The sequence below is a fragment of the Muntiacus reevesi genome, chromosome 12 (genome assembly GCF_963930625.1).
Source record: "Muntiacus reevesi chromosome 12, mMunRee1.1, whole genome shotgun sequence".
Lineage (NCBI taxonomy): Eukaryota > Metazoa > Chordata > Mammalia > Artiodactyla > Cervidae > Muntiacus > Muntiacus reevesi.
In genome coordinates, this window is record NC_089260.1 from 40,316,028 (window position 1) to 40,388,116 (window position 72,089).

General features: G+C 35.7%; 1 non-coding gene across 1 annotated transcript; it reads right to left on the minus strand.

Annotated features, from left to right (window-relative positions):
* Positions 1-20,847: 20,847 nt before the first annotated feature.
* On the minus strand, positions 20,848-20,953 carry LOC136145351 (U6 spliceosomal RNA). The gene has a single exon (XR_010658787.1). It is a non-coding gene; the product is annotated as a U6 spliceosomal RNA (small nuclear RNA).
* Between the last annotated feature and the right edge of the window lie 51,136 nt (positions 20,954-72,089).

Consider the following 72,089-nt stretch of genomic DNA (forward strand, 5'->3'; position numbering starts at 1 on the left):
CTGCCTGAAGTGCACTAGACCTGGGTCCGATCCCTGGGTCTGGAAAATCCCCTGGAGAAGGGATTGGCTACTCAGAAAACTCCAGTAGTCTTGCCAGGAGAATTTCATGAATAGAGGAGCCTGGTGGGCTATAATCCATGGGTTGCAAAGAATCAGACATGACTGAGCAACTAACACTTTACCATATACATACTATTCTACGTGCTTCTAAGATCTAATGTTGGGCAAAAATCAGACACTGTCCATAATCTTATGGAGTGTTATCTCTAGCCAAGAAGACAATTAAATTAGCTCACAAATAAATTGAACTGAAACTCTAATAAATGCTACAGAGTGAAGGTGCATGGTGCCCCGAGAGCACATAAAGTGGAGTTGACCTGTTTATAGAGACCAGGGAAGAATTCCACATGAAAATAATTGAGCTGAGCTTAGAGGATGGATAGGTGATAAACAATGTAGCAGATGCTCTAGGGCCTTGTCCAGCCCACCCCTTCAGGAATAAGGCAGTAATTCCCACCCATGGGGGAAAGTCAGTGGCTAATCATTTGCAGCTAAATTGCTCTCCAACTGGAGACAGAGAGTGATGGGAAGGGTGGGCAGGGCCAGTTAAAGACCTGACTGATATGTTTGGTCATTTCTCATTCATAAAATAACACTACTCCAATTACCTCGAAAAGTTTGGAGGAGAATTAAATTAAATCACATATATGAAGTACTGAGCAGAGAACTATGTTAGAGACACTTTAGTGCAACTGAACATGGACTTGTTGACAGACCATCCTGGCTTCAAATTATAACCATGCTATTATTCAATGTGTGAAAGCAAAGATAAATGGTTACAAAATTTTCAACTACATAAATTTGCTGAAGGTACTATGAAAAGTGAAAAAGTGAAAATGTTAGTCACTCAGTCATGTCCAACTCTTTATGACCCCATGGACTGTAGCCTTCAAGGTTCCTCTGTCTGTGAAAATCTCCAGGCAAGAATACTGGAGTGGGTAACCATTCCCTTGTCCAGGGGTTCTTCCCAATCCAGGGATCAAACCTGGATCTCTCTAATTGCAGGCGGATTCTATACCATCTGAGCCACCAGGGAAGCCCCAAAGGTACTATAACCCAGCACAAAGTAGAAAAGTAAGCACTTCATTTTCATATTAATACTAATTAATATCAAGTATCTTTAATTGTCAAGGATAATTGTTATTTATTCTTAGTCTTTTTATTTTAGTGACTAGAATAGCATTATAATTTCATAAATATTTCAAATGAATAAATGACAATTTCCCAGTATGTTATTTATTCAACAATACTCATATTCATTAACTACACTTATTAATTGCTTTCTATGTATGGAAACTGTTGTAGGTAAAATTTGCCTGATATGCTTGGAGAATTGGTAGATATTTATGACTGTCAAAGAAGATTTCAATAGTAATGTAAAATTTCAATTTCTTTTAAAGGATATAGGCTTCTAAAAGAGGTCAACTCCAAGTTTTAAACAATAAGAATATTCTTACCCATCCATACCCCATACAATTCTGTAGCCTTTTTTTCATATCCCTGTCTGTCTTTCTTTCTCTTGTTTATATAGAAGTAGTTTTAAAAACATCTGTGAATTATTAGTTATTAACTTCTCAAGTTGCTAGGTGTTGATATATATCTACCACAGACTGCAGATGAAATGTTCAGAGCCGTAGCTATTAAAAAGTTTTGTGTCATAAATTTTGTGTAAAATAGAACAGTATCAAATCAGAAAGACTCTCTGTAGTCTGTCTCCTCTTATCTACCATCATTCCTTTATGAAGTTGTCAGCCTGAAGAAAATTGTCAAAAGAATACAGTAAGAATCAGCCCTCACTGTCTCCTATAGAGACCCATTTAAAACAAAGTTCAAATCACTACTTTTCTTTCAGATAAAGCAAATAGACTATTTGAATAAAAAGACCTTTGAGGTCTTCATAATCAAGATGAAGAGGGTGTATTGGAAGATAATATGATGTAAATTTAAAAATATCAAAAGGAAACATATTATCAAGATTAGTCTGCAATTCATTTTGCCCAACACAGTTACAGAGCTCCAAATCAGCCATCGTTAATTTGAATGTTTACTTTCACTTAACTTCACAGATTCAACATTGAGAACAGTAATAGCTCCCCTTCAGTATTTAGTCCGTACTACAGTTTGTAACATTAATGTTTTAAGGCTGGAAACAGCTGCCCCATCCCAGAAGCTAGATCTTACATCTGATACACTAGTAATGTTTATCTTTTGATAGCAGGTTATTGCTGGCCTTCCCCGGTGGCTCAGTGGTAATGAACCCACCTGCAATGCAGGAGACTCAGGAGACGTGGGTCATGAAGATCCCCTGGGCCATGAGGATCCCCCGAAGAAGGAAATGGCAATCCATGCCAGTATGCTTGACTGTGAAATCCCATAGACACAGGAAACTGGCAGGCTACAGTCTATGGGGGTCACAAAAGAGCCAGACATAACTAAGTAACAAAACAACAATGATAACATGCAGATTATTCTTAGGGCAATATTAATATTATCACATAAGTAGAATTCAAGCCACAATAAATCTTTGAAAAAGAAGGATGACTAACAATGTGTCACTTATTTCAAAGCCTACGCTTGAGAGATAATGATTTCTTAATTTCTTATAAAAACCACAGAAATATCAATAATATTTCATAGTATTGTATAGAATAATGAACATTCAGGAAAAGTTAGTATTCTCAGGCACCATTCTAAATGTTTTACATCCCTTCCTTCTTTGCCACCATAGTAGCAATAATAAGGTAGGCATTGCTATTATGATCATTTTACAGACAAAAAAACTTCCCTTGGAAAACTTAATAATCTGTCCAACATCATTATTTAAGTGGCAAACTAGGATTTGAACCCAGGTTGTTAAACTCCAAAGTTCTTATTCGTAATTAACTTTAAAAAATTAATAAGGATTTAGCATATAAAATATGATATTATTGTAGGCTATTAAGTTCAAAAGTCCACATACATACCATTTGTTGAAAATCTCTATTGAATCAAATCTTCAGCTTCAATTCAGAGAACCACCTTGGGAAAAATATGTTCAGTACATCTTCCCAAACATCTCTCCAGATTTATTTTTCAAAATCAGATTTCCAAAAAGTAGAACTATTTCAAAATTTTAACTTAGCAAAAGAAATTCTAAGGAAAAATATCTATATAAATGCTCATTCTTCAACATATTTTTTAATATTTCTGACTGCTATCTTCCAGAAATAAATTCTTGGCAATTTTCCTCAAGGTTATCTATTGTAGCAATCATATACAAAATAAATGATATGCATAGGAAAATTGTTTTCCATTTAGTTAAAACACTAAGTAATTATTTCATTCTTTTATACCAAATCTACTCAGTAAGGCTCAACTTGATGAAGTATGTAATTTGAAATTCTTAAGTTTGTAATTTGAATGATTACTTTCTCCCATAAGCTTCTTAGGGATTTTTTTTCATTTGTAAAGCTAGAACATTTGGCTACCCAAACATAGCATCAACAGAACTTGTCAAGCAATCCATTGTTTATTAATCATTTTCTACTGATAATCTAAATGATGATTAGCCTTGCCTCAGTGAATTCTTTACTCTTCTAATATACATTGAGTTTAACCCTGTTACATACTCTGATTTGTCATAATTCTGAGAAATGAAAGTGAAGAATATTTCTTTAAAAAACAGATGAAAGCAAAAGAAAATACTCTAAATGTGAAAGAAATTGCAAAACTAATGTTTTATCAAGGCCAGATGTCATAGAGAACACAGTAAATGCCTACATATTTTACAGTTACTAATCCAAAAGAAATCACAAGTTGAAAGCATGATTCAACTGGGACATTTCCTTTTAATTTAGATACACAAGCTGTTCATTTATGAACCATTTATGAATTATAATAAATAGTAATAAAAGCTACCAAATGAGTATGGTAAGCTATTTTTCATGCAAATGACATTTCAGAAGATTGGGATAAACAAAAACTCCAAGAAATATATTTTATTACATGCTTTTCAAAAAGTCATCATTGTTATTTGCTAAAAGGGCATAACAGCAGAACTGAACAACTTTCAGACAGTTATAAATTCAGTCTGGCAAACCAAACTTTTCACTCGAGTAGACCAGCCTTACATGTACATGACTAAATCAGCTTTCGACTCCTCCATTCTCAACACCCCTTTTATCTATGTAGACTCATTCATTATACTTTTAATCTCTCCAGACCAACTCTGTATTGCTTTCTATTTTTCTAGTCATGGTTGTAACAATCCATCTTCCTCTTCTCTACGTCCAGTCTATTTTTATATTCCCTTAAAAACAGTTTCTTCACAAAATCATATTTTCTATGATTCTTGTCGGAGGCAAGGCTTAACCTCTTTTTTCATTCTGGAAAGAACGAAGTATGAGAAACAAAAGTATAGAATGACAAAATAAAAGTAGATAAGTTTTTAAAAATTTAGAGAAATCTCTATTTTGAAGCTAATCATCTGTTTGGCTAATACAATTATCCATGTTTATTTGATATCATCTCTGAGTCTCTGGGACAAGGACCAAGTACTTCTCTACAAAGTCTAAAGTACTGGGCTCACCAGGCATTCAGCAAGTGGGAATAATGAGGACCTTGACCTTTAGAAGTCCTTTTACCTTTAGTATTTGCTAGGATTCACCCCATTGCTATTACTTGCTTGAATGATTTCACTGAATTTGGAAAGGGTATACAGAAAGCATTGCATTTTCAGTTCTCTAACTGCCATCTCATACCATGCATTAGTCAGCTCTAGAGAATAAATGAATGTGAATATTAAAATTTATTTCAATTTATTCTTTTTCATTCAATGAAATTATTCAGATAGAAGTTTTGGTGCCGGAAAGAGTTCTGATGTCTTAATTACACTGATGCTGGTTGCTCGATTAATCAGATCATGGTGGTAATGAAGGCAAAATCCTGAACAATGGCTTTGCTTTTCCTAAGCCGCCAGCTCTGCCCATAACAGAGGTAGATGCTTAACACACATCTCGATTAGTCAACAGAGCAACAGGGTATGAATAGATCTGCAAAATCTATCATTGCCTTTGAGGAAATTATTTGATATACATGCACAACCAATAGTGAGAGAAAAGCATCTATTTGGTAAAAAGATCTGGTTTGTTAGCTTTCGATTATAGTTTAGTTTGAGCAGAGCAATGCCAATGTCCTTGCCATATAACACATAAATTGTTTAAAATTCTAAGAACCCCTACATAACAGCAAACATTTGGGACATCAATACATAAAAACATTAGGGTCATATTTCCAATTAAAGTGTTTACCCACCTTTAAATGAAGAAGCATTTTTGTTTATTATGACCAGTAGGAATACCCTTCTGCAGCTGATAATAACCAATGGTCAAATGGTCCGATAAAGTTCCGTTGTTGGTGCTGGTGTTGCCTGATAATTTCTAATATTATTTGTTTCACATGGTGGTGGTTTAGTCACTAAATCATGTCTGACTCTTTGTGACCCCATGAACAGTAGCCTGCCAGGATCCTCTGTCCATGGGATTTTCCAGGCAAGAATACTGGAGTGGGTTGCCATTTCTTCTCCAGCGGATCTTCCCCACCCAGGGATCAAACCTGGGTCTCCTGCATTGCAGGCGATTTCTTTACCAACTGAGCCACCAGGAAACCCTACCTTAATGATTATATTATATTGATAACATTAATATAAATGTATCTTTTGCAGGTTATTTTATATCTTTGATGCAAATAAGACATAATAGTACACCACAACATTGAGAATATTTCAGTGCAGTTTTATAATCAAGTAAAATCCTCCAAGGATTGTTTTATTTCTCACTGGGATCCTGGAGCCTAGTTCAGTGCCTCACACAGAGAAAACTCATGGAGCCTGCTTGTGGAGTTTCATAGATCCATTGAAGCGCCATTGTACACTCACAGGTCAACAGCATACCTAGGAGCTGTGTGTCTGATACTTCTTTTCAGTCCTAGATCCCCAGAAATGTGAAAATTCAGCCAAATTTCTCAAGTTTTCATCAGCTCACATGAGAATCATTTGGCTATAGAAAAAGAAATCATAAGTAAAATCTCTGTGGGGGGACAGGCAAGTAACATAAATCAATAGTAGATAGAAGAGTATGAACTATTAGAGAATCATTGAAAATGGCCAATTGGAGAGACCAATCTCTTTAATGTGAGTGCTTCTTAGATTTAGCCAAGCACTGTCAAATCATAAGCATCAAGAATTATCAAATAATCTGACTTCAAAGAGAATTTGGAAATCCAGAGTTCTATATGAAATCTCAGATTATTCAAGTTTGGAAACAGCTAAAAATATTTAAAAGTATGAGGGTCATACAAAGCACATTCAAGCCATAACTTTATGATCTTTTGTGAACTGCAAAGAAAATGGAGTAAGAGTTGTGAAGATCTGGTCCTAAAATATATCCAAAATTCCTTTTTTATTATGTAAAATAAAGATTGAATTACATTATTTTTAAGGTCCCTTTCTGTTGTAACAACTTACCTCTTTATTATATGCAGAAAGAGATATGAAATATTGACCTCAGCCATAAAATAAGGAGTGTGCCTGAATAACCCTTGGAACATCCAGAAATATACTGTGTAGTCTATCAAGGAAAAAGGCAGGGGGAAGTTATGGGGAGAATGAAAAAGAAGAATAAATAGGATGCCATTACACAAGGAGGTTCTGTGGTAAGTATTCACAAAACATGACTGAAGTCGGTTTGCCTGTGGCAGGCGTAAATTTATACAGTCAGTGACAGAAGAGATAAGATTACTTGGAGGGCTGGTGAGAGTCTGTTTTGGTCATTAGACTTTAGAAAAAGAAGGTCAGAGGATTTATTTTGAAAAAGAGGTTTAGGGAATCGGCAATGAGGCTCAATAGTAAGAGATATATTGTCAACAAAAGAAGTAGGAGAGAAAAGTTAAGAACAGGATTGTTGGAAATGCTGGAGCCAAAGGAAGCGTTTTAGTTATGGGATAAGAAGAGTCTTATTTAGAAGCAGTGTCCACAAATAAATCAGAGGTAGAACAAAACAATGGGAGCTAGCTAAGTGATTTTAAAAGACTCACTCAAAGTTGGCAGGCCTACAAAAATAGTCTGCTTTGGCAATTTCTTAGAAAAAATTTTGATGAATCTATATTATTTATTACCAAATGTAATCATTTCTTACACGGGCCTGAAATATGCTGGATACTCTTCTTATAAATTTGGAATAATAGTAAGAATGATTAAGGATTGATTAAGGATAACGGAGAACAAACAACATATTCCCTTCCTATTGGCGAGATTTTATCCTTTATAATATTCTTTGTCTAATTTTGAATTAAGAATAAAAAAAGAGTTCACTGTAAAGATAAACATACATACTGTGGGCTCAGTTACTCAAATTGTGTCAAACTCTTTGCAAGCCCATGGACTGCAGCCCACCAGGCTCCTCTGTCTATGGGATTGTTCAGGCAAGAATAGGAGTGGGTTGCCATCTCCTCCTCCAGGGGATATTCCCAACCCAAGGATCAAATCCACATTTCTTATGTCTCCTGTATTGGCAGGCAGTTTCTTTACAACTAGAGCCACCTGGGAAGCCCCAAAACATGCAAACATACTATTTGAGGATTAACAAGCAAAAATATGCTGGGCTAGTAAGTAGCACAGTTCCACACTGCAGAGGAGGAGATGGATCTGAAAAGGGTAAGATAAACTTTATTCACTGCCTACATATATGCTGTGAATGCTGCTAAAAGTTCTATCACTGTTTTATCTTAAACAGATGACAGAAATTACTTGATATGTATGTGTTAAGTCACTTCAGTCTCGTCCGACTCTCTGTGACCCAATGGACTGTAACCCACCAGGCTCCTCTGTCCGTGGGATTCTCCAGGCAAGAATACTGAAGTGGGTTGCCATGCCCTCCTCCAAGGGATCTTCCCAACCCAGGGATCGAACCCATGTCTTCTGTGGTTTCAGAATTGCAGGAGGATTCTTTACCGCTGAGTCACCAAAGAAGCCCAATATGTAAAGTATCACATTTTTGAGAAGAGAATATTGAGGATTAACATTCTTACATAATCTGCCTAAGGTCCCTGACGGCTGACCAGAATTTGAATTCAGATTAGGTGGATACCAGATTCTGTACTCAAAATTGCTCCAGTGTGTTATTTACCTCCAGTAGGTCAAAAGTAATCATTATTGCCATTCTCAGAATGTTTCTCTATTAAAGTGCCTTCAGGGTGGTCCACTGACTAAGACTCTGAAGTGTTTTCAGGGGGGTCCACTGGCTAAAACTCTGCACTCCTAACGCAGGGGCCTGTGTTCGATCCCTGGTCAGAGGAAACTAGATCCTGTATGCCTCAGTGAAGATCCTGCATGCTGCCACTAAGATCCGGGGCAGCCAAATAAACAAATAAATATTTTAAAACAAATTGCCTTCAGGCTTTTGTGCTTACTATCCCTTTTTCCTGAAACGCCAGTCCTCCAAATCCTCAAGTAGCTCATTTCTTTTTCTCAGCAGGTGACAAGTCATTGGCCTCCTTCTCTGGGAACCTTCTCTCTGTGAGCTATGCCAAGTGGCTTCTTTCTCCAAGTCACTTTCTTTACTCTGTACTGTTTGTTGCCACAATGACACTTTCAATACCTTACATTAACTTAGTCATATTTCATCTCTGGAATCTACCTCCTTCGGTGAGAATGTAATTTGTATAAGAGCCATCTTCTCATATAGAGATATACATATATATTTATTTTTATTTTTAATTAGAGGGCAATTACTTCACCATATTGCAATGGTTTCTGCTATACATCAACATGAATCAGCCATAGGTATACATATGTCCCCTCCCTCTTGAGCCCTCCTCCCACCTCCTTCCCCATTCCACTCCTGTAGGTTGGCCCTAAGCACCAACCTTGGGGTCCCCTGTGTCATACTGCGAATCCCCACTGGCTATCTATTTCACTTATGTTAATGTATATGTTTAATTCGATCCTGTAAATCTGACACTTAAAACCATGACTTACGTATATTAGCCACTTGATAAATCTGTGCCGAGTTCATGAATAAGGACTGATTGTCTAAGCTTGATTTCTGATTATTTTTGAGTAATAACTGATAGTTTTGTGAACTTTTTTTTTAAAAAAAAAGGCCTTCATCTTATCATGTCAGATCCTCAGTTCTTACAGAACTAAGCATGAATAAACAAGGTGTACAGTAAACATCCTTAAGGAGCTTCCTTCCATCTGTTGTCATGACTCCTCCCATCAAATGTAACATGACATTCCTGAACTGTGAATCCACATCCCCATAGGTCTACCGACTTTCCCGACTTCTCTCACAGCCTTTCCCTCCTAGGGCTTTGCACATCACTCTTCCTGAAATACCCCTACTGTCCACTGACTAAAATACTGCCACTAATTTATACCAACAGGTTCAGTTTTTCTTTCCTTTTTCCCACAACTTTGCTTTCTTTCCAAGGACAGACCTTACTTCATAACACTGTATTGATTATTTTCATTTCTACTTCTCACACCAGATTTTGGGATCTCAAAGGCTAGGAACATGAAATAATTGACTTTTAAATGACTATTTTACTGTGTCATGCCATTCTTAATGACTAGTTCATTTTGCCTACATTTTAGACTGAGCTGATCTCTAAGAATGGTAAACCAATATTTGTATTCGTAATGAATTTTCTTTTTTGTATGTCTAATGGGAATTTAAACACTTTTCTGACTGCTATTTACCCATGATTTTTAAAAAAGCATGAAGATTGCTACAATCTGGGTGAAGCGAAAAGAGCCAGTAGCAATCTGCAAATGACATTCATGAGATGGGTTAGTCATGGAATTTCTGGAAGCCTTTGATATATAGCAGACCACAACTCAAGATTAAAACCACAGTAGTTCTAAAATATCTACAAAAATTAATGCAGGACAACCAGAGTCCTGAATTATTGTGTGTGTGTGTGTGTGTGTGTGTGTGTGTGCATCAAATTTGTAGTTGCACTAATTTAGCTTTTTATTTAGAAGAGAGTTTCTCTCCTACCCCTAAAGTAGCTTTAAGAACGCTCTAGTCTGTGGCTAATAATCTTCCTATTACTTTATCTTCAAAGAATTAGAGTGACCCCTACTGTCCAAGTTAAGTAGATAAAGTCTTCCACTTTTCCTAAGGAACTTGCAAATGCAAATTTTAACTTACTGCTTACAATTTCTAATCAAAATCAGAATCCCTTATTTCACCTTAAACCCATTATTAAAGCAGAATGAAAAGAGACATTTGATGAAAGTTTTTCACCAATAAAAAATGTATGCACTTAATTTAGCTTCACTGCCTATTACTCTGTCCAGCATGGCAAGCTTTTTTTTTTTTTTAATTATAATAAGCAAAGAGGAACTGAGGTGAAATGTCAACTTGGTAGTAAAATGGGCATTTGAACAATTGCAATTGATTTGGGATGTAAAAGAAATGCAGAAAGATCTGAATACAGGTTTGTCTAAAATCGAGATTTCAGTAATTCTCTATTTTAAAAGATTAAATTAGAAGTACTGGCTTTCTTTCACATTTTTGGTTTTAATAGACATTAAAAGTTAATAGAAGGCTTGGCTGTAGATAATAAAGATTTCTGTCATTTGTTGAAGTAGTACAAATCAATATAAAAGCTAGAGACCCGCAGTCACAACAAAGACCTCAGTATGGGGCTACCAAGAAAGATGACATCTCAAATCTTCACAGAGAAAAAAAAATTATAAAAGAAGTTGTTCTTTGAACTGCTAGATATCCATTCTACCTTTTAAAATAATGTGCCTTAATTGAGTTTTTATTGAAGCCACCTTTGAAGACCTTAAGAATTTTTTGGAACTCACTTAGGTTTTAGTATTGAATGTATCTTTTTACAAAATGTAATGTACCACATTGACTTGCATTAAAAATGAAAATACTTTGAAAACTTTTTAACCATTTCAGTCAAAATGGGTTCCAAATGAAAACAGAAGGGCTACAAAATATTGCTGTAGAAAAGTATGTCTGTATCCATGGCATCAATAAAGTATTGATTAATGTTCAAATGAAATTAGATTTGTAAGATCAAAAATGATTTTTATAATTATAGAAGTAACTAAAGTTTGAATGTAATTTTTCACAGTTATTTGAATCATAAGATAGCTGCACCCCAAACTCTGTGATGGTTTAACATAATGATATTGAGATAAAAAGTATTTGTATAGAAAATCCTTAACACATAATAAAACATCTCAAGCTAACTTGCTAATAAGTATTGTTGATTTCTGCATGAATCCTCCCTAATTAAGGAGCTGCTTTTATTTTTTTCTATTTCTTAAATTTTTAGTCTTGATGTTTAGAGATCAATTTGCTTCAGATGACAATTCTGAAAAATCCATGCCACAATGAGTGGGGCCAAAGTAGGTTCTGGACTATTGAGAACACATAACTTTAAGGAGAAAAAATGGTGACAGAGGTAGGAAATACTGAAACACAGAGATATTAATGTACTCTATATTACTGTTACTAAAAGCATCTGTTCAGCATGGTTCATTTGGTTTCTGCTTAAATTATATTGATTGTTATAAATATGATATTGTACAATTCTTTTTCTTCTTACTATCATTAAATAATTTAAGACCTGTCATAAAGAAAAATGCTGACTCCTCAAACTGAAGACAGTTTTGCTTTTATAATATTAAAATAAATTTCTTATTTAGCAATATATTTTAAGTAGAGGAATATCATTAGCAAATATTACATTATTTCATGAAAGTTATCAAATTCTTTTGTTAAAATTTAAATCTGTAAAAGGAGGCTCAAGAACAGAAAATTCACATACTTGCTTTCAGCACAAACTTTAGTTTAAAAAAAATCCATAGACAATATACCATCTGTCTCCTTTACCATATGAAAAGAAAAGCTTTGAAAATCCAGCGGCTGCTAATGTGACATGTTGAAACATTAATCACCCCCTTAGGCCAATATAATTGTAGCTCCATGTTAATTACCTAACAATTAACAGCAGTAATTTCCAAGAGGCAATCAATGAATTAGCTTGTGATTTTCCCACAGATTTCAGTCCCACACTGCCAATCTGAATGCATTTCAAATTCCTCACTGTGGTTCATCAATGACACTTCTGGTGTATAAAATAAAAATTCATTTGCACCCTTACTAATTAGGCTCAAATATGTCCCTATGTGTATTGCAAACTCTATTCAGTAGCACAAAATCTCTGCCACAGGCATTTTTTCCCATTTAAAAATTCATTTTCTATTAAATTAGAAGGTCACCTAGCAGGAAAATGTACTAATCAAGATTTTATCACTAACGAATTAAAGGTTTTTAATAAGCAAGTTTAATTAAGTTATCCTAACAAGTGATAACAGCTATTTACAACTTACGGGAATATGTGTGTATGTGTGCACTAGAGTATTGAGAGTTTCAAATCATATTTCTTGAATTCAATAGATGTTACATACTCCATACACAGAGGGAAGTTGACTAGGTATGTATGTATAAGACTGAAATCGTTTCAAATATAACAATCTTGAATTGTTAAGAAGGGAGTTAAGAATGGGATGCTTGCTAGAAAAAATTAGTTTTCTATATTTTAAATAATAAGAGACAGAGAATATTCAATTTAACAGAAAATTATCTTCTTTGCTTGACACAGTATTTGTACTGGTGTGAATATCTATGTGTTGATAATTTGCCTTATAGTCTAAATGCCCATATATTGTAACTGATTATTCTCTCTTGAGATAATGATAAAAACTGTACTTCCAGTCAGTTATATATCATTTCAACAGACAAAAACATCATCTTAATGGAGATATGTTAAGAAGCACAAGTTTCTTCTTAAAGGGTGTTACTCTCCATAGAGTAAAAGTGAAACTTAGATATGATAAGTAACTATCTATCTGCTTAATTTCCTAACACTTTGTTTTTATCTTTTAAAGGAAGGAAAAAAAAATACAACTGTGGAATTGCAAAAAGATATTCTTTTAAAGGAAGATATCTTTTAAAAAGGAAGATATCTGTTTAATTTCTTAACACTTTATTTTTACCTTTTTTATTGTCAGGTACATAAACAAAGATTCTTGTTCTCAGAAGAATATCCCCTTTTATAATAAGTGATGAAGAGAGAACAGAAGAAAGATTAACAATATGGCAATGGCAAAATTCCAACAAGACACCTATAGGCAGTTTTGCAATTCCACATTTGTATTTTTTCTTACTTTAAACGATTTGTTGATCAGATTCATCAACCCGTAACTCAAATCATTCACTCATGAAGCACACACCTCTTTGAATACTATATCTAATATAAATTACAAATAAATATTTCATGTTATTTAATGATGTCTTGAAATCTGCATGAGGACGCAGAAAAGTTTTTAAAATGGAGAGAAGTCAGAATAGCAGAAGAAAGACCAAATCCACTCTCTTGTATGTGGTTCACAATGATTATTAATGAACACAACACTGGGATATAGATAATTTAAGGAGACTCAGAAAATACAACCTAGAATATTATCAAATGCAAATCCTTTCATTCTCAGATTCTTTTTTTTTTTTTTTGAGCAAGTTTTGACACAAATTATAACTAAATCTTGTTACAAGGCACTCAACATTAAATCATACAATTTTTAAACTCAGAAGAACCTTAAAAGGTTAATTTAAAAATGGAAGAACTGAAGTTAAGTGATGTAAAGTGACCTATTTATGGTCACACAACCAGTTAATAGCAGACATAGATTTACTGACCTGTTAGGCCTATGCCCTTTATACCACATTATGCTGCTACACTGTTAGTAATGTCATTATTTTTGTCATTAATGTCATATTTAGCAATAATTACCACATTTTATAAAGAATTTGGGGAGTTTGCCTCTTGCCTTCCTGACCCATTCATTCTTTTCCACCATTAACTGTTAAGTGGTAATACAAAGAACACAATAATACCTCTTTAGTCCTATATGATAATAAGCACCCAAGAAACCCTCATTTACTGGCATTGAAGGCACCCATTAAACTGATTTTCCGTTCCCTATTATCCATCTCTATTTCCCACCACTCCCTAATAATCTTATATATGGGCAGGGATTTGACCCTTCAAATTAAAAAAAAAAAAAGGTACTATAGCCCTTTTTAAAATTTTACATTTTGCAAAACAAACATATAAAATAACAGTACTGGGGATTGCCAAATCTACAGTGACAATACTTCTATTCACTTTTTTAATTTACAAAATATCTTGTTATAATATCCAGAGGTATTTTAGCCATTCCTACATCTGTTGTCAGAAAAGCGTTGCCTTCTTCCTATTCAACTCCAGCATATGATCAAGATGCATGTGTCCCCAAAACCTGCCTTCACTACGCTGGGCTTTTCCTATTTTCTTAAGTAACTTACACTTTTTAATGAGTGTATGTCACAGGTTAGCTTTAATTACTGAATTTTAATGTTTTCCCTTATCTTTAAATATATGGGTAGTGATAGATTTATATATGTCTCAGTTTAAATATAATTTCCTCAAAGAGATCTTATCTGATCTCATCAAACAATGTAAAATAAAAACTCCAGCCAAAATTTCTATCAATACCATGATACCCTTTTATTTTAATTACATTTCAAACTCTGAAATTATATTCTCTACTTACTCATTTATTTAGTACCTTCCCCTTGCATAATGTAAATTTTATTTTAAAAAGTGACCTTACCATTTTAAATAATGTTCCTCTGGATGTAGAACAGGGTCTGCTTCAAATCTTGACTCAACAGTAAAATCTGTTTTTCCTCTAAGACAAGAAGAAAAAGACATGGATATCTACTTTGATTACTTACATTCAACATAGTCACTTATGGCAATCCTAGACAAAGCATTTATTCAAGAAAAAGAAATAAAAGCCATCTAGGTTGGAAAGAAAGTAAAATTGTCTCAGTTTACTGAGACACAATCTTATACATAGAAATATCAATTTAGCCAAAAACTGTTAGAACTAATAAATTCATCAAAATTGCAGGATGAAAAATCAATATGTGAAAATCAGTTATTTCTACACACCAACTATGTAAAAAGGAAATTAAAGGAATAGTCCCATTTATAACAGTATCAAAGAACAGAATACTTAAGAATAAACTTAAATGAGGACGTGAAAGACCTGTGTACTGAAAAACTATAAAACACTGGTGAAAAAAGTTAAATGGAAATAAATAAGTAGAAAGATATTTAGTATCCATGGATCTTAAGATTAATAATGTTAAAATGACAATACTACCCATAGAGAGCTATAGATTTAATGTAATCCCTAGCAAAATTCCATCACAAGTTTGACATAAATAGAATACCTAAATTTCTATGGAACTATAAAAGATCTTTGTTGTTGTACAGTTGCTAAGTCATGTCCTAAATAGTAAAAAAAAAAAAAAAAAAAATCTTGAACAAAGCTGAGAGCATCACACTTTCTGACTTCAAAATACATCACAAAGCTACAGTAAAAAGTAATAATAATAATATGATAGCAGTTTAAAAATAACATATTGACCAAAGGAACAGAACAGAGAGTATAGAAATATATCCAAATATACATGGTAATTGATCTCAACAATGGTGCCAATAATACATAAATGGAAACAAGATAGTCTCTTCAACAAGCGGTGTTGGGAAAACTGCATACCCACTTACAAAAGAATGAAACTGAACTATGTGTGTTCATCCCAAGTTGCTTCAGTTGTATCTGACTCTTTATGACCCTGTGCACTGTAGTCCGTCAGCCTCCTCTGTCCATGGGATTCTCAAGGCAAGAATACTGGAGTGGGTTGCCATTTTCTCTTCCAGAGGACCTTCCCAACCCAGAGATCAAACCTTGATCTGCAGCTCCTGCATTGCAGGCAGATTCTTTACCACTGAACCACAGGAGAAGCCCCATTTTAACACTATATGTGGAAATTGACTCAAAATGTATAAAAAACTTAAAAGAATGACCTTAAAATGTGAGACTTATTGAGAAAATATAGGAAAAAAAATGTCTTGATATTGGTCGTGGTAATGATTTCTTGGATTTGATACCAAAACTACATGCAACAAAACAGAACATAAACAAGTGAAATATAAAAGACTAAAAAGCTGCATAGCAGAGAAAACAATCAAGAGACAAGATAACAGACTGGAGAGAAGATTTGCAAACAATCTACCTAATAATTGATTAACATCCAAAATATGTAAGAATCTTCTACAACCTAATAGGGAAAGAAACAAATAACCTGACTTTAAAAAAATATACAAATGACTTGGGTAGCATTTCTCCAAAGAAGACAGCTATATGGCTACCAAATACAAAACAAAAAGATATTCAAAATGCCTAATTAATAGGGAAATTCAAAGCAAAACCACAAAGAGATGTCACCTCATATCTGTTAGGATATCTCTTATCAAAAAATAGAAGATAGTGTTAGCAAGGAGGTGGGAAAAAAAGGAACTCTTATATACTGTTGGTGAGAATATCAAATGGTGCAGCCACTGTGAAAATAACATGAAGCTTCCTCAAAAAAATTGAAAGTAGAACCACCATTTGATCCAGCAATCTCACTTCTGGGTGCATATCTAAAAGAATCAAAATCCAGATCTCAAAGGAATATCTGTACTTCTCTGTTCATTTCATCATTAGTGATGATAGCCATAATATGGAAATAACACGAATGGCCATCAAGAGATGAATGGATGAAGAAAATATGGAAGTACATATCAGTGGAATATTATTTATAAAATTCTCTAAATGGGATATTATTTATTCCACAAAGATTATTTCTTAAAAAGGAAGGAAATCCTGCCATTTGCAACAACATAAATGAAACTGGAAGACACTACAAAGTGAAATAAGCAATCGCTGAAGGACAAATATTGCATGATTCCATTAATATGAGGTACATAAGATAGTCAAATCCATAGAAGCAAAGAATAGAATCGTGGTTATTAGGGGCAAAGAGTGTGTGTAAAATGTGGAATTGCCTTTCAGTGGATATAAATTTTCAGTTACCTAAGTTCTAGAGAGCTTCTGTACAGCAAAGCACCCATAACAATACAGTACTGTGCACTTTAAAATATAGAGAGAAGATAGAGTTTATATTATGTCCTTACCAGAAATAAAGAAAAGCAAAACATAAAAGAACTCAACAGAATTTTGGAGGTGATGGTTTGTTAGCACTTTAGTTGTGGTAATGGTATTACAAGTGTAAGCAGACATTCCTGAAAACAGGGTATGCAGACCCTCCCAAGAGATCTGATGCACCTTTAGGATAGGGCTAGCCCCTCCATATCACAAGTTCTCCTTCCTGTCCTCGACTGCCCGTCACCTAGTAACATTCAAACCACCAATCACATCTTCTCATCCCTTTTCTCGCGTACGCTACTGTGACCGTCAATTAAGGTATGTGCATGGATCCTGGATCTGCTTTGTTGAGCCCTATTCCTTGGCACTCCCATCCCCACCGTGTATGGCCCCCTGTGGCATGTGGTAACTGTTAATCTAGGTCCTAAGACTACAGTAAACTTTGTTTTCTGGTTCAGTTCAGTTCAGTCGCTCAGTCGTGTCCGACTCTTTGCAGCCCCATGAATGTTTTCTGGTACCCTTACTATACTATTTCTTGTGGGCATAACTGACTGACCATCTCAAAAAAGAATATATAACATAAAATAGGAGCTCAGAAATGTAATCTCAAGTATTTTTATTTGCATTATGTTGGTGGCAATTTATTTGTTTGCTTTTTTTTTTTCCTAAAAAGGAGTTTTAAAACCCTCACTATCGCTTTTGTTTTCAGAAGAAAACAGAAGGGAATTGCTTTGAAGCAGCTTATTGGCTTTGACTGCTTATCATAATATGGCTATTTGCAATTGTTTCAAATCCTAGAGATTGTTCTTCAGCACAACCCATCTAACAATCCTAGTGTAAATACAGCCTTAGGGGGAAAAATGATAATTTAATGAGTGACATCTGAACAAATGGATAACCCTAATTTTTTGTATCCCTGCTCTTCTGTCAAAACCTAATATGAACCTATATAAGAACACATAACATATGCATAAAATCTAGGTTCATTGGATTTATAACTGTCAATAGAGGTAGAACCACATATTTCTTTTATATACAAATTATCTCTCAGTTTAAATAAACAATTGTATTAGTATTAAACATTTCATCCATCCAACCTTGTGAATATCATGATGGTTAACACAATTTAAAACATATTTAATAGAACAAGGACATTGTACATTTTTAGCCTCAGTTTCTGTATACTTCAGTAGCAGTTTTTACTATTGCTGTTGAGACAGCAATGATTTTCAAAGAATTTATAAATCCAATTATTTTCATCATCAATTTTTAAAATCATCACTCTTTTGAAATATACCCCCAAGATGAGTCTGTTGTTTGGAGGCCAACGTGCTAAATAAGTCCATATTTAGAAATGTCAAAGATGGATGAAATAAAAAAATACATATTTTATGTATTCAAATATATGTACACATTTTATATCACCTGCAGGGATTTCCATTACAATCTGATCAAAGATTACTCAATAAAGCAACACAAGTCCCCAGAGAACTTTCAGCATTGTCTTTGAAAGATGATATTGTAAGCCATGACAAAAAAGCAGAACTAGGTATAAAGAAAACAAAAGTGTAGCAACCAAAACAACTTCTTTAAAATGTAAAATGTAAGGAAAGTGGAGAGATGTATACATTTAATGAAAAATGAATCCCTCAATCCACCTTTTTCCCCAGTTTGATTTTAACTTAATGATTCACAGAATTTCATTCCACCCAGAAAAGTATAGGCTACCTCTCTCAAGTGTAAAAATATTGCCAGTTCTGAAAAGTCTGTTCAACTCTTTGTTCTTTAATTTTTAAACTACAGATAAGCTCAGAAGTCTTCGTTCATCATCTCTGATTTTAACCTAGTTAAAACATGGTTTCAGCTTTTCATCATGTAATAGTCACAAAATGTTGTTGTTGTTGTTTAGTCACTGAGTTGTGTCCAACTCTTTGCAAACCCATGGACTAGAGCCCACCAGGCTCCTCTGTCCATGGGTTTCCCAGGCAAGAACACTGGAGTGTGTTGCCATTTCCTTCTCCAGGGGATCTTCCCAACCCAGGCATCAAACCTGCATCTCCTGAATTGGCAGGCAGATTCTTTACCACTGAGCCACCGTGGAAGTCCATGGCTTAGGTTAAAAAGTTGAAAGGCATGTTTCACTTTCCTCTCTGTTGCAAGTCCTAGATAACTAGCACTCTGTCTGTAATAGAAACTAGACCTTAACACCCCAGGTAAAAGTCTCTGAAGCAAACAGGGCAAGTTTCCAAATGTTCTAATCATCTCTTTCAACACCTAGGAAAAACATCCTCCTAAAAAGAACTGAGCACATTGAACCAATAGCAGTAGTGATGGAATGTATGGGTCCCTAGGATAGGTTCCATCAATAGAAAAATCCTTGGAAGCAGGATTGAAGTTTACTATAAACTTCAGAAGATAGTAATTAAGATGGATGGTAGGAGCAGGGAAAAAAGTCATTATAAGAGGGCAAAGGAGTGCTAACTAAAGTCCACTCAAGTCAGGGAATTGTATAGGACATTGTGAAATTTTTTCTCTCTCAGCAGTAGACTTGAGAATGGTTTGGCAAAACTGGGATTAATCAGAGTCTGAGGAAAATATTGTGACCAAAGAATTTTATACCTAGGCAAGTTATTTTCATTAATTTTTATCTTTTATTTTCTAAAAAAAATATATGGAGACATAATATCTACAGTGAAAAGGCAAAGGACCCTGAGATCAAATACAATTTGCATTGCTTACTGAAATAAAGATATTTTATTCTAGTAAAAATATTTGAATAATTTTATAAGACTTTCAAAAAGGTGTCTATTTTCAAATTAGTATGTAAGAATCAATAGCTTTTTATGCCAGTAATAACTAATTTGAACATATAATAAAATAGAAAATCCATTCAGAATAGCAACAAAAATATGACTTAGTTAGGAATAAGTATAACAAGAGATACACAAAAATTTACATAAAAAGAATTACAAGGCCTTACTGAGGGATGTAAAAGAATTGAATAAAGAGATAAATTATATCACTGAATAGTTATTTTAATATCTTATATATATATAATTTATTGATACTAATCTATATTTTAATGCAAGCATTTTAAAATATTATATATTCCCTTATTTAGTAACTTGAAATTTTTGAAAGTTTTATTCTAAGATGCCACTTGTTACTGTATATAAAGATATAGATTTACTGTATATAAGGGATAAATACAAATATATTTATTGTGGTGATTTTTATAGTAGTAAAGTTACAAAAAATAAATTAAATATCTAATGATACCACACTGGGCTTTTCTGGTGGTTCAGTGGTAAAGAATCCACCTGCAATGAAGGAGACACAGGTTCAATCCCTGGGTCAGCAAGATGCCCTGGAGAAGGAAATGGCAACCCACTCCAGTATGCTCACCTGGGGAAATCCATGGACGGAGGAGCCTGGGGGGCTACCATCCATGAGGTTGCAAAGAGTCAGACACAACTTAGCGACTAAATAACAGCAACAACAATAGCACTCTAGTTAATCTGTGATAAATCTATATACTATTATGAAACCATTGCAACGAGCATAACAAAATAAAAATTAATAATAGTTTCTTATGTTTGAGCATCATGGTCTGTCACAGTATGTATTATAAAATGCTATATTTATTCTTTTTTTTCCGTTTTATTTATTTATTTATTTATTTAAATATGGAATGCTTCACGAATTTGCATGTCATCCTTGCGCAGGGGCCATGCTAATCTTCTCTGTTCGTTCCAATTTTAGTATATGTGCTGCCGAAGCGAGCACTAAAATTCTGTATTTAAAAAGGAAATGAAAGAAGTTTCCTAGTGTTCCAGTGGTTAAGAATCCGCCAGCCAATGAAGGGGACGTGAGTTCGATTCCAGGTCTGGGAAGATTCCACATGCCAAGGAGCAAAGTTTACACCCATTTAGTTGTTCCACACTGAAGTCTGCTCCTAGAACCTATGCTCCACAACAAAAGAAGCCACAGCAGTGAGAGGCCTGTGCACCCCAGCTAGAGAAAGTCTGCATGCAACAATAAAGACCAAGTGCAGACAAAAATAAAAATAATAAATAAATAGACAAATAAATAAATAATGTTCAAAAATACCAAAAAAGAAGGATAAGAAAGAATTGAGTAATGACAACATTCTTCTTTAAACTAAAGGAATGTCATTTGGACATTATTTTCCTCATATAATAATCATTCTTCAGTTGAGGAAAACTACTAGAATAAGTTCTTGAGTCATAAAAAATGATAAATAAATAACCAACAATTGTCCTTGGGAAAACTATAAAGTGGTTGCCAAGCTAAACCCAGAAATTCATGTGAGATGTGAGTCTGCTCTGCTTGCTAGTGTATTCTGAAATGTCTTTCTCCGGTTTGGACCTAAAAGGAGCATTCTGGAGAGATGATTGAGCTAAACTTGACACCTCATACTAGAGAATGCCTGGCATTCTCAATACATTATTGACTCTAGACCAGGCAACCAGTGCCGTTTCTCTGCCCCCAGATGAATATGTGTTCTGCTGTTGACCATTTGTGTGACCATCAATAGGACAGTATGTATCCAGTGTTGGCTACTATCAACATACCATCCAGATCCATCCATAAACCAGATCTCCAAATATTATCTTTTGTTACCTGGCTGCAAGAACTAGCCAAACACCAAAGGAGATGTCAAAGAAGGGTAACAAACCAACAAAGGAAGGTACTGGGGATGTTTGAGCCAACTATTTGTGCAATTTGCAAGTCTTCCGAATCCATAATAGTTGGACCGTGTCTTTCATATATGATCCCAATTCAATGGCAGTAGATGCCTAATTTATTTATTTATTGGAAAAGAAAATGTTGAGTTGGTGAAGGAAACTTAAGCCTAATATTTGTTTGATGTCTCATAGCCAGATGTTCAGTCTTTAACAGTCATTAGCTAGGAGCTGCTTCTCAAAATGGAGAATCATTACTGACAGAGTATGACAAGATACTGCTCCAAATTATGGATCTGCCCAGTGTTTCCCTTACTGGAGTTCAGCAGAGTCTCCATAAAGCATCTATAAGTGCAAAAGACACTTGAAGTATCATTGGTCATGATACTCAAGTCTTAGGTAGTTTACACAGCAGTCTGGACTTGAAGAACTCATTTTATGAGTCCTACTCCAAACTGGAACCCTTATAGTTTACTCAGCAAAATGATCAGAACAGTGTACCCAAAAGTGGTACATGTTGCCTCCAAAATCCAAAAACCCCACTATGCCTCTTTCTTTGTGGTAGACAGTACAAAGTACAGCAATTTACCTTTACATATGGCAAGTCTGTTTCAAACAAGCCCCAGAAAATGGAACGTCATTGCACTGATGTGATAGGTGCCTGGAATTTCTTTCAACTTACCATATAAACTTCTAGCACATTTGTGCATTTCTAAGATATTTAAGATACTTATGAGTTCTTGTTTCTCAAGGCAAATTAACATATTTTCATAGTAAGGATGAATGAGCTTGGAGTTCTGTGACATATCAAAAGGCTCAAGATCCTACCAATTATATGATGACCAAATACATATTGGTATAAATGTAATTTAAAATAGTGAAGATGTACTACTCTCCCATCTGGGTGAAAATGATCTACTTCTGATTATCCTTATTAACATAGATAGAGAAAACCGCTTCTAAGTCAATAACTGCATACAGCATACAAGAGGCTATGCAATATCTATGCTTTCATAGACCCATATCTGAAGTGAAAATCACAGTTGAAATCACTACCTTCCTAAAGTTTATGATAACCTGCAACCATTCCCAAGACTCACCTAGTTTTTGCTCTGGCCAAAAGGAGAGTGAGTACTTGGTAGATATCATCACCTTTAGCATCTTTGTTTTGTGATGGTGGTACCACTCAATAAGTTCCCTTTGTTTTGGTATCGTAGAGTGTAGGAGGAAAGGAAACCTAATGGGGAGGGGGTGGAGGTGGCATGGCAGGGTGTCTCCACTTTGGTTCTCTTCTATAACCACTCTTACTCCGCAAGTCAGGGGACCATTGTTGAGTTTTTACCAGTTGCCAATTACGGTTATACCAATTGTACTTTCAGGAAATATGGAAATAATCAAAAGATAGCACTGCAGACCTACTGAAACACAGTGAGAAAAAGATTCTGTGAAGGCTCTACAAATCCTCATGCTGTCCAGCAGATCAGAGATGGTATTTTAGGTCCCCAGATATGTTTGTTAAGTCATACTTGTGGTTTAATATGTTAATCCAATACTCAGAGAGAATGTGTTTTCATATTATGCCAAGCAATTAATACTTTTATGGGTTTTTTAGGTTTACTTTTTTAGTTAATTTTTATATCTTAACTGTTTTCTAATAAACATTATTTTTAAAATATAAATTTTATAAATGCATATAATTAATAGTTTTCTTTTAATTAGCCTATTCACAAATTTGCTCACTTTTCTTTCTTTTTCAAGTTTGAATCCTTTTCTGGATCTTGGCAATAACCTAGTAGACATTACGTGCAAATGCAAAAATAAAATATTTAATACTAAAGATATTTTAAAAATCAATATCAGATTCACTTTAACAATATTTAGACACTCACAGAACTAGTATTTGCTTAATTTTAAGGTGGCAAATTTCAAATGACAGAATAGAATAGTAAGTGTCTGGAGTACCATGCTGAGAATAGTTCTGAAAACACACTTGGCTTCTGCTGAAAAACTGCTCTGATGATATAGTGCTATCTGTCATGGACACTGGGGACTCTACTGCTGACTGATATTCATATATTTGCCATCTAGACCTTAGAAAGTCTGAATGGAAAACTGTCTCTTATGATGTAACATTACAACTATTGTATATGCTATTCTATTTAGAATCAGAGATAGTTTTTTTTTAATTAGGAATATTTTCATGCTTAAAATGCATCAAAATATATCAAATAATTCAAGCACATAAAATGAGAGTTTGATTTCTCTTTTCTTTCCTGATTTTGTCCAATTTGAGTTTTATGTAGCATCTATATGATGAGCTTTCCTGGTTGCTCAGATGGTAAAGAATCTGCCTGCAATGCAGCAGATTCCTGATCTCTGGGTTGGGAAGATCCCCTGGAGAAGGAAATGGCAACCCACTCCAGTATTCTTGCCTGGGAAATCCCATGGACAGAAGATCCCGGATGGCTACAGTCCATGGGGTTGCAAAGAGTTGGACACAACTGAGCGGCTAACACACAGCCACATATGATGTGAAAAGTTTCGAAAAACATGACTGACACAAATTTCTGGTACAGACCAGCAATGATCTGACATAAACCATTGCACAGGGTTGAGTGCTTTTTCCCTTTTGGATCAATAATATCAACTTACATTCTGGATTGTCTTTAAAATGTTGTGTTTAGTAATATAGTTGAAATACTGGTTAGTTAGGCTGTCAAAATATCATCTATCAGCCTATGATTTAGTTTCTCACATTGTCTTATGAAAAATGGAGACTTCTTGTGCAGTTTTCAGTGTCAAAATAAATGTAGTCCTGTCTGAATGCTTCAAACATATTTCCTCAAATTAAATAACGTGCTAAACATGTTGACATCAGGTGCCATTTGGATCTGTGTATCTCCTGATTAAAAGAAGTCTTTTGCTAGAAATGTTTCAGGCATACTTTATTAGCATATTTTAATTTTCTCTTTTCTATGTTTGTAGAGGGTGTTGTTTGATACCCTTTCTTCATAACATACAGTGTTACCACAATTTGATTAAGATTTAACTTGACTAGATCAGAGGTTAAATCTTTATTAAATATATAGGAATCTATAAGAATTAACCCACCTTTTTTCATAGTCTTATCAAAGGTATTTAACAAAGTGTCTTGAATTTATCAACTGATAATTAAATAAAACCCACTTGGAAAGTTCAATTTATTTCACAAAAATACATCACTAAAAATAATATTTTTAGATTTTTTATTGAAGTAAGATTACTCAAAATATTAGTTTCAAGTGTACAACATAATGATTCGATATTTCTATTAGACACCACATAAAGTTTTTTTTTTAATTGGCTGTATTCCCTATGCTGTAAATCACTTCTGTGTGTCTTATTTATTTATACTTTATAGCTTATATATCTCACTCCCTTTCTTCATTACCCTTCCCCTCATCTCACTTAGGTGGCCTCTATATTTTGACTTTTGTAAATAATGCTGCTGGGTTTCCCAGGTGGTGCTAGTGATAAAGAACCTGCCTGCCAATGCAGGAGAAATAAGAGATGCAGGTTCCATCCCAGGGTTAGGAAGATCCCCTGGAGGAGGACATGGCAACCCACTCCAGTATTCTTGCCTGGAGAATCCCACGGACAGAGGAGCCTGACAGGCTACAGTCCATAGGTTTGCAATAGTAGGACATGACTGAAGTGATTTGGAACAGTACAGCAAATAATGCTACTATGAACATTAAAGGAGATAGCTCTTTTCAAATAAGTGTTTTCATTTCCTTTGGATATAACTCCAGGAGTGGAATTGCTGGATCACATGATACTTCTGTTTTTAATATTTTGAGGATAATCTATACTGTTTTCCATAGTGGCTATATCAATTTATATTCTATCAGTGTTCTGGGGTTTCCTTTTCTCCACATCCTTGTCAACAACTATTTGTTATCTTTTTTACTTATTTATTTATTTATTTCCTGCCATTTTGACAGAGGTGAGGTGATATCTCATTGTGACTTTACTTTTTATAGATTAATTTTACTTACTTATTTATGGCTGGGCCGGGTCTTCTTTGTCATTGCGTGCCAGCTTCCTCCAGTTGCAACAAGTGAGGGCTACTCTCCAGTTTGGGTGCGAGGGCTTCTCATTGAAGTGGCTTCTCTTGCTGTGGAGCATGGGTTCTAGGGCACTTGGGCTTCAGTATTTGTGGCACGTGGGCTCAGTAGTTAAAGCTCCCAGGCTTTACAGCACAGGCTCATTAGCTGTGGGCACGGATTAGGTTGCTCTGCAGCATGTGTGATCTTCCCAGCCCAGGGATTGAACCTGTGTCTGCTGCATTGCCAGGTGGATTCTTTACCACTGAGCCACCAGTGAAGTCCTCATTATGGTTTTAACTTGCATTTGCCTGATAATTAGTGATGTTGAGTATCTTTTCAAGTGCCTGTCGGCCCTCTGTGTATCTTCTTTGCAAAAATACATATTTAGGTCTCCTGCCTAGTTTTTAATCACATTGTTTGTTTTTGATATTGCATTGTATGAGTTCTTTATATATTTTGATAGTAACTTTTTATCAGATTTATTATTGGCAAATATCTTCTCCAATTCTTATATTTGCCTTTCTGTTTATCAATGGTTTGCTTTGCTGTGCGAAAGCTTTCTAGTTTGATTAGGTTCCACTTGTTTATTTTTGCTATTGTTTCCCTTGCCTGTGAAGACAGATACAAAAAGATATTGCTAAGACCTATGTCAAAGAGTGTACTACCTGTATTATCTACTTTCTTTGTGCTTTCAGGTCTTGCATTTAAGCCTTTAATTCATTTTGAGTTTAGTTTTGTATACCATGTGAGAAAGTAGTCCAGTTTGATTCTTTAACATAGCTATCAGGTTTTCATAGCATCATTTATCAAAGAAATTTTTCTCCATTGTATACTTTGCCTCCTTTGTTGTAAATTAATTGACCCTATGTGTGTGAATTTTTTTCTGGACTGTATATTCTGCTCCATTGATCTATGACTCTGCTTTTGTGCCAGTAACAAATTGTTTTGATTACTGTAACTTTGTAGTATAGTCTGAAGTCAGGGAGCATGAAACCTCTAGTTTTGTTCTCTTTCTTTTTTTTACCCCCTCAAGATTTCTTTGGTTACTCATGGTCTTTTGTGGTTCCATACAAATTTTAGGATTATTTGTTATATTTCTGTGGAAAATGTCATGGCTGTTTTGATAGGGGTTGCATTAAATTTGTAGATTGCTTTGAGTAGTGTGGACATTTTAACTATTAATTCTTCTAATCCATAATCATGGATTGTCTTTCCATTTGTTTGTATTGTCTTCAATTCCCTTTATCAATGCCTCATAGTTTTCAAAGAATATATCTTTTATCTCTACAGTTAAATTTATTCCTAGATGTTTTCTTTTTTGATGTGATTGGAAATGAGATTGTTTTCTTGTTTCCTCTTTCTGATAGCTTATTATTAGTGTACAGAAAAGCAATATGTTTCTGTATACTAATCCTATACTCTGCAAATTTATTGAATTTATTTATTAGTTTTAATAGTCTTCAGTAGCATTTTTAATGTTTTCTATATACAGTGTCATTTCATTTGCAAATAGTTACAGTTTTACTTCTTTCCTTCCAAAGTAGATACCTTTTATTTCTTTTTCTTTGTCTGATCACTCTTTCTAGCATGTGCAACACAATGTTAACCAGAAACAGTGAGAATAAATATCTTTGTATTGTTTCTTATCTTTGAAAAAATGTGCTTAGCATTTCACCATTGAATATGAAGTTAACTGGGGATTTCTCATAAATAGCCTTTACTTTTTAAGATGTATTTCCTCTATACCAACTTTATCAAGAGGCTTTTTTTTTAATCATAAATGGATGTTGAATTTTGTCAAATAATTTTTCTCTCTGCAACTATTGAGATGATCATGTGATTTTAATCTTTGCTTTTGTTAATATAGTGTATTACATTGATTGACTTGTGAATAGAGCTTATATCTCATCAAAAATGCTAATTCTGATGGAACCCAGCCATGGCTATCATGCATAAGAGTAACATTCTGGCTAATATTCTAATTATTCTTAATTCACACCCCATCTGGAGAATAAAAGGCTAATTGATTCATGGACCTTAGGGAGGTTTAAGAAATTTCATGTTTCAGCATCAGATCGCTAAAGTTTAGTTGCAGACATGCTATCTAATGCTGTTTGACTTTCTCTATTGGGAGAGAAACTCAATTGATTATCCCATTCTTTTTCCAAGAATAGTCTAACACTAAAGTGCCTCTCTTGCCATTGATGGAAAATTTGCTTTTCTGTGTAGCAAAAGAATCAAACATCATTAGAATCAAGCATCAATTAGTACAACTGATGGTGTGACCACAGATTTTTGAGGAACTAACAATATGGCTGACCAAATAGGAAGAATAAATGAAGGCCAATATTTAGGTTTTACAAAACTGCAAAACACATGTCCAAGTAATTTATTTATGTCTTTTGTAAGTGATCTAAAATTATTTGGGATACTATTTTCCCATGCTTCAAATAATATTCAAATAATCATATAAAGTATTATGTTCCATATTCTCTTCATTCATCTTCTGGAAGACAGATGGAACCTTGTCTGCTTTTCTTCAGATATTTTAGAGAATTTTCTTTCACATTTTAGTTTATGAATGTAAACCCTAGATTGCACTACTGCAACTATAAGTAACTTTCTAATTTATTGCATCTTTAATAACAGACAAATCTTATTGCAGACACTCGTTGACTACTCCAACTACTCCCCTTCTTCCTAGCCCTGATTTGGTTCAAAACTCTGTCCCACACATAATCATATACTCCAGAGAATGCTTTCATTCTAAACCTGTATTAACTAATTATGATTGGGACGTTAAGCTAATTGTGATCAATTCATTCACTTTTAGAGAGATTAGTGAAGCAATAATAATTTGATAAAATTTTTGTCACTGAGACAGGAGGGGGAAAAAAGATCTAGAATTCTGATACAAGTTAACTTGCTCTCAAAAAGAGATGCAAAGGGAGAAATGACCCTTTTCTTTTGATGAACATTTTTCAGTGCTAAGTGAACAATAACAGGATCTTGCAATCATTAAGAAGAAACTGATGCACTAAGGAACAAAATGAAAAGGTAAAAACAACAAATGGAAAAAATAAAACCATGTATGATTGAATCACTGAACTAACTAAACCTGGAGCTGTCCCAAATTGTTACATTTTTCTTACGATTTTATGAAATTTTTTTTATGATTTTCTCTAATTGCAGGCCAAAGGCACTCCCAAATATTTTCAAAGTTGTATTTTCTCTAATGTCATCTACCTACTAATAAGTGTGATTTGTGGAGTGAGTGTGTAAAGAAGATATGATGACCTAAATTTAACTGTAGACTATCAGTCCTTTTATCAAATTTTCCAAAACCAGCTTCCTCTTTGACATTTTGATTAATGTAATTTTAATGTATTCACTTAAGGAAATTTAAAATTACATATTTAAAAATTTGAGGTGTTGCATACTAAAATAGGTTTATTTTATTCTTTTACACAAAAGATATAATCTGATACTTTTTCAGTATTCTTTGTAAAATATTTTTATATAGCCATTACTCATAATGTTCTGAGAGGTAATATTATTATCAGAGCTTATTTCTCTGTTTTAACCAAAAATCTTCTGGTCTATGAAAAATTTGTTAAAACATGATAAAAGTGCATCTAAATTTAACCCTAATTTGTGAAAATTTGGTATGTTGTTTAACATTCATGTATCAGGCTTTGGAAGTTTCACATTGAAAATGCAAAAATATACAAGCATCAAATGCCATTATTCTTCTCTATAATATATGTGTTTTACTTTAAAGAGATAGGTGTGTGTAATTTTAATGTCAAACTCAGACTCACCAAAAAGTACCCTGGCAATCAGTGAAAAGGTTTAATAGGTTTTCTGTCTTGTTCTTAATTTGCTGAAATTACAAAATCAATACCTTCAGTTGTAGCTGCAGTTACCCGTTTTACTGCTTTAAGATAAAGTCTACCAGAAAGTAACCTTCACTTTCAATTTGTGGTTGAGAACATCAGGTTGTTCTTGGCCACTAGTTAAATAGCCGAGAACAGGCTATTCTCAGTCATCCTAGGAAAGATATTCCAGATGTGCTGTGGTTCCATTTCCAAGAGGATACATACTAAAAGGAACTGTGATTAATATGAAACAAACAGAAATTCCAAGTTTTACACTTTCTCCCTTCTCCTTTCTCTTCACAACACTGAAAATGTCTTTATTTATTCATTTAACTTGAGCTCATCTGAATTCTTACTCTAATCTTCAACTCGGGATCTTAGATTGGCATCAAATGTCCACAGCACCCTCCACCAAAATAAGAAATAGCCTTAGTGTGTCTGAACTCTGTCTTACCTCTAAGATTGTTGTTACAAGGGCACTTTTCTGCCACTTTTAAGATAAAGAAATTCTAGCAAGTAAAGTCAGGTTAATACAAAATGGACAAGTAAGTACATTTCTAAGATTTTAGTTTGGGGAAAATGTGAAAGATTAAGCAGTCATTTTAAATGTCAGAGATATTGGAAGTGACAAAGGGATTTTGAGCATTAAAGCTATATGTTTTTTCATTGTAATATCTCAGTAAACATGGGCAATATCACTACCGAAACTTCAGCTGTACAATGTTATCACATAGTCTTCCATGTATACGGTGTTTACACTGTTTTCCATATTAAGATTTACCCTTTGTGTACCAGAAAAGAAGCAAGAATTTGGACTTAACTCAAATGCAGGGTTTTTTTCAGTCTCCAAATTCAGAGGTATTCTTCAAGCTATTTAGTAGAGATGAAAAATATCTAAGTAGAAATGAAGATCTTACCAGATTTGCTTCTACATTGATGTTTTACTATCAGTATTTTCTTTGGCTACAAACACATGAGATATTACTGTTTCATCAATCATGACCACTGTGTCTGAGCCACAATAGTAATAATTACATTCTATTTTAATTTACCTCTTTACATGTTTGTCTGTTCTAATAGATTATAGGTCTTTGAGGGAAATGATTTCTTATCCATCTAGAACAAACCCTGTTATCATAAGGCACACAGTATATTGTCTAGAATATCGGGAAAAATCAAACAAAATTTGAATCAGAATTGAAATCACCATAAACTGCTGATGAACTCAACGTATGAGAAACAGTAACAATTTAAGGGTTGTTACTTCTAAAAGAGTCATAGTATTCTGTCTAAGCAAAAGTGAAGGGTGGGGAGAACTTTGTTTTGGATATGTCACACAAGTAAATTGTTTTTATCTTATTTTGACACTGGTCCTTAGACTATTGGTTATAACGCAGTAGCGAGTCATAACATTGATTTAGTTGGTAGTGTCCGATATTATTTGTCTTGATTGAATGAAAAGAATGGAAGAAAGCTAGACAGAATAGAATAGAAAAAAAAAACTGAATAAGAAAGAAGTATAATGCAATGAATTACAATACAGTAAAATAGAAAAGAAGATACCAGAATGTACACACTAAATAAGACTAAAGTTTTCTAAAGATTCTTGATTATATATTTGTGTATGTGTGTGTGTGTGCTCAGTCACTAAGTTGTGTTCGACTTTTTGTGACTCCATGGACTATACTAGTTGCAATTTTAAATGTGTTTTAAAATGACAGTATTGGTCCAAACGTTTGAAAAAACACAGAGCTAGAATATGAGTTTGGCTGTTCTGTCAGACACCAAAGATAATTCTGGCCTAAATTAAAAGGAGGTTGATTTAGGTCTCACGTAAGCATCCCGAGGTAAGAATCCAAGACTAGCACGGCATCCCCACAGGATCAGTTCCTGCTCTCCTCCTACCTTGTTGCTTTGCTCTCCTTAGAGGTATCTTTAATCCATGTGATCCAGGATAGCTCACTTCCCTACCCATGTTTTAATCATTAGGAGAGAAAAAAAAAAAAAAGGGAAATAGGAGAGCATGACTCGGAAGTTACCCACAGTGCTACATCTACATCAGATACTATATCTCATTTCAAGACAGATTGGAAATAGGATCTTAATTGTAAGCAGTCATCTATCTAGCTAAAAGTCTAGGTTTCAATTACTTTGTAAGATGGGGAGAAAGGAGATTTGGAGAAAAATAGCAGTCTTGCCACTTCTATGTTTGGTAAATATAAATCAGAAGTACACAAATCAACTTGCTCCTTCACTTAACAGACATTTATTGAACATCTACTTACTAGCTATGGACACTGTTCTAGGCTCTGAGGATATAGCAGTTAATAAAGAATGAAAGGTGTCTGCCTTCATGGATCTTATGTTCTTTTATATACTGTGTTATATACTTTTAAAACTTCATATTTCCTGGCAATTCCCTGGCAGTCCATTGTGCAGTGGTAAAGAATTTGCCTGCTAATGCAGGAGACGCCTGAGATGTGAGTTTGATCCCTGGAAAGGGAAGATCCCCCTGTAAAGGAAATGGCAACCCACTCCAGTATTCTTGTTTGAGAAATTCCATGGACAGAGAAGCCTGGAGGGCTGCAGTCCATGGGGTTGGAAAGAGTCGGACATGACTGAGCATGCACCAGGGCTTAGAACTTGGTGCTGTCACTACTGAGGCCCCAGGTTCAATCCTTGGTCAGGGAATTAAGAACCCACAAGCAGCACAGAAAGACAAAAAAAAAAAAAAAATGCCGTCATACTGTGTTTACACCAAACCGAGCACCAGAATACTAGTTTTTAAGTAATTTCTTACAACTCATACACCTTAAAAAATAATCACAAATGCTCATAAAGTAAGATTTATAAGGATGTCCATTGTGGTTTTTTTTATAATAATGATAACCTGGAATACACTGAAATGTCCATCAATATAAAAAGGGCTAAACTATGTTATGTTCTCTATGTTATGGATAATAAGCTTCTGTTATAAAGAAAGGCAGAGCTATGAATACTAGCAGAGAAAAAGCTCCAAATTATTCCATCAAGTGAAAAAGGTAAGTTGCAGAATAATCAATTAAATAAGTGCATGTACTTCTCAACAAATATTCTCATTTATTTTTTCAATCTTTATCTCCTTATATCTATATATCCATTATATTTATATATTTTACCTCCATAGAAAAACTCTGAATCTATATATACTAATTAGTCAGTGAGTTAGCAGTGGTTATCATAGGGACAATGAGTGGGATCTGGGAAGAAGGAAAATATTACATTTGTATGACATAAATTTTATTGTATTTAAATTTTAAAGGAAAATGTCTACAAATTGTCATGCAAGCAAAGTCAAATAACCATGCAACACATACTCTCTTCTTGCTGGAACAACAGTCAATGGAGAGAGCTGCCAATAACAGAAGACTAGCGGGTAAGCAATTTCTCAATTCCCATGTGTATTACACTGAACAGAGTTCCATTAAATGTCCCCATCGGACTCCAATGAGGTACCCTAACACTTGGGATGTGTGACTTTTTAGCTGCCAGTGTAGGGAAGCCAAAGTCCCTCACCTGGTCACTCAGGGGCCAGGATATGAGAGAAATGTGCTGTGGCAGAATCTTTAATCCAGCACTAGCCCAGAAACTAGTTACTTGCAGTGAGAGTACCACTGGTCCCTCTTTGGCCTGATTGCGGGTTAGGGTTTAAGCCTCGCCACTGCAGCTAAATGACATTGAAAGTGTAAGTCGCTCAGTCATGTCTAACTCTTTGCGACCCCATGGATAACCTGCCAGGCTGCTCTGTCCGTGGAATTGTCCAGACGAGAATACTGGAGTGGGTTGCCATTCCCTCCTCCAAGGGATCTTCCCAATCAAGGGATCGAACCTGTTCTCCTGCATTGGCAGGAGGACTCTTTACCATCTGGGCCACCAGGGAAATCCAAAGTGATACAGCACACTGGTTGCCAAATTTGCCACATCAGCATTCTTGCTCAGAGAAGCAGCAACTTCTTCTCTGGCATAATTAAGGAGCCGTGGTCCTAACCCTGGGGTTGGTGAAGTTTGATTCCCTTACATATGGGGATGTAGCCAATTTCCATGGGATTTTGTAAAAGATCACATTCTTTTACAGGAAATCAGTCTTGGGTGTTATTTTTCACATATATTTCTTAAGAATCAATATATTTTAAAATGTGATTTAGAGGTAACACAATAGTTGTTAACATATTAAATTTAGATATAGTAAGGGCAATGGTAATCTTACAGAAGGTGGTAGATTTGAGGCAAAAGACTGAGATTCTAGGAGAAAAAAAAATGACAAATGAGTGTATAAAACTTTGTGAGAAATATGAGTTTGAAAGAGGGGTAAGATGCAGCTGAGTGGATGAGAGCAGATCCAGAAAGGCCGTTTCAGTTGTGTGTGATGGGGGTGTGGGGGAGGCTATGGAGAACTTCAGGGAGAGTAAAATGAGGCGGAGCCAGAATCAGAGAAGAGAGATCATGATGGGCGAGTGGTGACAGTCCATGAGAACGAGAACGTAGCGGGAAGGACTGCCCCTAGGTGGGAGAATGAACTCCTTTTCCATCACACTTGGAGGAACAGAGAAAGGATGGTGCAGAGGCCAATGTTTTGTATATTTTTATGATGAAAAGTGAGGGAGATCCTATCTGATAGTTTCCAGTTTATCTGAAAAGTTGAATGGAATTCAATTTTTTTTCCCTAAGAATCAAAGGAAGAATACTCAGCTTGGAAAAAAAAAAAAAGAAGGTATTTGAAACAGTTGTCATGGAGGTTAAGAGATGAATTTTTTTTCGGCAGTGTTCCACATGAATACAAGTGACAACAACTTGCAGTATTGTGTTATTTCCCCCAACAGGGCTAAACAGGCTGGGTGCAGATGTGGAAAAGACAGATCTTTGGGGGGGGAAAAAAAGACAGATCTTTGGACTGATTCAGAATTGGGAATTTTCCAGTTTAGTGTGAGGGGAAAACCATGAGCTAATGCTGTGCCTAGAGCCCAATACATATAAAACATTCAATAAATCTTAGCTATTGAAGCAATCAATGGGTTACAAAAACGACTCTCCCAAATGATCTAAAACCCAGTGCAGTGGGAATACAAGCTAGATTAGAAATTTGGAGATGTGGAATTGGATTTCAGGAGGAGAGTGGTTTCCAATAAAGGCATAGTACGGATGGTCATCAGATAAAGTAGGAAAAGTGATGTTGGGCAGAGAGTCACTGAAACCGAGGTTGAATACTCAGTACTCTTAGAACTTAACACAAATGGACAGGAGGTCTAGTGTCCTCAGTGTGACTCTTCCCTAGTTTTCTAGGTCTTGGGAATTGGTGACAAAGCATAGCAATTGCCAGGAAAATGAAGAGTTCATGGTCTTGGTATTCTGGGATTACCCATTGTTTGAGGGCATTGGATGCAGAGAGGCAGGGTCCCATCTTCCGTGCCTATGTAGTTTGTTTAATTTATTTTAACCAGGAGCTAATTACTTTAAAATTTTGTGGTGGTTTTTGTCATACATTGTTTTTTGTTGGTGGTGGTGTGGTTTGGTTGGTGGAAAAGGAAAAGTAGATTTATTCAGGAAGTCAGCAACCTGGGGAGGTGGTGCACCAGTGCCCTAAGACCATCTCCAAGTGGCTGGTTTGGAGAGAGAGGTTTAAAGGCAGGGTGAAGGAGGGGGCTGCAGGGTGCTGGAACAGCTTGTGCACGATTCTCAGATTGGTTGGTATCAAGGTAAATTTTCAGACATTGGCAATCCTCTGACTGTAACTCGTCTGGGATCTACATGATTCTGGTCAGTGGTTTTCATCTGATGGAGGTTCTGCTTCCTGTAAAAATAACAGGAGTGTGTGTTAGACCTTTATCTACATCTTTCAGAGAACTGGGAGTTCAACTACTCTGCTATGTGGCGTGCCTTTGTTGTTTATTTTTATGATTTCTACTTCAAATTTGGTTTCCTTTTCAGAAACAGTTGCTTTCTCAGAACATTTGAATAAGAAGTGTCATGCCATTTTGAAGTGTCTAACATCAGAATATTATCACTATTTCAATATTCAAGAGCAGCTATTGAACTCTCTTTGTGGGCAAGAAGATGTGCTTCGTCCCTGATGAGGTACAAATTCTTGGTCTCTACCATCAAGTAATTTTTAGTGTAACTAGTGCAAAGTGTGAAAGTGTTAGTCACTCAGTAGTGTCCAACTCTGCAACCCCATGGATTGTAGTCCGTCTGTCTCCTCTGTCCATGGAATTCTCTAGACGAGAATACTGGAGTGGGTTGCCATTTCCTCCTCTAGGGGATCTTCCCAATCCAGGAATCGAACTCAGGTCTCCTGCTTTTCAGGCAGATTCTTTATCTTCTGAGGCACCAGGATAGAACAGCTAATATAATATCTTTATATAATATGTGATATACAGTATAATATATAGTAAGGGTAACATAGCTTATATATTTACAAGCTTATATATTTATATAAATTTAGTAGTGTCAAAAATTATGTTAATAATCCATTTTTTTCTGAATTCTCAAGGTATTTTATTTGTACTTCCCTTATTAAGTTTATGCATGGTATCATAGTTTTAGGCGGATGTACTTCTTAACTACTGTATTGTAAAAGAACTAATCATAGATTAGATCGTGTATTTTCATATCTCTATTTAAAGTTAATAAAGTTCTAGATAAAATACAGCTGTATGTGATATCAACCTATGTTTGAAAATAAAGAACTGTAAGACAAGAAAGTACTTTAAATTTACAAGTGCTGAACCACAATGGGCTGGATTCTTCTGCCAAAGTTTAGCTGTGTAGATGTGACAAAACTCAGTGTCCTGGAGGTATAAAAGACTGGAGCCTCTGAACACACAGTCCAGACAAGCAATAACATTTTTGATGGACATCTTTGAAGACTGGAAGTAGTTGTGTGGATTGACAAAATTAGTTTTGGACTTGAAGATGACGATACTAAAAATAGACTAAAGGATATCGCTTGGTTCACTGTGCTACAAAATTCCAGAGGAAAAGCAAGTAGCAATGGCAAAGTTTATTTGTAATGCCACTTTTATTGTAACTCTAATGGAAACCAGGAATTGACTTGCTTAAGCTATAAACCTGATGATTAGACTACATCATCTAAACTTGACACCACCAAAGCCATTTGCTTCAATTCAGGCTGAGAAAAAGTCAAATCATTTGTCTAGAGAATAAACAAGTGCCAACCAGTTCAACGACCATCCTTCCAGTTTGTTGTGATTGGTCATATTTTCAGCACACTCATCTCAGCAGGCTCAGAACCCCAAAGATATATTTAATTTAAACATTACACCATCACACAAAAATCTTCCAACAAACTCATTGCCATTTAAAGAAAAAGGACAAAAGCGACTCCTTACCAGAAGCACTTTATTGTCTCAAAAGAAATAATAACAATTCCAAATATGTAATTTTTAATCCAAGAAAATTGATTTTAAAAAACAATCCCTTTTCTTTCATTCTGCATCTTAAAGGAGTTAGGAGAAGTTTGCGTTGTAACTCATAATTTTAACTTCATGCAGAAAATGCAAGAAAAATATTACATAAGATTTGAGAACTAAAAGTAGGCTTAGCTGGGCATTTGAATTTAGATTTCAAACCTTCATCAAAAAGACTTCCCAGTTTTTAAGCGATCGTTTTATCTATTGTTCATTTCTCTTTCCTGGTAAGAAAGAGTACAACTCAGATGCTGGAAGAGATTTTAGAGGAGGATCTATTAACAGAGGTGTAATTGGGTTTAAGAGAACAAAGAGGTCAGTCTAGTCCTGAAAAAGCAGGGAGAGAAAATTGAGTTACTGGAACCCAGTGGGAACTGAAGGCATGAGGAGGAGCCCTACGCTAGGGAGAGACCAAGTAAGTAACACAAACTGCTGCTCAGAGCAAGAGGAGCAGAGAAAAAACACCCAGACTTCTCTTCATCTTCTCTCCCTCATCCTCCCATCTCATTCTGATTCTCCCCATAAGCTGAAACAACCAAAAGTCAGTAGGTGACGGAGACTAGGTTATGCAAAACAGGTATCACACCCTACGGAAGAAAGTAGATTCAGGGAGGGACAAGATGGGATCCAGAAGTTCTAGAAGGGGAGACAGAGATAACCAGACAATATCACCCCAGATGGACCAAGTTTCCATGTACCATGAAACAGAGCATAGTTGTTCAGTTACTGACTCTGCCACATAGTCATTTAATAGACTTGTGCAATCCAGCCCCTTCTCTGACCCCTGGTTTCTTTCATAAAGATATCTGTAAGAGGGCTGCATTCTTAAAGGATTTTCAAATTTTCCTAATGGTAGGTTTTAGAGGTGGGTGAGTTAGTATTTAAAAAGGAAAGTACTTGAATACTGACCATCTAGGGTTGAAAACTAACTTGAAAAAGGTAATAAGGAAGATAAAATGGTCTAGAGGGACTTCCTTGCTGTTCCAGTGGTTGAGAGTCCACCTTCCAATGCAGACAGGGAACACGGTTTCAATCCCTGATCAAGGAACCAAGATCCTACATGCCGCTGGCCAGTGAAGCCCATACAGCAAAGAGAGAAACCTGAATGCTGCAAAGACCCAGAGCAGGCAAAACAAAAACAAAAAGGTCTAGAGATGGAATTAGTTGAAGCAAGCACAAATTTATCAGTTTGCCAAACAGTGGCATTGATGACTCCATTAACATTCATGAACACCTTGATGTAGCTACCAAGAAAAACAGAAAGAAAAAGCCCTTTTAAGAGTGCAGATTATGTACCAGAGACATGACAAAGGCTTTTAAATATTGTACTCAGATGGTTTAAACCCTTTATATCCTTCCTATGTTCATTTCCTGCTTTCATTTGAAATTTAATTCACTCATCTATTCACTAGTCATGGAATCAGCATCTAGTTTGAACCAAATCCTGTACTAGATTCCTAGGACACAAATATGGAAATGACATTATTTGTCACTTGAGGACTTCTTACAGATATAAACTAACTTATAGTTGCAAAGAAAATATCTGTATTTAATCAGTAAATTCTCTGCCAGCATTAAGGGGATGTTAATAGAAAACTCAAGTACTATTACATTTAAATGTCTTTTTCCACTTGCCTGACATATTTCAATATAAATTATTAAATTCATTTACAGCGTGTGCTGGGACTTAAGGGACAAGTGTTTTTTTTTTTTTTTTAATTCTATTATAGTATCTAATCTTATTGACAGAATGGTCCAGTTATTGCTGTTTCTGGGATCTAGAAGATCATATGGAATATCTCAATTTCAGAGAAAGAAAAATCTGCAAACAATCTAGATTTTTAGCTTAACATAAAAATGAATTTTGAGATGGCAATACTTTATCTTTAATTATAAATAACATTTTCCAGAAAGCATCTTAACTCTCTCCCCACTGTTAAGGTTTTAAAAAGTTGCCATCTCGCATAATCAAATTAAATCTGTTCATATAATCGACTATGATTAAGTTGTCGATATAATAAAATTCTAGATAAATGATTGATCATTGCCCTTTTGACAAAGCATCATGATTTTGTTTATATTTTGTTGGTTTTATTTGTTATTGTTACGTGCCTAGCTTTGCTTGTTTCAGAAAACAAATAAGGCATTTGTAATGATGGCTATTTCTATGAATTTTATTTTACAACATTTTGAATTCATAAAAATAAAACCATTTTAGTAGAACCTGAAAATGCAAACAACATTTTTGTAAGCAATTTGATTCTTGCGTGAGTGAGATGATAAGTTGATATCTGACATTTTCACTGGATCAATAAGTGATGTGTATGGATACAAGCAGGCCCAGACAGGGCTGTGACACTGCATAGCTTCACGGGAGCACCATATTGAACAAGATGGCACCCAGAAAGAGTCGATGACTATAGCCCAGAGCCAGCATCGACTAGCACAAGTCAGAAATTATATCATATTTTCATTTTTATTAATCTATGCTTTATTCCCCCAGTGATTTGGGGCAGCAGGATTTATTATTACAGTAAAGGCTGTGACCCAAGGGTGTTTATTTGGCATCTACAGTACAATGGTTGTTGCTACCTTGTACTTTTAGATCTGGTCTTAAAGAACTAACATTCTACCTTGAATTCTTTAATTTACACTCTATTAATTAATATAATTCAGCATCAAAACACATCACCAACATATGTGATGCCATAGGGTTGTGGTGCCACCACCACCACCTTGATATTTTTATCATTTCAACCATTATTAACATAACTAGCACTAACACCAGAGTTCAGCTGAGCCCTCCTGCTCTCATACCTTGCCCAGTGGATTTACCTCCTGTGGGTGTTTCGCCCGCTAATCCTATATAAATTTGTCATCACGTTGAGTTGTGTTCCTTTGGCTGCCAGTGATTAGGCTGATTTCCCCAGTACAGTTTTCTATGTGGTTTCAACTTTCTCAGTACCATATTCCTAACAGATTCTATTTAAATTGTGAAAGCATTAAGCACCATATCAGATTTAATAGCATTTATAAATGTAAAAAGTGAAAATCAGGCACTGTAACCTAAAAAGAAATAGTCTTCAAGTGAATTGGAAATATGATTGTAAAACCAGATGTCCACAGACCTTCATTTTGGTCTCTGCTAAGCTCTTTTAAAATATTCCCAATCATAAACCACCTTGCTCTCACCCCTCTGCCATTCAGCCCCACGGACAGCACATGCTCATCCTAGTTCTCTGACCTGATGAGATGGCGCCACCTCTTCTCAGACACATCCTGTGCTCCTCGCAATCAGCTCTCCTTCCCATTTGTAAATTTATCATGTTCCTTCTGATTGTTTTTCAGAAACCCAAATTGGGCAGTTGTTGTTTAATATTTTATACTCTGTAAAGGTGGAAAGTATTTTGGGGACATACATTAAGCATTTGGAATGATGCTAAACACTAAGACACAATGAAAGATGGAACATGTTAGGTAATGATTCACACTCTAGTTGGGGAAAGAAAACATGAAAAATAAATAAGAATAAATGTATCATTTGTAATTAAAGATAATAAAAGAAAGATTCTCAAAAGGCTGCACAGAGTAATCTCTTCAAAAATTAAAGAATAACTGTTAGGACAGTTTAGATGAGTACAGTTGCTAAGTAGGCCGGAAAGAGAATATTCTAGTGCCTGCATGCAACATTACAAGTGCAAGTAATGAGATAGATGACCAAAAAGGACCATCATGAGTAAAATTTTTACTAAAGAGAATAATTTAAGAAAGAGGTTGGGGAGATGCCAGAAGGCATGCAGTGGAGAGAAGGCAGGATTCAAATTATTCGGAACCACAAGTAACAAGCCAAATCATCTCACCTTCATCTGAGAAAAAATTAAGAGCTATGAAAGATTTTGGAAATAGATAGTAATGGATCCACTTATATAGTGATCGTGTAAAGGATGGTTTGGGTTGCAGAAAACTGGCAGCAAGACAAATCAAGAGTCTATTACAGTAGGCTGTAGTGTGCAGTGATAATTTACAGAATCAACAGAGAAGCAGTCGGAAGGGAGAGATGAACTATCTTGAAGAACCAATAGGTACTAATTTCACTTACTAAGAAGAAAAAAGGGGAGTCAGAAATGATCCAAGAGCTCTTCTGAGTTGAGAGCTCTTTTTTAAATTAATTTTTATTTGAGTATAGTTGCTTTACAATGTTTCTACTGTTCTACAATGTAGAAATGTTCTACAATGTTCTACAATGGTTCTTCTAATGTTTCTACAATGTTGTATTATAGCAAAACAAATCAGCTGTACATATACATATATCCTTTCTTTTTTGGATTTTCTTCCCACTAAGTTCACCACAGAGCATCAAGTCGTTTCCTGCACTATATAGTAAGTTCTCATTAGTTATTTCTTTTATGCATAGTATCAATAGTGTACTGAGTTGAGCAGATGACAGAGTTCTTTAGATACCAGCTTTGGAAAGCCATTTTAGAGGAAAATATGAATTCAGTCTTTAAAAAGATACATATTCAGTTATACATATGCATCAAATTTACAAATGATCTCTGGAGTTTAAGAGAGTTCAACTTTCTTAAGGTGCATAGTTTGTATGGTGCATAGTTTGTACAGTCGACAGAGACGGACTATTTGAAAGTCCAATATGACATGCTGTAAACTCAAAGGGAAGGAAGTGGAGAGAGATATGCCAACTAGTGTCACAATAAGTGCAGAGTGATACTTAATATGAGTTACTTGATGATCATGTGAAAACAAAGCTCTGAAAATAGTCTGTCATAGAGGGCTTCCCTGATAGCACAGTTGGTAAAGAATCCGCCTGCATTGGCGAAGACCCCAGTTTGATTACTGGGTCTGGAAGATCCCCTGCAGAAGGGGTAGGCTACCCACTCCAGTATTCTTGGGCTTCCCCTGTGGCTTAGCTGGTAAAGAATCCGCCTACAATGTAGGAGACCTGGGTTCAATCCCTGGGTTGGGAAGATCCCCTGGAGAAGTGAGAGGCTACCCATTCCAGTCTTCTGACCTGGAGAATTCCATGTACTGCAGCCCATGGGGTCCCAAACAGCCAGACACGACTGAGAGATTTTCACTTTCACTTTGAACAAATTTCTGATCTCTGCTAGACCACAGACTGCGACCTAAGATCCCATATGATCTATGACAGCATCTACTACAGTTTTGTATTTAGTGCAATAAGGATGCAGTCTAGCTGTTGAAACCAGGGCTTCTAATGAAAACATGGACTTCCCCGTTGTCAGTAGTGGTAAAGAATCTGCCTGTCAGTGCAGGAGACATAAGAGATGCTAGTTCAGTCCCTGATTTGGGAAGATTCCTTGGAGTAGGAAATGGCAACTTACTCCAGTAGTCTTGCCTGGAAAATTCCATGGACAGAGGAGCTTGGAGGGCTATGGGCCATGAGGACACAAAAAGCTGGACATGACTAAGCAACTGAACACAATGAAAATATGATTACTTATCTAATTTAAATAGTCAATATATACTTGCAGATGTGAGGCAGTAGAACTAATATTGCAACCGTAGCTGTAAAGTATGTTATTGAAATAAATATTATATCATTTCCAAAGAAAAGCTGCATTTTTATAAATATGTCATAGGATAGTAATGACATTGTTATCCCCTGGTATGTTAACTTGAAGCATATGAAAATTGAAAACCCCAAAGAGTGGAATATTGCTAAATTTATATATTCTACTTATAATTTACACTCATATCTTAAACAGGTTTCTAATTTTTAAAATTCAACTTTAAAAAGTTATAATTATCCAGGATAAATTTGCTGATTTTACTTATTTTGACTTACAAATATTCTATTTTCTGTTGTATTTGAATCTCAAAAAATTCCCTATATTTTATTTATAAACATAAGGAAAAGATCATACAATGATTATTCTACTACATAACCTAAAATTAAATAAAGATCTGGTAACTATTTGACAATTTGGAAAAAATACACATTTTGACAAGCAGTAAAAACAAAAAGGTATACCTTTGTCCACTTAACGTGGTGTCTGCATTGATCCTATTAACAAGATTCTTCCAAACTCTGTTTTACTTTGTACTCCTTGGAAACAAAGCCAGTTCATTTAAATGTATCAAAATGCTAAACGAAGGGTACAAAAATTACTTCTAAAATATTGATCTATTTTTAAAGTAGATTGGACAGTTCAGCACTGGTACATCATGAAGCTCAGTACAAAACGGATTTTCTTCTTTCAAGGCAGACACTATCATAATGTACTTGCTAAATGCATGCATTTGATATAAGAAAATTATGGTAATGTGACATTCCTACTACATGATGGAATATTCTTTTAGATAGTGAAACATATTAATAACACACATGATAGAGTTCTTTTTGGTTCCTGACATTTAGAACCAAATTTTTCAAAGGTTGTCCTCATTATGTATGTATACAGGAAATCTAAACCACACCATGCATACAAACAAATGCCTCAGCCCTTGCTTCAGTAGAATTTTGCCCAAGTCAACAGGTGATCAAAATTTTCTAGTTCTTTTAAATACAGTCCTTAGAGAAAACTAAATGAAAGCATTTCTTGAGAAATTATTTGCACTGACACAATCTTTCGAGATAAGCTTGTCTTACCTTGTGATAAAAGCATTTGGGATCAAAAGAACATTAAATCAATGTCTCCTGTTAAAATTCTGCAAAATAAGAAGTACTAGGATTCTGTATGTTTGTTTACATCTACACATGAATATGCAGGTGCCTTTATATGCAGACCTATTATATACACATGTATGTATAGATACGTGGTGGTGGTTTAGTTGCTAAATTGTGTCCTTGCTTTGTGACCTTATGGACTGTAGCCTGCCAGGCTCCTCTGTTCATGGGATTTCTCAGGCAAGAATACTGGAGTAGGTAGCCATTTCCTTCTTCAGCAGATCTTTCCAACCCAGGGATCAAACCTCAGTCTGCCGCATTACAGGCAGTCTCCTGCATTGCAGGTGGATTCTTTACTGACTGAGCCACCGGGAAAGCCCATGTACAGGTTTATATGCATGTATATCTTTGCGACTAAAGTCAAATAACAGACTAAGGAAGTCGTTGTAAAAGTTTTCACGTCATCAATCTGATCACATTGTCTCAGATTCTAACGTACCCACTCCCCACAGATAAATCTGTGTACACATACCTGTAGCATCTTGTGCGTCATTTCCAGGGTTTGGTACAGCTCTGGGGTCTAATCACAGAATTTCCCAGCTGCTGCTTTCACTGCTATGACTTAGCAAACATGTCTTTGCAGATTTGTTTTAGATGACTTTGTTACTTTTTAAAGAAATAAATAAAACTGTCTCATGTAAATAATTTTGACATATTCATTATTAATACTGATTTGAAATTCCCAAGAGACAGCCATCATACAATATCACAGAGCCCCAATTTGGAAGTTAGACCTCATGGATATTTGAATTCATCTCTCCCAGTACTGGGTTTATTGATAAGGCACTTGACTTCTCTGTTCTTGGTACCTTATCTTCCAACTATGAATACTAATCATCATAGAACATACTAAGCATGGAAAAGTACCTATAAAGCACTTAAATGTGTGCCTGCACTTAAAAACATCAATTGTAGAGTGCTATTATTATTTTCAAGGTCTGTCTCTTAAGGCATTGATTTGCTCTGTGTTTTCTTCTTTGGTTATCATTGGACTATCCTGTTTCATATTACATGTATGAAATATGTAATAGCCTTTTTCATATTATATTGTATCCATTGTGCTAATTTATAGACTATTACAATTTCCACTTGCAGTGATTGGGAAAAATAGGAGTTCGGGGGTTCTTTTTGCTTTGTTTTACTTTGCCAAGTGTCACGCCTCCATGAAACTCATGAGCTGAGTGAAACCACAGTAGAAATTGGCATTACCATCAGACCTATTCCACTGCAAAATCTGGCAAGGTGAATTGGAGGTCAAAGCCCATTCTTATACATTACTTTCACTATCCAAAAAGATAGTTATGATTTATAATTTAAAAGGTAAGACACTCTCAGACATATAACATGACACTTATGCTTTATCTGTTTCTTGAATTTAAAACATTAGAAAGTTTAATAATACCTTTGGCAACATTTGGTAAAAACTAGAAATTGGCTATGGCTGTTAATAGTTGGCTTACTATTACAAGAAATTAGAAAAAAAAACTATCTTAATAAATTTATTCACTTGAATTTTGTTGTAGATTCTATATGATTATTTAGCACAATATGGAATACAATGATGCTGAAGCCAAACAATTTGGCTTCAACAATGTATATCTAGGAGCATAGTACAACACAAACTATAAGTATAATCAGAAAAGGAAGGAAACAGATTGAAAGATCAGAACACCAAAACCAGTTTGTTTGGTTTTTTTCTCTAGGCAAGTGTTTTCATTTTTCTAAATCTCAATTTAGCACGTTCTACTACAAAGTGATATAATTTGACTCAATTTGGAGAGGAAAGAGGGCCCAATGTCAACTCTGATTAATTAACGGTAACTCCCTCAAGTTGTACTGAGACTCATTTTTAGACTCCATTTCTATCTTGCCAAAGAGAGAATGATGCAGTGGAACAGGATGAAGGCAGTGATAGATCATGTGTTTTTATGGCTGCATAATTATATAAATAAATAAGATTCTTTATAGCTCTAAAAAAGTATTACTTACTTATGGCCACTGTGAAAATCATTTATAATAACACTTTCAGGTGCATCCTTCTTAAAATAAATCTTAATATACAAATGTGGCATTCAACTGAAATGTATTTGACCTGATAAAGGAATAAGTATGACTCTGTTTTTTAAGTATGAATTTTTTATCAAAAAAATCCAAATTACTCAATATGACTTGGTTTACATCACTTGAAAAGTGTTGTATGCTTGGAAAATTGTTTGCTCCACACAATAGATATCTGAATCTCCTTAAATAACAGAGCAGAAGTGAATGTGGGTTGTGAACAGAGTGGAAATGCTGTGGATTCAGTAACTTCTTGAGAGCAGAGGCAATGTCTTAGTTAATCTTGTGTCCCTCCCTAGAGACTAACACGTGAATAATATGCCATAAACATGGATAAAATTATACCGTTCAACTGCTCTAACTTCCATTCAAACATTTACTGAATATTTGATTATTCTAGTACTAAGCAGTGTTAGTTGCTGATATAAAAGTTGTTTTTTTTTTTTCCTTAAACCAGTTATTCACACTTTGAGATCATTTTCACAGTAAAAACTCATTTGTGAAACATCTTACCCACGTTGTGATCTAGTTTCTGGCTATCCAGCACAGAGGAGAGAACTTAACATTTCAAGACCCTCTTGACTCTAGTTCAGTTTGTATTGGATCTTAGCTTTGGGCACAGACTGGATTCCCAGGAAATAGGCTTGGAGATGATTAGTGTGCAAGAAGGTTCTCAGCAGAAGTCCGAGGAATAAAACTCTGGAAACTAGGAAAGCAGGATTGAGAAGTGGGAGAGAGAAGCTGAGATGTGATACATTCTCAGTGAGGATTTCAACCATTTCTAGGGGAAGTTCACGAGCTAGGAAGACCCTTAAGCGTTGTCTCAAGTTGAGGCTGAGCTCCCCCTATGTTTTTCATGAGGAGTGGGTCTCCCCAGAAACCCAATATGTCCTTGGGTCAGACACTTCTGTTCAGCTCCTTAGGGGCTGGGCAGCCGAGACCTGGTTCAGGGGGCATTTGCTGCCGAGAAGGAAGTAAGCCCTTCATTTCTGAAGGGACTTGGCCTCATGCACCACACTGTCTATCTCAGGACAGTGGTTCTCTCTTAAGATATGGAAATTGTCTATGCACAAAACAGCACAGGCATAAAGACCACCCCATGGTATGTTTGGCCATCATTTCTGAGAATTCTGGGAGAAGGAACGTCCATCATCACTTGGTATAACACTAACCAATTTGCAAGGTTGGCTCCGACTGTGGTTTGCGCTGGGCCACGTGGCCAGGGTGGCAGGACGTTTAGGGGTTGCACTAACTTTGCCAGCCTTGCCTTGGTGAGAGGCTGCATCTGCCCAGAGGAAGGAGTTGTCTTATTGCAATCTGCTTACCATCAGGTCAATGCATTCAGCTTTTACAGAGGTGCTGGGTGTTTTAGTAAGGGCTCAATCTTTATTGATATTCTCACTCACATATAAACACTGTGAACACAAATATAGCCTACTTTATTCCTTTGTTTCTCTCTTTCAGATGTAAACAATGACTGTGTTGGCAGTGGTGAAAGAATTCCATTTTTCTCCTATCAGCCTAATGGGTTGCATATTGTCAAGAAACACTGTTTTTAACATATATACGTGTCACATGATAGCCTTGTTTACATCACTACACAAAACAATGCCAGAAGAACATGGCAGTACAAAGTAAATTGTATTACTTAAGCATTTTGAATGATTGCTTGGTTTTTAGAACACCTGAACACTTCCAATGCTAAATTCCATAGGATGTGAAATTTAAGAGGAAAATTTTGAAAGGAAAATATTAAGTGGTTTATTTTTATATGTATTAAAAAGTTAACATCTTTATGAATTCTATTAAATGTCTACCTATTTAATCATATTTATGGTCATAAATTTTAATCTGCATTTCTACTATTTGACATATGCTGGCTGTATACATAAAATAATACTAAGTAATAATGACAACAAAATATCCTTAGAATTTTTGAAGTTTACATCTGTGTTCTCATTTGTTTATATATGTGAAATTATATACAGAGACGACCCATTTTCAATGTTCTTCAATTCAGATCAGAGTATTTAGGTAACAGTGCCACCTATTGCTATAAAATTGAAGTAACCCTGCTTGTCATCATTCTCGTAGTATTTCATACTACAATTCTTCTTCTGTTTCCTTTAGCCTAAGATTGCATTTTTATTTTAAAATAATAGGCAATTTCATGTAATTTAAATATATATGATACTTTTGGGAAACCTATATTTAAAAAACAGTTTTCTTTAGTAGGTTTAAGTACACAATGGTTCAAAAGCAGTGTAAAAATAAATTAAGCTTGAATTTTTTTGTCTGTCTTTGAAAAGCAATTTAACGATTGTCTGTCTTTGAAAAGCAATCTTATAGTAGTATAGATCAGGAATTTGTATTTTAATTAAATTTTACATCGTTATCAGGCAAAAATAATGATCTCTTTTTTAATTTGTGACAAAATATACTAAAATACACTTAAGATAGATCTTTAGAAACAGAAGATAAATTTACTTTGCTCTGCTAAAAATTAATTTATTTTCAAAAAATTGTCCACAGTATTAATTTGCATTTAGATAAGAATATGCAAATTTGCACATTTCATTTCATTGTTTCTATTTTGCAATAAGTTCAAAATTCACTGCAAACATGCATTCATGTAAATTAATATGTAATAAAATTACCTATCCTCAATAACATGTACATGAATATCTTTTTGGATATAACTACATTTTTAACATCAGTAAAATTAAAAAGTTCATATGCTTAATTGATTCTTAAAGACTATGAAAAGTTATTTAGATACATTGTGAGTTTTTTGTTTATTGTTTATTTTATTTTAAAAATAACTGTGTAAGATTTTGTAAATGATGAGATTGTCTAAAAAATGTAAAGGGAAGTTATGAATTTTCCAGTAGCAAAATCATCAGTGAAATAAAATTAAAGAAAAGCAGAATTTCCTTTACCTCGTCAAATGGATTATGATTTAAAGTCATATTTATAGAGTTTAAAAATACTTTCGATGAGCAGAGGAAGAGTTGATTTTTAATTTGCTTATCAGTCTTTAAGGAAAATATAATAATTATGCTTTTCTAAAACCTAATTGTACAAATTTTATGCTTTTCAAAATAATTACCACAGTTTTGTATCATCTTTGTAATTAAACATAAAAATTTTTTCAATCTTTCAATTATACCTTTTAATTTTTATTTTCAATTGCAATGAAATGTTTTGTTAATTATACATTTATATAAAAACTATATTCTTGAATCACTTCAAATTGTGTCATTTAAATTAAAAGTAAACTTCATGAATGCTATTTAAATTCTGAATATACTGAAATATTGAATCAGTTTAATATCACTGACTAAGTGGTGATACACTGGGATATATGTTCAGAAGACACTCAAGTTTAGTAAAAATATGGCCAATTTTATATCTAAGTGAACAGGAAGTATTTGTCTCTTTTTTGGATTCTTAAATAATTTATGCTGTTGGTAAAAATGCAATATAGTATGATATAGACCAGAAATTTTGTACATAACTGCTAGCACAGTTTTTGGCATATAGTAGGTGTTAAAGAAAGTGAAAAGTGAAAGTGAAGTCGCTCAGTCGTGTCCGACTCTTTGCGACCCCATGGACTGTAGCCCTCCAGGCTCCTCCATCCATGGGATTCTCCAGGCAAGAATACTGGAGTGGGTTGCCATTTCCTTCTCCAGGGGATCTTCCCAACCCAGGGATCGATCCCTGGTCTCCCTCTTTGCAGGCAGACACTTTACCCTCTGAGCCATCAGAGAAGCCCCCTAGTAGGTGTTAAGCAAGTATTTATTCAAAGTTAAAAGAATGAACATAATTATCATTTGTCCTAGAAGGATCAAAACACATTTTTCTAAATTTTAGCTCCCTTGTGTATAATTTCTATTCTTATTCAACATAATTGATTAAGTACCATTCTATTGAAGTAGATTGTTTTCAGAAATATTTCAACTCAGACTTTTACAAAACAATATATATTTTAAGGTCAGAAAAAAAAATTGGAAGAAACCTGGCTATTGTTTCAAATATCCTTGTTTTATACAATATTAAAAAAAGACTTTAAAAATAATTGTCTATTAACATCTTCACAAACCTTTAACAATTCCTCATTCTCAGAATAATTACTTATTGTTTTTCAACTGGAAAAAATAGAAGCAAATAGCATAAAATATAAAGGATGGGCTAACGGTGAAAACATCACAAGCAACTGTTTTGAAATAACCTCATCCTGTAATAGAAGAGTGCATAAGAGATTTTGCTTATACAGAACATGCTATTTTCTATAAGAGTAAAGAATACTAATATATTGAGAATGAAAACATGTTGCTTAAGAAAAATAAGCTTACTTTAATGTATATACACTGAGTTTGATAATTCTTGGAGTCTGATTGGTTTGGCTTATTTTGTGCTATTGAAGTCAAAACAAGTGTTTTGTATAAAGATCTTCAAGTTGTTGAATTTAAATTTTGAGGTCATGGTCCTGTCTATCAGGTTATTATTAGAATATAATTCAATCTGGGATAAAAATGGGGAGGGGTGGATATTTAGGTCTAACATTTAATTATTCATCTTAGCCTCCCCACATAATTTTTTAAGAATGCAGACTAGGAATGCGATGATAAGATGGTTATACCCCAACAGCTAACATCATCATTGCTTTTATGTCTTGGTTTTACTAGATCATTGCTTTAAATGAGCATCACAAAACCAATGGAGCTTTAGTGTCTGCATTACCTTCTCCTCATAACCATTTTCAATTTATTTTTTTTCTTGCATGTCATCATTTTAATGTAAATCTTTCTTTTTCTTTCCAATAAACTGAAATGATTAAGTAATTCTGTCTTTTGCATGATTAAAGGTGATGGATAAGCTTGGGTGGATAAATATCAAAGCTCCTAACAGAATCTTTACACCTCACATGTCAGATTTCTTTTAGCTTGCTCACTGTTAATGACAGGAAAAATTAGCATGTCTGAGGATAGCCTAAGAAGAATTTGAAGATAAGGAAACTATATCACTTTTTCTTACTAAATTTTAAATCACTTTCATTTTTTCTGTAATTAATCTCTATTGTAAAGAGTAGAAATTGAGTTGCATGTAAGTCCTAACCACAAGGCAGGTTCACATAAAACTAAAAAATCAGTAGTTATTTAATAATGGTTTCATTAAGTACACAAGTATTAGCATATAAAGGATAAAAAGAAAATATTAACACAAAGATAGTTACTGAATCATTGATGATATGAAACACTTATAATAGCACTAGTTTGGTCACTTTGTCATTTAAGCAGTAAATACCAACAAAATTTATACTTACCACCTTATATATCATAACTACTTTATCTTTCATTTTCTTCATAATTTACTTGGATATATCTATCAAAAAGAAACTACTGCAAGAGAGCATATACTAGCTTGTCATTGCTTCTATATATAAGAAGTTAAGTGATGTTAAGAATTAGGTTTTTGACCCAGCACTATCTTCTTGTGATCAATTCAGATTTATAAGAAATTCATGCTAAAGACCAAGATCACTTTTTTAACACTCTAAGGATACACCATATTTTGCTCAGCCACTCTTAGTTTTATAATATATTGATAAAAATCACCATGTTCTAAGCAGAGGCCTATGACAACAGCAACACACCCCCTGCATTAGCTTTGCCACCCAGGACCACACAACATTTCCTGACCTGAGTTTTATAGATGTCTGTATCATGGTAGCCCTGATTTTTTTTTTTTTTTCTTTTCTTCTTTTTTTTTTTTGACAGAATAATGACTATTCTCTGATTTTTTTTTTTCTTCTGCGTGTGTTCTGGATGGCAAAATTTGGGCCACAAAATGCTAATTTCTAACCTAACACCATGACAGCAATCACAGCCTTCACAAGGATGGAATAAAGAGAACAATCTAACATCCAGGGGTATGAGTTTCTCATCAGTGGCTGGCAGACTGCCGTGAAGGCTTACAGTAATCCCATTGGACAGCCCCGGTTGATGAAGCCTGGGAACAGGCAGCCACAATGTAGAGAGTTCACAATTGCAAGCATTTGTCCATAATTTAAAGCTATACGAGAAGTGGAGAGCATTCATCTGAACAACAAGCTGTAATTTAACTGAAGTAACATTTACACAGTTTTTAACCCATTAACTCCTCCTTCCCTCATGAACGCTGACTTTGTTGTTTTAGAAAATATATCTTCCCAAAAAAGCAATGTGCAAACACCTAACACAAGCTTATCTGTTAAGCTGTGAAAACCTGCCATAAGAATAAAAGCTTTTTGTTTGGAAACACAGCTGTGAGTGACATTTCTAAATCTCAACCTTGGCAGTTTTTTGATAGTTTCCTCTTATGCAGTGCTTTTAGTACTTGAAATTCATTTTTAGTATATCACAAGCATATCTAGGCTGGTATTTAACTTTTTTTCTTTTCATGTGAGCTAAGTCTGACCACCTATTACTCCCACCCAGGATATTTCCAAATATAAATATAATAATTCAGGTAACTCAGTTTTGCCCTTCATACAGAACTCTGTGTATATGCACATGTTTTCCCTTGCTATTGCCCAAAATTATAGATTTTTGCAAAGTATACCTTATTTGCTCCTCATATCCCTTTAGATATTGGATATTATTTCAAGGAAAAAAAAGATGCATTTTGTTATATCAACAATACAGAATGATTGTTATGAAATATACAAAACACTTCTTTTTTTAAGAAAGTTAATGGTTAGATTGTCTATAGGTCATTTTGCATAAAAGTCTGCAATCATCTAAAACTCAGAACTGGAAAGTTAATGCTGATTTCTCTTCTGATAACCACTATTGCAGTCTTTAACACCTTGGTCTTCTGGTCCCAATTACTTTCTCTCTCAATAAATTCTTTGAAGGGTATAGTGTATTTGCTTGTTTACTAATCCAACCATTTTAAGGACAAAAAACTCCTACTTTTAAAAATCACGGTCATTACCTGTTGTGTTGAGATAACGGAGGTGGCACTAGTGGTAAAGAAAGTGCCTGTCAATGTAAGAGACGCAGGAGATTTGGGTTCAATCACTGGGTCGGGAAGATCCCCTGGAGGAAGGCATGGTAAGCCACTCCAGTATTCTTGCCTGGAAATCACATGAACAGAGGAGCCTGGCGGGCAAGAGTGCATGGGGTCACAAAGAGTTGGACACAGTTGAAGCAATTTAGCACACGGAGAGAAAGAAAATCAGTAATTCTATTAAAAATTAGACATTTTATTGAGGCACAGATCACATTCTCTACTATCTATTGTTGCTTTTGTTCCATCACTGTCTTGTTGATTCTTTCTGACCCCATGGACAGCAGCATGGTAGGCTTCCCTGTCCTTCACTATCTCTTCAGTATCTTCAGAATGCTCAGATCTATTGTCACAATAAGCCAAAGTGTACACTGGCATTGAACCCAGTGGGCCTGGTGTGCCTAGGTGTTCCCTCTTTCCTGAGCCAGCGGGTTTTTTGTGAAACTGTCTCAGATACACTATGTTATTACCCCACAATACCTGTGGTGTCTGATGAACGAGTTTCTTTTTCAAATACAATCTAGAATTCCCAAGAATAGTCAAATATTATTGCCAGGTCACCCTACATGTGGCATTCAATTCACCTATAAGAGGGTCATGTATTCTCAGATTATCCTTTGTAATTCAGACTAAAGCCTACATTTCTCCAAAATATGTTCATTATATTAAAGACAATCAATAAGTAATTGCACATTATCAAATTCAGACTCCTTTCCTTAGCACTCAAGGCCCCAACTTTCCTTGGTGGCTCAGATGGTAAAGAATCCGCCTATAATGCAGGAGATCTGAGTTCGATCCCTGGGTCAGGAAGATCCCTTAGAGAAGAAAATGGCTACCCACTCCAGTATTCTTGCTTGGAGAATCCCATAGCCAGAGGAGCCTGACTGGCTACAGACCATGGGGTTGCAAAGAGTTGGACACAACTGAGTGACTAACACTTTCACTTTTTCTAAGATATTAAAGACAATCAATGAATAATTGTACATTATCAAAATTAAATTCAAATTGCTTTCCTTAGCACTCAAGGCCCCAACCTCAGTTTATAATCTTTTTCAACTTTTTTATCATAAAGTAAAACACAGATCTGGAAAGCCACACTTACACAAATAGTATGGCTTAATGAAATATTATAAGGCAAAGGCTCTTGTGACCCCACTCAAGTCAAAAAACAGAACTCTGTCACCCAAGCAACCTCTCCACATGCTCCATCCCAGTGGAAGTCCACTCTCTTTGCATTCATTTATGGTTTCATCACCTATGTGTGCAGCCCTAGTCATAAAACATAGTCTTCCCAAAATTTTAACTTGATATCTCATCCATTAAAAAAATGAATCTTTAGATTCTCCTCTCTCCTTTTCTTTCCATATAATTTTTCAGGTGAAGAACACACAACTGATAGTACCTTAAAGAGCATACAAATACATGCCCTGAGTTTGTCAGTCTAGATTTGCTGATTGCATACTCTTGGTACCATTTAACAGGTTCTTCTGTGCTTTAGTTCCTGAAAATTGGCATTGCATTCAAAGGCTCAATTAATCTTAAGACTGATGCCATGGATGGTGTGTTCTTTCAAGAGACACAAAATGTTTTCTGTGATGTTTGCAGATGGAATGAAAATTCCTAAATCTGCTAATTCATAAGGAATTGCAAACTCATGATACTCTGATTCTATCATTTTGTCTTTATTTATTAGATGGAACAACTGCATAAGGAGGCTCTATAGGATAGAGTTAATCTACAGCTGGTCTTGGAAAACTCTCTCTTTATCTCCAGGGATGCCTAGATGTCTGGCTTTTACTCTTGACCAAGATAAGTGCACTGAAATTTATGATGTTTGGTTTAAAATCCAAAACTCCCCCAGTGAGCCCCAAACCTCAGAGCCAGTTTGTTTATGGATAGTTTTCTACTGGCATAACTGGTTACACAGCTGGGTGATTATGTAATCAGAGGGGCATAAAAGACCTCCTGAAAGCTTCTGCCTTGAGCCCTTTTAAACCAAAATTCATTGCCCAGAGCAAGTCAAAGTGAACGAAAACCATGGGGAGATTTCACCTGAGTATCTCTTGGATCCCCAATGTCTACCTGTGCTCCTTTTCTTTTGTTGGATTATCCCCTTGGACTTTAGATAATACCTTTAAATGAGCATGTTCCGTTGAGTCCTATAAGTCTTTTCAAATATCCCAAACTAAAAAATACTTGCAGAGACAATTCTCCTCAACTATTAATTTGTTATCCAATAGTTTAGTTCATATAAATAGGCAAGATAATGTTTATTTATGTACTCTGATTTAACCAGTTTTTCAAAAGAATCAGTTCGTTTTCTGTTATCGTCAGCAGTAACAAGTCATTATTTTTTATACTATGCTTTTTAAACTTGTTTGTTTTTAAAAGTTTGGACATAGCCAACAAGTTTAGATCAATTTCAATGTTTATGAAGTTCAGATTGTCCCATTTGTCCCAGTAATCTTTGACAACTTTCCTGCTTGCTATGGCTGCATGATCCAAAGTCACCTTTTGCATTCCCACCCACCCCCAAACTGGTGTTAATAATATCCATTATTCCAAAAGCACAGTCTGCATGATGGGAATGCTCATTGATGTGGAGTCATTCATTGTCTTGAGACCTTTTCAGTGAACAGAACTAACTCGTAAACAAATATTTTAGAATATTTTAAGAGTTTATACTCATGTTCTGAATTTAAATGAGCCCTATCTTTCATACAAGCTCAGTCATGTCCAACTCTTTGCGACCACATGGACTATGACCCACCAGGCTTCTCTGTCCATGGGATTTCCCAGGCAATACTGGAGTGGGTTGCCATTTCCTCCTCCAGGGGATCTTCCTGACCCAAGGATTGAACCCATATCTTTTGCATCTCCTGCATTTGCAGCAGATTCTCTATCACTGGTGTCACCTGGGGAACCAACAGGATGTTTACTTAACCTCTTCTATAAATCTTCTCCAGATTGAATTCACAATGAACACTAATAGAAATTTGAGGAGGTCTATTTTTAAAAAGGGAAGTTACAAATGTTTGGCTATAGAGGAAACACAAGGGTTAGGACAATAACCTAGAGCTTGTCACAGGTGAGCTGCTATCAACCTGAAGTACAAATGAATGAGTGAAACCTAGAAGGATCAAGAGTTGTGTAGTCAGTCACCTTGTCAGGAATCATGACCACAGTCAGTAGACACATTTCAAGAAAAACATTGCAGGGAGGGAGCCAGAAATTAACTCTGATCTCATTCTCTCCCCTCCTTCTGATCTCCTTCTAGTGAAATCCATGTTATACATGTTGTTTCATAACCTGTTTTTTATATTTACTCTGTCCATAACTAGTCTTCAAAAGTAATATTTCAATCACCAGAAGATATTCTATTGCACTGCTGTTGTCCAAACACCCACATGTCTGACTCTTTGCGACCCCATGGACTGCAGCACGCCATTTTCCCTGTCCTTTCGCATCTCCCGGAGCTTGCTCAAACTCATGTACATTGACTCAGTGATGATATCCAGCCACCTCATCCTCCATCGTCCATTACTGCTCCTGCCTTCAATCTTTCCCAGCATCAGCGTCTTTTCCAATGAGTCCCGTTCTTTGCATCAGGTGGTCAAAGTATTGGAGCTTCAGTTTGAGCATCAGTTCTTCAAATGAATGTGAACATGAAAGTCGCTCAGTCAAGTGTTGGACTCTTTGCAACCCCATGGACTGTAGAGTATAGTATAGTATAGTATAGTCCAGACTGATAAAGCTGTTACCCAACAACAAAGAATGTGTTACAATATAGTATACAATGTGTTACAATAGAATTCTTCAGGCCAGAATACTGGAGTGGGTAGCCTTCCCCTTCTCCAGGGCATCTTCCCAACCCAGGGATCAAAGCCAGGTCTTCACCATTGCAGGCAGATTCTTTACCAGCTGAGCCACAAGGGAAGCCCAAGAATACAGGAGTGGGTCAGTCAGTCAGTTCAGTCGCTCAGTCGTGTCTGGCTCTTTGCGACCCCATGGACTGCAGCACATCAGGCATCCTTGTCCACCACCAACTCCTGGAGTTTACGCAAACTCATGTCCATTGAGCCGGTGATGCCATCCAGCCATCTCATCCTCTGTCATCCCCTTCTCCTCCTGCCTTTAATCTTTCCCAACATCAGGGTCTTTTCAAATGAGTTGACTGTCTTCATCACATGGCCAAAGTACTGGAGTTTCAGCTTCAGCATCAGTCCTTCCAATGAACACTCAGAACTGATCTCCTTTAGGATGAAATGGTTGGATCTCCTTTCACTCCAAGGGACTCTCAAGAGTCTTCTGCAACACCACAGTTCAAAAGCATCAATTCTTCAGTGCTCAGTTTTGTTTATAGTCCAACTCTCACATCCATACATGACTTCTGGAAAAACCATAGTCTTGATTAGATGGGCCTTTGTTGGCAAAGTAACGTCTCTGCTTTTTAACATGCTGTCTAGGTTGTTCATAATTTTTCTTCCAAGGAGTAAACGTCTTTTTATTTCATGGCTGCAGTCACCATCTGCACTGATTTTGGAGCCCAAAAAAATGAAGTCTGACACTGTTTCCACTATTTCTCAATCTATTTGCCATAAAGTGATGGGACCAGATGCCATGATCTTAGTTTTCTGAATGTTGAGCTTTAAGCCAACTTTTTCACTCTCCTCTTTCACTTTCATCAAGAGGCTCATCAAAGTAATGTCTCTGCTTCTTAATACATTGCCTAGGTTTGTCATTCTATTTCATACATATGCCATAAATAATGCACTCAAGTAGTAAATATTTAATTTCTCTTTTCTGTTAATTTTCTACTATTATAAAGAGCTTTTATGGAAGTGTATGTCACATATACTGCTTGCACAGCTTTGTAGCTATATATTGGTTGTGCTGTGCTGAGTCACTTCAGTCGTTTCTGACTCTTTGTGACCCCATGGACTGTAGCCCACCAGGCTCCCCTGTCCAAGGGATTCTCCAGGCAAGAATACTGGAGTGGGTTGCCATGCCCTTTTCCAAGGGATCTTCCTGACCCAGGAATAGAACCCACATCTCTTAAGTGTCCTGTATTGGAGGCATATTCTTTACCACTAGAGCCACATTGGGTAAATATATTTTTCTATAATATACAGAAATAGAAATTAAATTCTAAATAGCAAGTGTATTTTCAGTGCTTTGGGGATAGTTTTTTAAAGTGCTCTCTACAATACAGTACCACACTATGTGTCCTACAATTTTTTCATCTTGTTTATTTAAAATGTGCTCTCTGGGGACTTCCCTAGTGGTCTAGAGGCTGAGACTCTGAACTCCCAATGCAGGGGCTCAGGGTTCGATCCCTGGTCTGGGAACTAGATCCAACATGCTGTAACTAAGAGTTTACATGTGGCAACTAAAGATTCCACATGCAACTGAAGATCGAAGGTCCCGTGTGCTGCAACTAAGACCCAGTGTAGCCAAATAAATAAATAAAAATAACTTTAAATAACAAAATAAAATAAATAAGTAAACATAAAAAAAGTTTTAATAAATAATTAAATAAAATGTACCCTCTGATGTCAGATTTTCTGGAATCAGAACCCAACTCAACCGCTTATTAGCTTTGAGGCAAGTCGCTTAACCAGTCTCAGCGACATTGTTCTGTAAGTAGAGTTGATAGTTATCTACCTACTTATAGGTTTGTTGGAAAGATTAAACAGGATGCTGAACCTTTAAAACCATATCTGACATATGGAAAATAATAAATGTCAGCTAAATGACAGCAGACACTGAAACTAATCTACACATTTGCCAATTTGATATGTACAAAAGTTACCATTGTTTAGCTTGAAATCCTTTAATAATAATCAACTTGAATTTTTTAAAATTTCATTATAGGTGTTAACCTTTTTTCTTTATGAATTTTTTCTGCTTTTCATGCATTACTTTTATTTATTTTAAATATCAAATAAGGCATACATATGTTAGATGTAGTTTGGATATTACATATGCTTCAAACTATTCTCAGGTTGCCATATGGATTTTAATTGTACATTATATACAATTGATTCTATCATTTTTTTAAATTTTCTGATTTTCTCATCATGATTGTAAAGGCCTTCCACAACTTAAAATAGCAGAAATAATCTTTTGGGTTCAATCCCTGGGTTGGAAAGATCCCCTGGAGGAGGAGGGCATGGAAGGAGGAGGGCATGGAAACCCACTCCAGTATTCTTGCCTGGAGAATCCTGGCATGGATTCTTGCCTGGACAGAAGAACCTAGTGGGCTACAGTCCATGGGATCACAAAGAGTTGGACATGACTGAAGTGACTGAGCATGCATGCATGAATTCTCTTACTATGTTTATGATTTTGTTTTGTATACCTATACCTTTAATATCTTTGCAATTTTAAAATAGAGAATTTAAATATCTTTTATACAAGATGACTAAAGTTTATTTTAACAACATTTTGTATGTGTAATATATGATTTTATCACTAATTGCAATAGCATTCTTATTTTACATGAGATTATTCTTGTAAATATAAATATAATTCAGGAATTTCTGTCATTTCACTCATATGTCTGTAGCTTCCTTATATATGTGAATATAAGGTAAAGATTCTTTTTTTAATTTATTTTTTAATACTTTTTTTTCAAAAAAGGTCTTCTTTTATAGATTTTTTTTTATAAGTCTTAATCACACAATCCACACACTCACATAATTCACACAATCACATATTTGGTAAAGTACTATATTTTAAATATAAATGGGTCATAATTCATTTAAGGTTCTGGGAGTTAATTTATTGGAAGTCACTGATGTTTAATAAATAATAAAAATACAGAAAATGTTAGACTTCATTACATGTGTTTGCAGTAAATATTATTTTACAAAACTATTATTGCCTCTGGGAGTGTGTTTCTACGTATATGTGTGCATGTGAAATGTCCTAATTCGAAATATGATTGATACTGTATTGTTGCTGTTGCCGTTTAGTCACTAAGTCGTGTCCCACTCTTTTGCGGCCCTATGAAGTGTAGCCCGCCAGGCCCCTCTGTCCATGGGATTTTCCAGGCAAGAATACTGGTGTGGGTTGCCCTTTTCTTCAGGCAGTCTTCCTCACCCAGGGATTCATGCTGTAGGTTACAATAAAAGAAAAGGTTGAAAGTCACTGCTGCAATGCAAATCCTTTAGATAATATTATAATAATTATTTTCAAGTTCCAATGCCCCCCACCAAAATTTTTCCATGATATTTACTGGCTTTATATTAAACATCACTAGTTTTACTTTCCATTTTAAAAGGTAATTTTGTCCAAAGTAATCTGCAAGCTTAATCCATTTCCATGACATTTTAGTATTTTTCAACATGTTAAAGAAATCTAATTTGGGACTAATACGGATTTGTCTTCTGTAATTTCTTCTCTGCATCTCCTTGAATTTTATTCACTACTTGGTATTGTAACATTTACTCATACTAAATTTACAGCTTCTCTTCACATCAAGAAAACCTTATTCCCTCAGCATGTATGTGAGGGCTCTTTCCCGTGCCAAATGAATGGGTAGCATGCCCTCTGTGTTAAGTTGCTTCATTCAGTTGTGCTCAACTCTTTTGTGACCCCCATGGACTGTAGCCCACCAGGCTCCTCTGTCCATGGAATTCTCCAGGCAAGAGTAACAATGGAGCAGGTAGCCATTTCCTTCTCCAGGGGATCTTCCCGACCCATGTCTCTATATCTGCTGCATTAGCAGGCCGGTTCTTTAAGACTAGTGCTACCCACAAAACCCAGCATGGCCTACCCTGGACTGTTTTAATCCTGGAGTTTAAAAACCAATTGCCATATCGCTGAAAAGTACCGGTAACAGTGAAACACTTCTGCATGCTGAGAAACTGAAGGAGTAAAGCTTTTACATGCTACCTGGTGTTATATGAGCTTTGACAGGAAAACAGTAATCAGATTATAATCTTTCATAAACTAAATGAGGATTCATAAATGATTGTCTAAATGTCAGAGCTAGATCAATAACAGACAGATAGCTAGAGTTATCTATATCTATCTGAAAATGTAACATTCACTGCAAATACATGTAACAAAGTCATATTTTCTGTATGTTTATTATTTATTAAATGTTAGTGACTTCCCACAGAGAAGGCACTGGCACCCCACTCCAGTACTCTTGCCTGGAAAATCCCACGGACACGGACGGAGGAGACTGGTAGGCTGCAGTCCATGGGGTCGCTAAGAGTTGGACACAACTGAGCGACTTCCCTTTCACTTTTTACTTTCTTGCATTGGAGAAGGAAATGGCAACTTACTCTATTGTTCTTGCCTGGAGAATCCCAGGGAAGGCGGATCCTGGTGGGCTGCCGTCTATGGGGTCGCACAGAGTTGGACACGACTGAAGCGACGCAGCAGCAGCAGCAGCAGCAGCATACATACTGCATGTCCTTATTTATAATACCCTTACCAGCACCAAGGCTTCGTGTAATATGTGCCTGGTATGATGCCTTATTCTATTTAAATCCACCCTGTGAGGTTTAAGCCCTCATTGCACAAATGATGAAACTGACACTTATAGTTTAAAAATTCACCCAAGAATACAAACTTTGTATTTTTGTGTCCAGATCCTAGGCTGGAAGTCAGAGTTTCTCACTCTGAAGCACTACAAAACAGGCAGAAAAGCTGGAGGTTTTTTGTGGGTTCTTTCATTTTTGGAAACCAATGGATATAATTTTTTTTTTTTCTTAAGTCCAGAGTCACTTGCAGCAATCAATGTTGTCATTGCATGGCCTGGATCCTCACTTTATCCCTCCCTCCCAATTTCATTTTGCAGCAGTTACCCCAGTTTTTTTCACTCTAGACATATTGCCTTTTTTTCATTTTTTTATTTTTGAAATTCCATTCTTCATATATAGAACTTTTTGAGAGAATACATGATTCATCTAGTTGAACTTCATATATAGGACAAAGCCAAACAAGTTGAATGTTTTCATTTTTCACTTTGGGGAAAAAAATAAGCTTTTAGTCAAATCAACTTAAGAAACAGCTTGAATTGCAAGATAATACTGCTTCTATAAGTAATTGCTTATGTGCTTGTCCTATTCGGAGTGGAAGAGCTGTGATTTATGAACATTTTTATTTAAAGTATAATCTTGGATTTATTCCAAATAATTGTCATCTTTGAAATGTTGTCAACCTGGGCTAGCCACGGGGATGCCAGAATTAAAGTATTATACCAGCTCACCACATGGTCCACCCATCGGGCTCAAGTATGTTTTTATCCGCCTCCCTTTTATCACATATTTCCTTACTTCACATTTACATTTAATCCATTGACTTCCGTGATTTCTTTTGTACCAGAGAGCATGTAAAACACAGGGAAAATGAGTCGACATATTCGCTTAGCAGGAGCTTTATTCCTGGTTCCCTTTCTCTCTCTTTCTGGGTGAAACTCCATTAGGCAAAAGTGCTCCCCTGGTATTAATCTAAGATGATTAGCTGTGAAGCGGAATACAAAGGCTGGCCTGGGGTGGAGACATCTGACGGTGGGAAGATACTTTGGAGCAGAAGAATCAAGAAGAACATGAGTTTAAGAGGCAAACCTCAAGTAACACTAGGCACCGGAAATAACGTTAGCTACAGCTGCAAACCAAATGGGAAAGTACATTCACCAGTGTGGAGACTTTTACCGGCCTTCCATTAGAGGTGCATAGAGCCCAGAAAGTAACACTGATATATTTCAGTTGTTTTCTTCTCTCTCTCATTCCCTATTTTCTTTTTAAAGTTTTATTTTTTTTAATTTTTTTCAACAATTTTTTGATGTGGACCATTTTTCTTTATTGAACTTGTTACAAAATTGCTTCGGTTTTGTTTTGTTTTTTTGACCATGAGGCATGTGGGATCTTAACTCCATGACCAGGGATCTAACCCACAAGCCCTGCATTGGAAGGGAAAGCCTTAACCAGTGGACTGCCACGGAAGTCCCTTCTTTTTGAATTTTTAATCACCTGACCTTTTTCTCCTATACCCCTCAGATCTTATTTCTTCAGCTTGCCTAACTAGCTGTTAATATAACTAGTGTTAGAGGCAGCACTGCTTCTCAGCTATAATCTCTGTACTCCCCTAAATAATCCAGCCTCCCTTGCAATTAAATTAGGCCAAGGGCTTCTCTGGTGGTTCAGTTAGTAAAGAATCTGTCTGCAATGCACGGAACTGACCACAATGCCGAAGACGCAAGTTCAAGCCCTAGGTCAGGAAGATCCCCCTGGAGAAGGAAACGGCAACCAACTCCAGTATTTTTGCCAGGGAAATTCCATGGACAGAGGAAGCTGACAGGCTCCTGATGAGCTACAGCCCATGGGATTAGCAAAGAGTCTGACACAATTTAGCAACTAAACAACACCCCCATGAAGATAGTTCTAGTCAATACTGATTTATCAGAGGTGACTTGCTGCACTTAGAAGCCAAATATATGAAAGATAGTATGGTACCTCCCTGGGGAAAGGGTGACTGACATCAAAACCTGTAGGGAATCTGGATCCTGGAGTCACCTGAGGGAAGAGCATCGCCAGTGACTGGCATTAGAATTCCTATGAAAAATTACTAAAAGCTGTGTATTAACCTATTGAAACTCATAGATTAATTTTTCCTAAAGCATAATCTAGTTTATACACTAAGCTACATTTTAAACTAATCTATGCATTGATATTCATTACAGATATGCCAAGTAAGTAGAAAGAATGCACAGAACATACAATTAGGAGTCTAGAGTCTTACTTCTTATCCATTCTACATTCCTTCAAACAATGTGTGGAGTTACTACAGTATTATACTCATTATTTTAGATATGCTTTGCAAATAGTAAATAAAACAGATAAGATCTCTGTTCTCAGATAAAGGGGTCAGACCAAAATTAAGTAAATGAACAAATTAGGTAATTCAGAGGTTAATAATCACTGTTAAAGTTGATACTAATATTGTGATAGACAGGTGACTGGGAGACTATTTAATTGCATAGTTCAAGAAGACCTCTTTGTCTTAGACTTAAGACAGGAATAAAATAAAAGAGCTAGGCCAAATATTTTGGAGAAAAGAACTTGGGTTTAAATATTCTTAATGTATGAGGAAAAGAAAGAACCCAAGTGAATATCACAATAAACCTGGGAAGCGTAACATTATATGGTTCAAGAGTGATATAAAGCATATTCAATCCATAGGAAGGATTTAAAATTTTATTCTAAATTTATGAGAAAATATTGGGGAAATTTAAGTAGGAAAGTATTTTAATGGTGTTTACATTTTCATAAGGTAATTCTAGGCATAGTGAAGAAAACATTTATTTTAATGTAGAACTGACTAGACTCACTAATAAATTAAATTTGCAAAGTAAAGAAATGAAGAAGTCAATAATAGCTCCTAGAATCTAGACTTGTGCAATGGGGTATGTAGCGATGTTTTTTGCTAAGATGAGGAGGCTGGGAGGAGAATTTTCTTCCAGGTGGGATTTTTGATGACAATTACATGTCCAAGCAGAAGTGTTTAAAAGGAAATTAGATATAAAATACTGGGGTACAGTGAAAAAAAGTTGAGACAAAATTTGGAAATATTTTAAGCAAATATTTAAGTCACTGTATTGGTTAAGATCACTTTGGAAGAGAGGCTAGGCAGAGAAGAGGACTCATCTGAGAATAAAATCCTGGAATATTCCAGTGTTTGGTAGTTCTGACTTAATTCCTCTATCTCTTATTCCTCCTCAAAGCAGATGACTCAAAGTCACTAACAGCTTTGTCTTGAGGGGATCCATAAGGAGTGATTCTAGTGAAATATTCGGGTATAGTGATAAGCCACTGGGAGAAATAAAATCAGGAAAAGGGCACTTTGAAAAAAATCTATAAATCACACAGCTTATGTATTTGCTTATTCTATATGAAACCCTGATTTAATTATGAAATAGCTAACTCAGAGAATCCTCATTATATGACTCTATATAGAGAAAGTAAGCGCAAACTACTTCCTTTAATATATACTGGGAATACAATCATAAATTTGAAATAAATTATCACCCTGCCACAAATCTTGATTGGATTTCCATGAATAGCCCACTAGTGAAATATTCACTTGGCTAGTCAAGGAAGTGATAAGGGGGCCACAGAAATGAGTAATTGTTCCAAGAGTGATCTGACCTAGTTTGTTCTATGACTTGGGGACATCACTCAAAATTCCTGTGTGTGTTTTGAAGCAAGTGCTCTGAAATGACCAGCAACAGAAGTTCCATTTGCCATCTTCATGGCCTATTTTCACAGGCAAACCACCACCATTGCTCACCAGCTAGCACAGATATAGTTTTTAACAGTAACAAAAGAGGCTATAGGGATGGAAGCAAAAGATGCCTCCATGAAACAATGATATTTAGCTCTTGAAAAACCTCTGTTGAATTCCAGAATGCCAGCCACAGACTTCTGTTTAGTACTGTGGCAAACTAGAAGAAGGTAGTAAATAAAATGCCCCGTATCATGGTTCTAATTAGCAATCTCATGATCTATCTTAGTGAGAAAGAATTGTTTTAGGGGGAAAAATTTGTCACCTAATTTGTTTTGGTAAATTCCTGGATGTAACTACGAAATCTCATGTGTATACACAGTGAAAGTAGACGAACAGAATCAACATGCATTGGCTTGGTTACTCATGAGCTCTCTTAGGGTCACAGAGTAAGTATTGCTTACACTGGATCATTGTGCAAAATGCAGTTGCCACTATAAATCTGAAGAGGAGTGAAGACAGAGGGAAGATGGAACATGAAAGAGAATAAAGGGGGAGATGATACCTTCCATGAAGTCTCGGCTCTAGGATTTAACAGCTCCCAGCTGGATGCAAAACTGAGGATCCTTGTATTCACTGTCCCCTCTCAAAAGCTTCTCTGGTCCCAACACATGCCTAATTTACTTATTAACTTTCTATTAGATCTACCAAGTTCTTTCTTCATTTCCCAGTTACACATTTCTTTCCCCAGCAGTCTATGTTCACTTCTTTTTTTTTTTTTTTCAGCATAAATTAAGCTGGTTAAGCACTGGGTGTTTTTTTATTTTAATTTTTGTTAGAGTATAGTTGATTTACAATGTTGTGTTAGTTTCAGGTGTATAGCAAAGTGAATCAGTTATACATATAAACGGGTGTATGTGTGAGTGTGCGTGCGCATGCCTGCAAGCACACCGATTTAGCTGTGTCTGACTCTTTGTGATCCCGTGAACTGTAGCCCATCAGCTTCCTCTGTCCTTGGGATTCTCCAGGCAAGAACACTGGAGCAGGTTGCCATTTCCTACTCCAAGGGATCTTCCTGACCCAGGGATCGAAACTGCATCTCTTGCATCTCCTGCATTGGCAGGCAGATTCTTTACCACTGTGCCAGTTGGGAAGACCTACACATACATATATTCCAGTCTTTTTGATTATTTTCCCATATAGGCCATCACAGAGTACTGAGTACAGTTCCCTGGACTATAAGGTAGGTCCTTATTGGTTAACTATTTTATACATAGTTGAGTGTTTATGTCAATCCCAGTATTCCAGTTTATCCCTCCTCCTGGCTCAAAAATTGGGTTTTTGGGGTACACCAAAGTTTACATCCATTACCAGTGGAACTTCTGAAAAGCTAAGATAATACCTGGGTTTAGGCTGATGAGTATGGTATATTGTTTATCTTACATTTATATTTTTGTTTAATTCTTCCTGAACTTTCACATATCAAGCACTTTCAGACAGTCATCCAATTAATTTATTAAATATTTATTGAACATTTACGTATACTAGAGATCCCTTTATGAAATACTAGATACAAAGCAGTGATCAAGATAGACATGTTCTATGCCCTCAGACAACAGGTGATCTCATGTGGAAGCAGGCATTCTATTAAAAATTACAATGAAATTTGTGACTTCTCTACAGAGCAATTTTGGAGCCTGTGACAGCTACGACCTGGAGTATCATACAAATCATGTCCTATTTTAATCTGTTAGAAGACCTCTAGGAGAAATGGCCTTAAACTGCCTCCTGAATTCTGAATCACAGGGATATTTCCTGACTTTCATATAATTAGTACCACTGAACTCTGTCTTCAAAACAATTTACTAAAGGTATTTTCCTGATATATTAACATATGCATTCTGTGTTTCACATCCATGTAAATCCTGAATACATAACCTCAGACACAGTAGAAATATCATAGAATAAAGACCATCCACTAAATCAGAGATAGTGAAGTGGTTTCAAAACAAATGATGACGTACACTGTGTTGAGAAAGATTCTGGAGTCGCATTTGAGATCAGCAAGAAAAAGGACTAATGAACATACCTGGGACATGAAAATAAGAAGAGGAGGGAGGATTCCACTTGCCATCTCTGTGCTAGGCTGAGTGCGCCTAGCAGCCTCTTTGACTAGACTGAGGCCTCCTCCATAAAACCGAATTCCCTGAGGGCTGAAATTTCTACAATTATTTAGGGGCTGAGTCATTATAAATGAGATAGGAATTTTATATTGCTTCCTTCTCTCCACTGCAAATTATCAGCTAGAAAAAATTTTTGTAATTCAATTCTATATCATATTTTCTAATCAATTGGAAGAGGATTTGTAAGGAATTTTCTTGGAAAATGACCCATTTCTATTCTTTATTACAGAGTATCAAACATTGCCTTTCTAATTCATATAATGTCTTTCATATTCATATGCTAATGCTATTATTTTCTAAATTCATACTCCACCCAGAAAAGATGGAAGTGCCAAATGTAAAAAAGGGAAAAAAAATTATATGAAATTAGCAAGGCACAACACACAAATGACAAAAAGTGGATTTTTTTCCACTTTTCACTATTTATTCAACAACTCAAGTACTTACAGGATGAAACTTCATAGAGTGAAGAAAAAAGAGTAAAAAATACATTAGTACCCTGTTAAGCCATATGCAACTCCTTACGAAAATGTTTGTCTCTCAGTCATGTCCGGATCTTTGAGACCCTATGGAGTGTAGACTGCCAGGCTCCTCTGTCCATGGAATCTCCCAGGCAAGAATACTGGAGTGGGTATCCATTCCTTTCTCCGGGGTATCTTCCAAACCCAGAGATCCAACCTGGGTCTACCGCATTGCAGGCAGATTCTTTACTGAGTAACCAGGGAAGCACAGAAAAACTCTCAAGTTCTGTTTCCTTCAGTAAAATCATTAATATGTACCTGTGATAATTGAATTCCACCTGCACAAAATGGCAAATTGTTGTGATGTTTGTTCTAATAATATTTTCTTTTGTTTCTTAAAGAAAGGTGTTTTCACAATTTTCTCTTTACTAGTGGTTTCTTAGGTCTTTCTCCCCACCCCCCAACCCCCCACCCCCACCCCAGCGCACTATTTGTGCTGAGTAACTTGTCATTTCACATGCTTATTTGGCACTTCCCTAAGTGCTTATAAAAAGCCTTTCAAATAATCATTCAGCCAGATTAAAATTTTAGAAGAGAATGAGATTGGTACTTTTGCGGGCATAGGGTGGGCAGCATTAAAAGAAAATTGTTAATGTTGTCTATACTACTTACATTGATTCATGGTGAAAAATGTGTCTTAGTTTATTGCCTCCATCTGAACAGCAAATCTATGTAGAAAATCTGATCAAAGCACACTCTTTAATAATGCATCATGTCTTACTATTGACATTCTTAAGTTGTGTTGACTTTTACAACACTGGTAATGGTGAGAGAAGCCTAACATTAATAAGTGAACTGATATTTAAAATATATATGCTCCAACTGAGTCTTTGGAAAGTCATTTGAATGCTGTCTTAGGTCAAATATATTGTGGGGGAAAAAAATCTCTCCCAGTGACTGAGGGATAAAAATGTAGCTAAATCTAGACCAGTAATCGTCTCTGTGCATTTTCTTCTCATCTAGTAGAATCATGCTGCTGTGTATCACGTTTGCACTTTAGCTATTGGGTACCCAGTGGATTGGTCATGAGTGTCTGATCTGTGAGTGCTGAGTTTTCTGATTTCAACACCAGCAAAGGTGTTCCAAGAGTGTTGTCTCCTCCTCGGTATTCTAATGACCTTTCAGCACTGAATTGAGATAAAGCAATGGATGCCGCTAATAGAATTTGCTGCAGGGAGGCTCATAGTGAATTGCTGACTTCACCATGAACTCTAGTGCTATAGGACACGAAAACAAAGCTACGGTGCAGGAAAGAGCAGTGAATGGAGCATAGGAAAAAAGTACAATTTTTTAAAAAAATTAATCTGAATATTCAGAGACTGTGTAAAAACATGATGTGGTTTAACATATAACAATTGTGTTCCTGAAATCTGAAGCCAGGCTGGTGTTTTCTTAGGTGAAATAAACCCTATGGCAATGCACAGGTTTTTATGCTGCTTTGCAGGGCTGAGGATGGTATTATACATTATAATAAACAAAATGCAGGAATGTCACAGTTGGCTAAATTTCTATCAATTATGAACTTAATTTTTACACACATTTAATACTTATCTCATTTCAGACTTGGCTATACTGAGAAATTTTCTTTTAAAGAAAAATGGTTTATACAGTTCACTTCCTGCCATAATCAAGGTCTTTCTAACCTGATATCTGAAGGTTATGCTTCAGTGAATAATTCAGTAGGTTAGTGAAACTCTGGCAGCTAAGAAAGTGCTAATCTTAGATTGAAGCTGTGAGGGATATTAAGAAACAATTGCAAAAAGTGACATATTTAATAGAGAAAGATTATGCTGTGCTACATCTATTTAATTTGAATTGAATAAATTTTGCCAGTATTTTATGAGATGCAGACTAGAAATTATGTGAAACTTCATAGTGTCACTTTAGGAGAGAGAAGAAAGGTCTCAAATATATTTTATTGTGATTTTGAAGACGTCTCTGTCATTGAAGAAAATTTTGAGGAAACTGAAAAAGAATTCACTGTGGAACTTTATTCATTTGAATGTTAAAATAAAGGATCGGAGAAGGTGATTTACCAAGAGATAAATAAAGTGCGGAACTAAAAGGAAATCATGTCATATGAGTCCTTGAAATTAGGGAATTCCTTCTGGACTGTGACTGAGTGAGGCTGGCTTCCTTCTTCATTTTTCAAGGGAAATTTAGTTGATCTGGCTGAGACAAGTCTGAAATTATGAATAATTGCAAGTGCTAAAATGATAGGGGGCAGTGTGTGACCTTAATCACTAAGTAGAACCTCATATGAACCCGTATCTGACATTTACAATTACGTTTTGCAATGTGTACATCTGACCTAATCTCTGAAAAAGAAGACTTAAATGCTTCTAATGCTTAACTTATTGCTGCTTAAGAACTTTAAAATTGCATCTTCATTAATAAATTCACTTGAATGATATTTATCTGTGGAGGAGATTGCAAGTATAAATATATTTCAATCTGCTCTCTCTACTCAGACTGTGTTCCATTAAAAGTAGGAGTCTACTTCAAACAATCTTGGGAAAAATATGTACTCCATCTTCTTCTTGGCCAATCCCTTCAAGGGATCTTCCCGACCCAGGGATCAGACTCAGGTCTCTTGCACTGGAGACAGATTCTTCACTGTATGAGCCACCAGAGAAGCCCCATCTTCTTCTTCGATATTCACAATATGATTTGCTGCTGCTGTTGCTGCTGCTAAGTCGTTTCAGTCGTGTCCGACTCTGTGTGACCCCATAGACGGCAGCCCACCAGGCTCCCCCGTCCCTGGGATTCTCCAGAACCAGGCAAGAACACTGGAGTGGGTTGCCATTTCCTTCTCCAATGCATGAAGGTGAAAAGTGAAAGTGAAGTCGCTCAGTCGTGTCCAACTCTTTGTGACCCCATGGACTGCAGCCCACCAGGCTCCTCCGTCCACGGGATTTTCCAGGCAAGAGTACTGGAGTGGGTGCCATTGCCTTCTCCCACAATATGATTTAGCACATTAAAAATCTAAAATAGCCTTCTGGAAAACATTAAATTTTTCACAGTATAAATGAACCAAAATAACATTTTTTAATCTCACATTTCCAAATTCAACTTCTACAGTCTGTCCTGTTCCATATAACACCTATCTTGAAAATACACTTTTGGAAATTGTTCCTTATACTGTTAGGTGGGTGAACTTGCTCAGTCGTGTCCGACTCTTTGTGACCGCATGGACTGTAGCCCACCAGGCTCCTCTATCCATGGGATTTTCCAGGCAAGAGTACTGGAGTGGGTTGCCATTTCCTTCTCCATATATTGTTATAAGGGACTGAATGTATCCTTCCAAAATCCGTGTGCTGACACCCTAATCCCCAGTGTGGTGGTACTGGGATGTGAGACTTTGGGAGGAAATAAGATAATGCGCGGACATTAAAGCGTCTGCCTGCAGTGCGGGAGACCTGGGTTCCATCCCCGGGTCGGGAAGAGCCCCTGGAGAAGAGACTGGCTACCCACTCCAGTATTCTTGCCTGGAGAATTCCATGGACAGAGGAGCCTGGTGGGCTACAGTCCATGGGGTCACAAAGATGGACATGACTGAGTGATTGAGGTAAAGAAGCCTTAGAGAGGAGGCCCTGTGATGCAGTTAGCGCCCATACAAGAACAGGAAGGATCCCAGAGTGCCCTTCGTATGTGCTCATGCACCTAGGGAACACCATGTGCGGACACACTAGAAGCTGGTCTACTGCATGCCAGGAAGTCTTCATCAGAACCCAACCCATGCTAGCACCCTGATCTTGGACTTCCACTCTCCAGAACTGAGAGAGAATAAATGTCTCTTGTTAAACTCTTATGGTATGTTGTCATAGCAGCCTGAACAGACTAAGACAATCACTTTGTCACTTTCCATTTTTTATCATGTCTTACTTATGTCATATCCTTGAATCACAAATTGTCCTTGGTCCTTAACTTGCATAGGGATGTGCATTACAATCTTTTAAAAGGCAGAGGTGTTTTAACATGGAAAAGACAATGGCCTTGCCATTTGCCTTTATACCCAGGTTT